Genomic DNA, 72,089 nt, shown 5'->3' with positions numbered 1-72,089 from the left:
CATCCTTTCTCAGCGATTTGGCCCTAAAGCCATCCTTCACCCAGTGGCCTTCTTTTCTCGGAAATTAAACACAGCAGAAAGGAATTATGATGTCGCTGATCGTGAACTCCTTGCCATTAAGGCTGCCCTCGAGGAATGGCGATATCTATTGGAAGGGGCAGAACAACCAATCCTGATCCTCACAGACCACAAGAACCTAGAATACTTACGTTCAGCCAAGAGACTTAGGCCACGACAGGCCCGATGGTCACTCTTCTTTTCTAGGTTTAACTTCCACCTAACCTACCGTCCCGGATCCAAGAATACTAAGCCCGACGCTCTTTCACGGATGTTTCAACCTGAGTCAGTCCCCGATCCGACCCGGAGAACATCCTGTCTCCACAACACTTCTTACTTCTACAATCCAGCCTCATGGAACTTATCAAGCAGACTTCCTCCCGGATTCACCCGCCGCTGGATCTCCCACTGGAAGAGGGGCTCTATTACTTCCAGAACCAGGTCTTCGTTCCCCCAGAAGCCCGTATGGCGGTGCTTCAGGCCTGCCATGACCACAAGTTAGCTGGACATTTCGGGGTCAACAAGACTCAAGAACTTGTTCAAAGAAAGTTCTGGTGGCCTGAGTTAATTAAGGACTGCAAATCCTACGTCACCTCGTGTGAGACGTGTGCCCGTTCCAAGACCACCCGTACTCGACCCTGGGGTCTTTTGAATCCTCTTCCTATCCCAACACAGCCATGGAGAGACATTGCCATGGATTTTATAGTGGACCTACCTCCCTCGGAAGGGTTCACCACCATCCTGGTTGTGGTAGACCGCTTTTCTAAGATGGCCCATTTTTTGCCTTTTAAGCATGTACCCTCAGCTGCAGAGACGGCTCAAGTTTTCATTCGAGAGGTTGTGCGACTTCATGGCTTGCCATCCAGTATCGTATGTGATCGTGGGTCACAATTTACTTCACGATTCTGGCAGGAACTCTGCAGAGGTCTTCAAATCCAACTTTCCCTCTCATCAGGGTACCATCCACAAACCAACGGCCAAACGGAGAGAACCAACCAAACGTTTGAACAATACATCAGGTGCTTCACTTCTGCTTCCCAGGATGACTGGTATTCTCTACTGGCCACCGCCGAATTTGCCTTTAATAACTCAGTCCATTCATCTACTCATCAGTCTCCGTTCTTCATTAATTATGGGGTTCATCCCGTGTTTCTGCCTAGTCTGGATTCCTCTTCAGATTGTCCTGGAGTACAAGAGAGGATTTCTAGTCTACAACGTAACTTTGACACTGTCCACAGTATCCTTAAGCAGACCCAGGAGAAAGGAAAAAGGTTTGCGGACAGGCTTAGAAGAAAAGAACCGGATTTGTCACCAGGGGACCTAGTCTGGCTATCTACCGTCCATCTAAAGCTTCACTGTCCCTCAAAGAAATTCGCCCCAAGGTTCATTGGTCCATTCCCTATACTGCAAAAGATCAATCCAGTTGCCTTCAAACTGACTCTTCCTGCCTCCCTCCGGGTCCACCCGGTGTTTCATGTCTCCTGCCTAAAGAAGGTGTCTCCTAACAACTTCCCTGGTCGCTCCTCTGATCCTCCTCAACCAGTCCTTGTTGAAGGTACAGAAGAATTCGAGGTAGAAAGGATTCTAAATAGCAGGAGAGTGAGGAATTCCCTCCAGTACTTGATCAAGTGGAAGGGGTTTGGAATTGAGGAGAACTCGTGGGAACCAGCTACTAACATTCATGCTCCTGCACTTATCAGAAGGTACCACCGAAAATTCCCTGACAAACCAGGTCCTAGGGGCACCCGGAGGTTGCCCCTAGGGGGGGGGGCATTGTCACACTCACCATGGCGGCCATCTGCAACATCCCCAGAGACTTTCCTGTGTGCGCACGCGTGGGGGCTCATTTGCCTTACTATGCTCTCTCCCAGTGCGGCGCGCGGCGAGACGCGCTGTGCGCATGCGCACAAGGGATTGCGCGCGCAGAAAGCTGCGCGCATGTGCGTGCGCGTGCGCAACGTGTTGCGCGCGTTCTGCGCATGCGCGGAGCGCTAATTTTGCCGCCAACACTTAGTATAAAAGCAGCACTGCCTTTAGCTGCAGTGCTGCTCGTTCTGACAGTTTGCTGGTGATCTACGTTCCTGTATCTACCTGATTCTGATCCTCGTTGTGACCTTGGCCTGTGACCCCGACTTCCGCTGATCTCTGTTTGCCCCGACCTTTGGCTCTGTTACTGGATTTCCGCTGTCTGCTGCCTGCCTCGACCCCTGGCTTGTGACCCCGACCACCGTTGATTGCCGCCTGCCTTGACCTCTGGATTGTTACCCCGACCACCGTTGATTTCTGCCTGCCCCGACTTCTGGCTTGTGACCCCGATCTTCCCGGACCACCACCTGGACTGGATCTTCAGCTCTCATCTGTCCACTCCAACTCCACAATCAGTGTCACCTGTTCTCCTAACCACTCGCTGAGGCAATCCCAGTAGTGACCTGGTAGGGCACTAGGCAGCTAAGTTCCACATCCCCCTCCTGGGGGTGTGGTCCTGCACCCCCCTCAAGGGAGTGTGGGTGAAGACCCGTGGTCACCTAGACTCCACTACTGGGTAACGCCTCTTCCTTCGTGGAAAGGTCAACAGGGACTGAAGAGAGACGCTAACAATAACGTCTGTAGTTTGGCTTATGTAGGGCGCTATTGATAAATAACGTTACTGTGTGCAATAACGTCTGCTGTTTGGCAAATGATTGGCACTATTGATAAATAACGTTAGTATGTGCCGTTTTTCTTCTTTTTTTTCCCTGTGCTCCATTATTATGCAGTACTAACGATAAATAGCGATAAGCGTATCTTTTTAATGCGGCGCCATTTCTATGCATAGGCGCTGTGCGCCATTTTTCACTGATCCGTAAAATTGTGGGGTAGGTTCGAATGGCATATTAAAAAGAGGTTAAAGTTGATTGGGGGGGATGGAGGTTAGTTGTCAAAAAGAGATTGACATTAAAGGACCATTATAGCAGTAAAGCAAGCAGTTAAAATCTGACAGAACCGGCAGGTTTTTGACTAGTCCATCTCCTCATGGGGGATTCTCAGGATTTTCTTTGTTTTCAAAATTTCCTGAATGGCAGTCTAATTGTCAAAATAGTAAGATGCCAGCCAGCCTCCCTACTCACTGGCACATTATTTTGGCAGTTAGACTTTGCAACTGCTGTTCAGGAAGTGCTTATGAAAACAAGAGGTTAAAGGTAAGGGGGAAAGGTAGAGATTTGTGACAAGAAGGTGATTTTTTGATAAGATTAGTTAGCATTAGGTCATTCATATTTGTCTGAATTTGCTTCAATAGGGCTGAAGAGCAGGGATGAGCAGAAACTACGCCAGTGCGAATTTATGCATCGTAGTTCGCATCTACGCATCGTAGTTGAAGTTTCAAAACTACGCTTACGAATTTACGCATAGCGAAGTACCGCTATGCGTAGTTTACGCCCACTATGCGTAGTTAACATGTGTATTGCGTAGTGAACTAAGAATGCGTTACTCGCGTCTAATTTTCCACGTGCGATTGAATGCTTACAAATTTACGCATTGGAAAGGGTACTGTACGCATAGAAGAGTTCCCAGTATAAGCAGCTAAAGTGGAATTAATGCGTAAAATTTTCTGCATACGGGCATAAGCATCCACATACACTACGCTTCGCACTACGCGTAATTGCGTATTTAAACGTGTAGTCTACGAAATGCATACAAAACAAATATTTGATATTGAAGCTGTAGTTTGACGAAGCATAATTACGTAAAACTACGAGTAGTTCCAGCATAGCAAAGTTGGCTGACTACGACCATCCCTGCTGAAGAGGCTCTAAAATTCTGGATCTGGTGTGTCTCCATTACGAACATTATTTAAGCCATTTGGGTAACAATTCTGACGATTTGCTGGGGATCCTCCAGAGGGAAACCAAAGCTGCCAAATGCTCTGGGGAGGGCCCTTTTTGTGCAGCTTTGAGGGCAGCATGGCAGAAATGCCCATCCTCCCATTTATAGGTTTGCAGGGTCCCTACATAATTCACTCACTGTTACAGAATCACCAAGGCTTATTTTCTGACTCTCAACAATGTACATTAGCAGCCAACATTTAACTCTGTAACACAAACAAGCAAATAGATTAGCGCTCAAAGAGTCCAGTCCTTATAGCTTAAAGGAAGTTGTCAACACTTCTTAGCTCCAATGGATCTCACAGAGATTAGTAATGAAGTTCATCTAATAGTGGGTGACATAGCTGTGTCCCCCCCAGTGTAAAACGACTCACCAGATGGAGCGGCCTGAGATGGGTCCGTCTGCACGTCAGGGGTATTGGCCACCCCTCAGCCTCTCTGGCAAAACTACACAGCTGGACCTCGGAGGATCGCATGAACCTCCAAAGAGAAAGCAAGGGGACGCTTCACATAGCGTAAAAGGGATAACTCACGAGTTTATTATAGTTCAAAATGTTAAAAAGAGCAGTAGCTCATAAAACAAAAATTTAGCGCGGTCTGGGACTGAGGAAATAGCGTACAGCCAAGGCCTGCATAGAGCATCCGCTGAGCATAATCCTGATGGGTCCCTGCAGGAAAAATCCGCCACTAGGTCAAACAAAGATGGCACGCGTCTGCCAATCACCACGTCCGATGATGTCAGACGCAACGCTGCTCCGTAGCTCCGCCCTACGCGTTTCGTCGCTATGGCAACTCATCAGGGGCTCTGTAAGCCAATCTTTATTTTCAATATCTTTATTTACAGCATCCCAGAAACATTTTTAAAGAAACGTCAGTTAAAAAAAGGTTATACTTTTGAAATGTTTACACAATCGCGGCATCCCCGCACAAGTCAATGAGGATTGGAACGATCCTCAACAACTTAATCGGACTTGTCAGTCGTTCAAAAATGAATGATCGCCATGGGTGTTGTGCGTCAGTCAACATTGTGTAATGAATTTTCATTAAACGATGTTGCACGATATTGCAAAAAAATAGTTTGTCTTGCAAAATTCTTCTTGAAAAATCATCCAATGGGTATGGGCCCCTACAGCTGACTGAGTGCTCTGCTGAGACCTGACTTCTTGGCTGCATCAAAGGCAAAGCTGACTGTAGATCCTGTTGCCTGGTCTATCCCCCCCCAGCACCACCTCATGTAACCACTTGAGGAGCACCAAAAGCTGTGAGACACTTTGGAGAGCAAAAGACAGTTGGCACACCATTGGGTTGACTGGAAAGCCTGTGACACAGCTTTTACGCACAAAAAATTAAGGAGTTGGCGCAAAGTCGGATTTTAATCCCTAAAGGGCAGACATTACATTATGCACAGCACTGGGTGTCAGTGGGCTGTGCAGTGTTACAAACAGAGAAATGCAATAGTACTATCAGAATACAGTGAAATAATAATGACTCTGAGGTAAGGGGTCAAAGTTTAGCTCAATGATAATGTATGGGGGGCAAACCGAGCACGCCAAATGTTCACTGTTCACCATGAATGTGAACAGCCGATGTTCGTAGAATACTGCTCGCCAGCGAATTCTTCATGCCATCTCTAGTCATGATATTTTCCTGGTATAGAGTCTAGGAAGTTCTGTAGGTGGCCCTGCCTTGGCTGATAAAAACTCACTGCTTAGAAGTATAATATAAAAGTTAAAAATGATTATTTGGAAAGCATCACATTCTCCAGGCATCAATAACATGGTGCTGAATTAAATATCAGCCTGGCAGATTTATGTGTATTTTTGCTGTTGTTTTGCATGATGGATATTTGGCAGGAACATTTTGTGAGCCATCAAATTCTTCTTAGTGGGCCTTTTCTTGACGTGTCGTGGTGTTCACTAATTATGCTCCGAGCACGGAATGATTAAATGATGGATATGACTTGAGTTCTATGTTAAGGAAGATGACAAACTGGAACATTCTCTCCTCCAGCCAGCTACTGGAGCCGCTATGGCCTTGGGGTGTGCAGAGAAGAGAGAGAAGTCCTAGGTAAATGAGAGCTCATAGTGTGGATTGCATTGATGGATCACACACATAGCTGGAAGTCTTAACACCTTTCCTGGTAGGGGGTCCTAACCTAAATAACTCCTGGCTTCTGCATTTTACTATCAAGGGAAACCTGGGCTTATTCTTGCTTAAGCCAATTCACTGGTGATAAATTAGAATGGTTTAGTTAATGACCCGTGCTGTGAAGGACTACGGCCCTGCAATATTCCATGAATCATGCTTATAGTAAAATGGTCAAACATGGAGTAACACAGTGGTGGTTGGTGCTCTTGCCTTGCAGTACTGATTTACAATTAAAAAACAAAATTTGGTTAGGTGAGCAGGAAATACATTCTGGCCTCAATTCACTAAGATCATGCTGGAGATAATAAGGCAAGAGAAAACTTACCTCCACACAGTGAGAGAGTTATGTTATCTCTTCATTACTTAAGTTACCTCCTCTGTAGTTATTTTCACATGCAGTTAATTAACAGCCTGTCTTTAAAGGAATACTGTAGGGGTCAGGGGAAAATGAGCTGAACTTACCCGGGGCTTCTAATGGTCCCCCGCAGACATCCTGTGTTGGCGCAGCCACTCACAGATGCCCCGGCCCCGCCTCCAGTTCACTTCTGGAATTTCTGACTTTAAAGTCAGAAAACCACTGCGCCTGCACACCCGTGTCCTCGCTCCCGCTGATGTCACCAGGAGTGTACTACGCAGACACAGACCATACTGGGCCTGCGCTGTGCGCTCTTGATGACATCAGCGGGATCGAGGACACGGCAACGCAGGCGCAGTGGTTTTCAGACTTTAAAGTCTGAAATTCCAGAAGTGAACCGGAGGCGGGGCCGGAGCATCGGTGAGTGGCTGCGCCAACACAGGATGTCTGCGGGGGACCGTTAGAAGCCCCGGGTAAGTTCAACTCATTTTCCCCTGACCCCCTACAGTGTCCCTTTAACTCTGGGTTTTTTTAAGGATTGAAGAGTTAACTTAAAGACAGAAGAGTTAACTTTAGGTTTGCCTGAGGTAAAATGTTTCCTGAATACTACATGCTTTATCCCCATGGTAACAACTCTAGAAATGTTATTAAAGACAGGAGATCATCTTAGTGAATTGAGGCCCCACACGTTTTCAATAAAATACCTTTTAAACCCGAAACAAGCAACAAAATACTCAAAGCCAAATTTAGTCTTCTTCTTTTTTTTTTTTTTTTTTTTTACTAACTTTTTTATTTTTTTTTCATTTATTAGGTGCTGAAAAATTGTTTTGTCGGTAAGATAAAAAATTAACTCCTGGTAGAAAACTCAGGAGAAAAGTTAATAGAATAGGGGTGCATATTCATTATTATTATACATTTGATACACAGATAAGGAAAATATTACAACATATTAATAAAACTATTTACCTTAGCAGATTTCTTGTGTATCCAAAAAGATTGATAGTTCAGTGATGATAGTGAATGACAATTTACCATTGTTTACTTATCCTGTTCCTTGACTGTCATACTTATCATATTATCATATTACTTCATCAGGTGCTAAGTCACTTAGTTACTACAGCATTAGTTTAGTCAAGTCTAATGCTGGGGATACACGGTACGACCCCCGCCACATCCCCGCCGTCGTCCGGATCGATTCCCGCTCGTCCCCGCGGACGCTTCCTTATCTTCCGCTTGACTCCCCGCTATTGTCCGCCCGCGGGGATCGAGCGGGCGGGGATCGAGCGGGGTCATTGGACCTATCGGAAATTTACAATCGAGCCATCAGCGGCTTGATTGATAAGGTGAAAAACATACCGTGTATCCCCAGCATTACAGGTATGATGTTCATGTGGGGGTTTTGTAAGATATGTACGATAGTCAGGGAAGCAGCATTTTCTGGAATGCCAAAGTAATGCATGAAGAATTTGTCATCCCCTGGTAAGAAATGACCCTCATGGTAGCAATGCTAACCATTTAATTAATGGATATTAATGTTTTAATTTCACATGTCATTTTCTGAGTACCACTCATGTCCTAACAGTAGACAAATAGCAGTGATGACGTCATGAGTGTGCTGCTCCACCTCTAAAACAAGTCATCAAGCAGGAAATGCCCAGCCTGCATTTCCTTGGAGCTCAGTGGAGGAAAGGTGAGGACTAGTATCTACTTTGTGCTATATGGATGGGATGGACAGTGAAGAGCCATCTGGATCACCAGACTGGCAGAGCAAAAGCTAACTGATGCATAAACTGAGTTAACCCTAAAGTTGGTGCTGTAATTTAGAAGAGAAATAAAGAAGGATTATGTTTTCTGTAATGTGCTGTGACAGCCTAAATAAACTGTACACCTTAAAACAACCCATAAAAGATGGCAATGCCTAAGGGCCGATTGATGCCTGCCAAATGTCAGCTTTTGTGAAGACCTGCTTTTTGTAATAAAGACATGTTTATTTTAGTATTTATATAGCACCGCCGACATATTATGCAGCGCTGTACACAGTATATTGTCTTGTCACTTATATCATGTAGTGCATGTTTTATAGTCTATGGCCAATTTAAGGGTAAGCCAATTAACTTATCTGTATGTTTTTGGGATGTGGGGGGAAATCGGAGTGCAAGGAGGAAACCCACACAGACACGGGGAGATCATACAAACTGCTTACAGATGTTGACCTGGCTAGGATTTGAACCAGGGACCTAGCTCTGCAATGCGAGAGCGCTAACCACTACGCCACTGTGTGGCCCCATGTTTATGCACTTTACAGTTGGGTTGAGTGGTCTTTTCCTGAAAATATGCTCTTTCCTTTTATATTTTTTATTCACCTATGACTAAGTAAATGTTATTGCACCTGTTGTGCCTTATGTGCATTGTACATGCCTTGACATGTTATTGCAATCCCCCTAATGTTAGGGGTAAATGTCCTACCTTATGTACAATGCTTTACTCTAATAAAAACTTTTTGAGACTGAACACGTCCCTCTTTCCTAAATGGATGTCCTATAATTGAATTGCATAGAAGGTCTACTGCTACAATAAACAACAGGTTACCTTTAAATTGCCTCACTATTTTGTCACATTACCACAACGACTGCCCCACAGCCCACAGAAATGGCCAGTACATTCAGAACAGCATGTTTAAAGTTGTATATTTTATACTTGGGTGCTCTCTTACATTCGAGTAAAATATTTCCATTAGGAGCATGTCGAAAGGAATGTCACTCTTTATCTGGAGTGTTTTCCATATAATAGATTGTGATTTTTCTGCCTATAAATATACATAGCCTCGGTCCTATTATGGAGTTATGTAATAAAGCAAAATATGCACTGAAATTCTTTGGGAAATGGTCTGTTTCTTTCTCTTTTTTTTATGTTCACAAGGGAGAAAAATATTACCAGGATGACAATAAGAGGATAAAATTAGATAAAAATTGACGGTTAACCTAACTGTGACCACGTGGAAAGATTGTAAACTGTCGGATGGAATTCAGATACACGGTAAAAGAGAAATGATTCACGGAGATTCAATTTTGAAAAAAAAAATAAAAAATAAAAAAACAACAAAATAAAAAAAGGCCTACCTCCCTAGCTTGCATTGACAACGATTCAGAAATTGATTTTAGCTGGTGATGGCTTTTCGTTGTCCCATGTGGGTAGGGGATGCTGCAGAGCTCATGGCAGCATCATCTGGTAATCCTTTCATGTGATTTTCTTTCCCTTTTCATTTTTGTATCTTAGGCCTATTGACTTGTGAGGATCAGGAAAACAAATCAAGATATCCTTTAAGCATTTAAGAGAGCTGAGAATGTCATCATGACCTTGGCAGTTCATATAGATTCTAGGCTGGATTTTTTTTTTATTACTAGATGAAATATTTTTTCACAATGAACTTTATTGTGTGTTTTTAAAAACAAGACAAGTGTTTGAAAAGTGATTATTTTAATTTACATCCTAAACTGATAGTACGGTAGTTGCTTCTGAGGACCTCGGTTACAAGTAATGCTTAAAGGAAACTTGAAGTGAGATGACTATGTAGGCTGCCATATTTATTTCCTTTTAAATATGAACAGTTGCCTGGCTGTCCTGCTGATCCTCTTGCCTATAAACCTTTTAGTCATAGATCCTGAACAAGCTTGCAGATCAGATGTTTCTGACAAAAATCTGACAAGATTATTATTATTTAGTATTTATTTAGTGCTGACATCTTCAGCAGCGCTGTACAGAGTATATTGTCTTGTCACTTAAAGTACCCCTGAACTGAGAGGGGATTTGATTAAAAAAAGTTACTGCTGTGTAAGTGGTGCTGCGACATATGTCCAGCGCGGTGAAGATGCCGGCAGATACGGGGGGACATGGCGGCAGAACGGGAGAGCTGACAAGGTGCAAAAGGCAGCAATCTGATTCAGGAGTAGATGAGTTGTGCGGTGGTGCTTTTTTTCAGGTCTAAAACTTAAAGTACAGGAGTACTTTAACTGTGCCTCAGAGGGGCTCACAATCTAATCCCTACCATAGTCATTTTTCTATGTATGTATAGTGTAGAGCATGTATTGTAATCTAGGGCAAATAGGGGAGGAAGCCAATTAACGTATCTGTTAATTGTGGGAGGAAACCGGAGTGCCTGGAGGAAGCCCACACAGACATGGGGAGAACATACAAACTCTGTGCAGATGGTGCTCTGGCTTGGATACGAATCTGGGACCCAGCGCTGCAAGGCAAGAGCACTAACCACTATGCCTTGCTTCAGGTGTGTGTCAGACACTTCGGCAGCCAAAGAGATCTGCAGGGCTGCCATGCACCTGGTATTGTTTAAAAGGATATAAATATGTCAGCCTCCATATACCTCTCTCTTCAGGATCCCTTTAATTTGAGCACTGTCTACAAAGACAAGATGATAATTAAATTTACCAGTGCTAGCCAAGCCTAATTACAAGTATTTCCAACTATCGGACTATTGCACATAGTAACTTCCCAGCTTGTTGAATCAGTAGAATTTCTAGTGAGTGATCCGTTCCACTTTACTGGAGGGAAGGAATGAGGGCCCGTTTCCACTATTGCGGTGCGGAATCGCCTGTAAATCACCGCTGACGAAATTGCATGCGGATGCGATTTTAAATGTGGTTTTTGCCGCGATTTCGCATAGGTTAGGGTATATGCGATTTTAACCATGTCACTGCCTGTGTTAATTTACATTCATTTCTATGCAAAGTCGCACGCAAAATCGCGGGAAAAACGCATGCGATTTCCCTATTCAGTGCATTGCGTGCGATTCGCATAGCGGTGTGCGGGATGTGAAATCTGGCAGATTTTCCCCGCACAGAAAAACGCACAGCAATTCTGACAAGTGGAAACAGGCCCATCCACTTGTATTGGCTATGCGAATCCGCATGCGGACAACGCATGCGGATTCGCGATAGTGAAAATGGGCCCTGAATGTGCAAATCACGAGTCCATTGTATGTAGGTTATTATTTACTCAGGTTGGTTGGTATACAAATAAACCCAAAAACATCTATGTTTTCTTTGAACACTTTAGCATTGGGTAAGAGGCAATAATGCATTTTTGTACTTATTCCACTTGGTGGAAGTGGACATCTGGTGGCCTCCCTATTATTAAGATTTCAGATTTCACCAATTTTTTTTTAAATGTTGCCCATTGTTACAATGAGTAAGGAACACTAATGCACCCCTGTACTCCTTCCTGCTGGAAGGGGCTGGATATCTGGTTGCCCCCTTATTAATAAGGAGGCTCCTTGATTCCAGAATAGCTCTCCCTAATTTTACTATAACTCCCATTGTCTTTACAAGGTTCTAAAGATAGACCTTAGGTATTATTTACAGAATGTCATTTTTGCCTTAGTATCAAGGTAGGTTAACTGCAGATCAGCTGCAGTTTCCTTCAGTTTAAAGGGAACCTGAGGTAAAAATAAACTGATGACATAATTGTACTTATCCTCCAACTCCTAAAAATGACTTTTGTAGCTATCACTTGGTTTTATTGTATACAGTATTTAAACATTTACAAAGTAGATTGATTTTTTTAAGTCTTTGCTCAATGCCAGTAAAGTGTCTCAGAGTTAAAACACATGAATTATTGACCTATTTCTATCTCTCCCCTGCCCTCAGAAGTTGCATTCTGCCAGGAAAACATTTATGTCTGGAATTTGCTTATCAGTGACTTTTACCATTTTTCCGACAAGGTACTGACAAGACAGAAGCTGTCACTTGCATGCCTGAAAATTAACTCAGGAAAATAAAAAAAAATAATAAAACAGCCTAGTTATTAACATGTTTAGTACTGTACCTACAAATATTTATCTCATCATGTCACATGTCAGCTCGGGTACATTTTAAGCTTAGGTGAGTCAAAAAGAAAAAAATTAACTGAAAACTCTGTGTACAGTAGCTCTTCACACTTGGCTAATCAGCACCAACGGGTATCTTTACGGGGACCGCTGCTGAGAGTAAACAATGTCCAAGGTTCAGAATAAAGCATACAGTATAAGTAAATCAGCCCAGGTTTCAGTGGTCATACATTAGTTCAACATGATAATGTTCCACCGTGCAAAGTCTTCAGATTTTTTCAGAGAACGTGCCCACTATCACCAGTCAAGAAAATTGAGGCTTTCCAGCCACAAACAACCCACGTTATAAGGTTGCGTGTATAGCTTTAACAATCAGGAATGGTAAGACGATCCTACAGACTCCAAGGTGTATCTCATTCCTCCTAATGGAATTAGCACAGTGTCTCGTGATGTCAGCATAAAATACAAAGGCAGTTCTTAGTGTAGACTGCTTTTATTTCATAAGAACTGCATCAGACATTCAATAGAATAAACATAAAATGAGCACTCCATTTAACTTTTTTTGGTCATGGATGTTCTCTAAGAACAATAAATAAATAAATTAAAGGTAGATGTCACCGATCCTTGCCGTGGTGCCATAAACATGCAACCTGGTCCTCTTGCTACCATCCACCAGTTAAAATCCACAATCGATCTTCTACAGACAAGGTTTTCACCATGCACAGTAACTCTCAAGCCCCTTGTGGCTTAAATGTTAATATGGCGTACAGACAACTGGGATAGTTTGATCAACAGGAGATCAGAATGCTCTGTCCATAAGGGTTTACATTGCCCCGCCCAGCCTTTGATTGGTTATGTTGCTCATATTTGGTTATTTGTTTATTGAAATATAGCAGCTCACTAACCGGTTGTTACCAGCCACTTAACAAAATTAAAGTGTATAAAGCATTCAAACATATATATCCTACAGTAAGCACATAAGTGGGTAAGCATCTGTGTACAGTACATTATTTTGATGATAGGAATAATCTCAGTTGCAGAGCTGGATCGTCCACAAGGCAATTCCAGCCAGTTGTCTAGGGCCTGGAGAAAGTCTAGCCCCCTCCACATCTTACAAAAAAAAGCTGAGTGACCATCCATTAACAGTGGGCAAAAAAATCTATCTTGCCCAAGGCACCATTTCATTTTAACCCAGACCTGCTAAGTTGGTAAAAAATGTCAACTCCATCCCAGTGGAGAGTGATTCACCAATTAGGTTAATGGCCAACTTTAGGCAGCTAAAATACAAATTAGATCTAATGCCATGCCTATATTGGATATGAGGTGTTCTATATATCAAAAACATTTGTAAGCCTGTTTGCACAGTTGTGCCATAGAAATGGCCATAAAAAACTGAAACAGTAACCAGACTGGTGTTTTGTGGGGATGTCAAGACTGGTTTCAGTCACAACCAATCAAAATCCTTGTTTTATTTAACAGCTGCAGTCTAATTTGTTGTTCTTGGCAAATGACAAATACTTCCCTCTTGCTTGAGTCTTTGTACGTTGTACAACTATTGTTCAATTAACAGGTTCAGTATAAGGTATACATATCAGGATTCGAGTCATGTGAGAATGCTTTAGCCAACAGAGAGCTATACAGAAACTATACATGTCAACATGAAAAAGGAAAAGAGAGGGAAAAGAAATAAAAGAGAAAAAGAAGAGTTTGAACAATAAGGCCCATACACATGTCGGATTTTTTTAAACGACCCGTCCTTCAGTCGTCTGGACGTTAAATCGGGTGTCTGTACAGTCCGTCGTTCAGATGATAAAACTGGTCTTGAGCGATCCGTGTGTATGGGCCTTTAGATCAATATTATAATAAACAGTGGTGGCTTGTATTTAGTAACAAGGAATATCAATGATAGAAAAACCATATAAATAAAACAATAAACACTTGAGCTAATCTGGAATAGGCATCAAACCTTATAACATATATGGTTTATTAGTCAGTGCTTAATTCAAAGTTAGAGAATGTTTATTGTGACAGGAGGCATAGAAACAAGTGGGGGAGATTTTGATAGAATATACCTTATGGTTGGATCTCGTGAATACAGGAGGGTATGTTTTAAGGGCTTAGCATGGGGACATAATAGTACTATATTGTCCCTTACTCTGAAAATCAATCGGCTTGAGTCTTCTTTACACTTGTGTTTATAAATCAGCCCATTTATGTGGTATTAGATATAAACAACATTGTTTTTTAATCTACAATTTAGGAGTTCAAGTTTAAAGATGAAAGAGAAGCAATAAATATTTGCCTGAAATTTAGCAGCAGAACATGTTTATTGCTTGTCTTTAATGTGAATATTCCATATATGACAGGGGAGATATACCCTCAATGGCCTAAAAACCTTTTTATACATTTATGATAGCAACAGAGAGCATTACTGAGAATTTAGAATTCATGTCTTCTTTTTTTTTTCAGGGACATTTCAAATACCATTAGAATGAAAGCATTTTGCCCTATTCCATAGGGCTAAATATTCTTGAGTGGTAAAAATCTTTTTGAAGGTCAGGACCATTTCTTTAGAGTTCACCAGTCTATTTAATAACTTGCAGCTGTGTCAAAAAATATATTCATCACCCAGCAGATGTAGGAAGTATTGTGCCAATGTAATTCCATCTATCGATAGGCGTTAGATGTCCCTGTTATTCCATATTCTGTCCATCTTCAGGCAAGGCTCTGAGATACAAAGGGTACAGATCTTGTTAGGTAAAGCCTCTGACACTTTCACTATCAATTGTCTTTTGCAAGCTCTGATCATCACCTCAATTATCTGCTGTCCGGCCTACCTGATAGGTTTTTCGCCAACTATAAGTCTTCTGTCGATGAACACAGAATAATGACAGCTAGGGCAAATGGACAGAATACAAAAGAGACAGGGGAGCAAAATCTACATCGAAAAGTAAGAAAAACAGAATGTCTTGTTTAGAGACTGTCGTTAGAATCCATTTCTCAGAAGTCCTTAGAAGTGCTTTCTGTCTTCAATTCAAATAAAAATAACAGATACGTTGTCTGTATGTTGTTGAAGTGGAAAATCTAATCTTAGTTGACTGAAATGATTTGTTTTATATATGGACAAAATTAAAATATATATTTTAATCTTGGACTATTTTTTTATATTTATAAAATGTAATCAATATTATTGCTTTTCACATTGCTAGTGTATCTTCTTTACAAGCATAAAATAACATGCAGTAAAACTAATATTGTCTATATAAATATAATTAGAGCTTAAAACGACATAAAGATAATGTATAGTTTTTTTGAAAAACTGAAAAACACCTTTTAAACAATATTGTTAAATACATTATTAATAAGAATAATATTAAACATTACACTTACATTTCTTCTCTTCTATTGGTTAGAAAAGTAAATCCATCTTTACTGATATAGTAAAAGCTTTAACATTACAGAAGCCAAGTCTTCAGACTTGGTCACAAATAATTAACTCGGTTGTTCAATGAGGAGATTTCTTATCTTTACTTAACAGTAGAGATGAGCAAAAATTCTTATAATATTCCCACTGGCCATTGAAGTAATTCATTGTAAGTTATGTAAGCTTCTAGGAGCTTTAAAATAACCATTATAGGCTCAATTTCTTTCCCTTCTTGAATCAGTAGAAAATTAGCATGTTAGAGGATTGTCACTGTTATGCAGCAGTAGAAAATGAACCTTTGTGTATTGAAAGTGCTTGTCAGTCAAGCCAGCTGTGGATGCCAAACAAATATTACATTTTTCTTTGTAATATTTCATATTTGATTGTTTTCAAAGAATCAACTTTAATAATCTACTTTTTTTTTTACTAAAACTTACTAAAAATAATTAAACAAATACAAAGGTACCATAGAAAGGTCTCCCTGTTAGAACTGTGTAACTTTGTCCAGTGAGAACTTTTTATTATTTATAATAGACATAACATTTTTGGCCTGCTTAAATGAACCAATATTTATTTACCGATTTATTTACCAATGTATGCATCTGCAAATAACATGAAAACACTTAGCACATTTGATTTTACATTCAGTATATACCACTACATTAAAATTCTAGGTATGCAAAAAATTCAACATATGATATGAACCTGGCACCCACACATATCTCAAAATGTTGTCTCACTGCTTGCTAATGAAATACAACTTTTTATTACTTAGAGATGTGCTAAAAATATTTGTTGGTAAAGAATAAGGAGTACTGGTTAAAATAAAAGGACAGTTAATCCCATTTTCAGTGAATGCATTGTCATTTTACTCTTAGACTTTTTCATTTTTGCAAGAAGTTAAAGTTTCAACTTTCTATAATCTTCTACTGAATGCGGAGGGGCAGGCTTAGTAATCAAGTTTGTTACAGATGAAAAGCAATATTATAGACAGCATGGTGGAGTAATAATTAGGAGCCTTGCAGCGCCGGGTTTACGGTTCGAATGCCAGCCGGGGCACTATCTGCACGGAGTTTATTTTTTCTCCCAGTGTCTGTATGGGTTTCCTCTGGCCACTCCCACATATCAAAAACATACAGATAAGTTAATTGGCTTCCCCCTAAAATTGGCCCTAGCCTGTGATACATACTACATGGTACAAACATAGACATATGACTATGGTATGGATTAGATTGTGAGCCCCTCTGGGGGACAGTTAAGTGACAAGACAATAAGATGTCAGCGCTATATACAGTACAGACCAAAAGTTTGGGCACACCTTCCCATTCATAGTTTTCTTTATTTTCATGATTATGAACATTGTAGATTCACACTGAAGGCATCCAAACTATGAATTAACACATGTGGAAGTATAGTACATAACCAAAAAGTGTGAAACAACTGAAAATGTCATATTCTAGGTTCTTCAAAGTAGCCACCTTTTGCTTTGATTACTGCTTTGCACACTTTTGACAGGCAATCTCTTGATGAGCTCCAAGAGGTAGTCACCTGAAATGGTTTTCACTTCACAGGTGTGCCCTGTCAGGTTTAATAAAGGGGATTTCTTGCCTTATAAATGGGGTTGGGATCAAAAATCTAAATTTTGGACTCATCAGACCTAAGCACAGATTTCCACTGGTCTAATGGACTGGTCTAATGGATATTCCTCGTGTTCTTTATACAATAACATTTCTATAGCCCAAACAAGTCTCTTCTGCTTGTTGCTAGTCTTCTGGCAACAAGCAGAAGAGACTTGTTTGGGCTAAAGAACACAAGGAATGTCCATTAGACCAGTCCATTAGACCAGTGGAAATCTGTGCTTAGGTCTGATGAGTCCAAATTTGAGATTTTTGGTCCCAACCCCAATTACAAGGCAAGAAATCCCCTTTATTAAACCGGACACGGCACACCTGTGAAGTGAAAACCATTTCAGGTAACTACCTCTTGGAGCTCATCAAGAGATTGCCTGTGAAGAGTGTGCAAAGCAGTAATCAAAGCCAAAGGTGGCTACTTTGAAGAACCTAGAATATGACATATTTTCAGTTGTTTCACACTTTTTGGTTATGTACTATACTTCCACATGTGTTAATTCATAGTTTGGATGCCTTCAGTGTGAATCTACAATGTTCATAATCATGAAAATAAAGAAAACTCTGAATGAGAAGGTGTGTCCAAACTTTTGGTCTGTACTGTAAATACTAAATAATAATAATATAGTCTTTCAAGGCAGGTACCTGTACACAGGCTACAAAAGCAGATCAGACCTAATATCAGGATTCTGAATATGTGCTCTTTACGTTGCTATATCATACAGGACACTATTTTACTATTAGACTGTCATGAAGGGGTTAACTCCTATGATTTATCACAGTATTTTAGTCAATTAGCCGGACTAATGTTGCAACTGTTTAGGAATAATTTCAATAAAATGCATTTAGTGCAAATAAACTGTAGATTGTTAATGGTGCATAAGAATCGTTTAATTAATATAAATAAATTAATGCATTAATAAAAAAAAAAGTTCAGCGTTTAAATAAATTATGCTTACGTTTGCCACATCAACAATACGAGTATTAAATAATATTTTTATTCTATGTAAATTTAAACCATTCATCTCCCCCTGTAATGAATGGCTATAATTATGCTGCTTCATTGGAAGGAAGGTCATTGATAATCTTGTAATTTCTCATTGGTGTAAAGAGGAAAAACAGAGGTGCTGGTGATGAATGTATTCAACCTTTTGCATACTTTGGTACTCTCAACAGGCATTAAAATGCAATAAGAAATTAAGTTCTTGGCTTGTACAGAATTTATAATCATGTTCACTTAATTTGTCAGAGAACAAAAAACACAACAGGTGTTACCAAGCTTTAAGGTGGGAACAGGAAAACGTCTTCACATGCTACACAGATCTCATTTTTTTCATATGGGGGGGGGGGGACTGGGACTGGAAAGAAGGGGAGTGTTTAATGTGGGGGCGTGGTACAAAAAGTACTTGAATCCCTTAAAGGGAGCCGAGCGCCACTTTGTTTTCATGGTTTCTAATAGGTGTAGCTATAGGAGCTGCTATGTTCCCCATCCCCTTCTAGTTGCCCATTATTTATCCAGGGGAAGGTGTGCAGATAGCATTTGTGACTTCTCTATACTCTTTGAAGCATAGTGTCCTATGTCCTCACCCCCATGCTCATGAAAGCTTTTGTTTACTCTCTGCTAATGTGTGCAATAAAATAATTACATCAGTCCTTATCTGCCTGAAATTTCTGCAGATGGACTGAACTTGGAAGTAGGGTAAAAAAAAAAAGCCTCTTCTAAACTTTTTAATGTAAAAAGAAGAGGTAAAAATTAAAGAGAATCTGTATTGTTAAAATCGCACAAAAGTAAACATACCAGTGCGTTAGGGGACATCTCCTATTACCCTCTGTCACAATTTCGCCGCTCCCCGCCGCCTTAAAAGTAGTCAAAAACAGTTTTAAAAAGTTTGTTTGTAAACAAACAAAATGGCCACCAAAACAGGAAGTAGGTTGATGTACAGTATGTCCACACATAGAAAATACATCCATACACAAACAGGCTGTATACAGCTTTCCTTTTGAATCTCAAGAGATCATTTGTGTGTTTCTTTCCCCCTGCAGCTCACTGAAGAGTTACAAGCTGATTGTTTGTTTACTCTTACAGACAGCTCTGCCTGGTTGTCTGTAATTCTGCAGTATGTGACTCATCAGCATGTGAACAGAGGATTTATCCAGCTTGTAAAAGATAAGAGAGCAGAGAAAAGCTGGCTAATGTAAATAACACACACACACACACACACACACACACACACACACACACACACACACACACACACACACACACACACACGTGTGCATAGAGGGGGCATGCATAGCAGATCACACTGAAGAGTTGGCAGCCTTCCAGACACAGGATGACAAGTCCGACAGGGTAAAGATAAGCTGATTTATTACAGAGATGGTGATAGTAGAAAGTGCTGCAGTATGCCAGAGCACATTATAATAGGTTTAGGAACCTGTAGGATGGTAGAAAACACAATGACATTTTTGTTACAGAGTCCCTTTAAAGTTTTTTTTACATAATGAACCACATTAGTAGCATGCACTTTTAATGTGCTTATGCCCTGGGTGCTAAAAATGGTGCTTGGTTCTCTTAAAGGATACCAGAGGGGAATAGGTATGTGTAAATGGAAACTTGTGCCATGTGTATGCATAAGTGCTGATACTAACCGCACTTCACTTTCTCTTCCATCCCGCTCCATTCATCTGTAAAAGGCCCTGTTATCAGCCGTGACTTGGCCGACTTGTGCATGGGAAGTATGTCCATTTCCCCCCCCCCCCCTTGTGGCCATGCATCCAAGTTCTGCCTTTCTGACATGCCCCCTAGCTCTTGGGCATGCACCCCCCTTGAACTAAGGTATGGATAGGAGCATGGGTGCGGGAATGAAGGAGCTAGGGGAATGCATGTTCCGGGAAGGCAGCATGGCCACAGGGGGAAGGGACATACTGAGCAATGAGCATCCACAAGTTGGCCAAGTCATGGCTGAAAATGGGGCCTTTTACAGGTGAAAGGAGCGTGTGTGAAGGGAATAGGAGGTGCGGTAAATATCAACACTCATGCACACACATGACACACCTTCATTTACACATACCTATTGTCAGGCTTGTATCATCAATAACCACAGTTCAGACTGTATGCCCATATGACTGACCCAGAGCCTAGCCCGTAACACCTGTGCAAACTCCTGCCTAACACAATACTACAATACAACCTGCAGGTAAATGTAGCATACAGTTTGACAGATAGCTAATTCACTAGACAGAACCTGATAATACATGGCAATGCAATATTGGGCACAATCCCCTGAGGCCTAGTGGGTGAGGCTATCCAGATGAGTGAATCAAGTGGCAGATGAGCCAGGAGTTCCTGGTGACAGTGAGGGAGTCCAGGTAGGAACTTTCCAGAGGTAGCGTAGTCAAGGCAAGCCGAAGTCAGTCCAGGCAGAGTTCATGCAAATCCGTATCCAAGCAGAAGGTCAATCCAGGCGGCAAGCAAGGCGTAGCCAAGGTACAAGGCAAGGTTGGCAACAGGGAACAAGCAGAGGTCAATACAAGGCAGCAGTCGGCAACAGGAATCAAGCAGAGGTTAAGCGTGGTCAAGATACAAGGCAGTGGTCGGCAGCAGGAATCAATAATGACAGTGAGCGCTACCCAGCAATAAGCCAAAGCTAATGCTATCACAGGCGATGACTGGGTGCGCTCACCAGGTTTAAATACTAGAACTAACCAATCAACACAAAGCAGAATTGAAAACAAACCAATAGCAATCCACCGTGTCAGCTGGATCATAACGTCAGAGTTATTGCTCACATCTGCGGAGCGCGTACTAGGAACGCATCCTCCTCCTATCCAATGAGGTCTGAGAAGCCTCCTGCGTTCCATGTCCCAACTGGAATGAGGCACCCGTGCTGTTACGAAGCTGCAGCTGAATTGCTATAGCTGTGCCATGCCGTCTGAATCCCACCAGTATGCAATCGGACAGAAAGCCTATTTCTGAATAGGCAGTGTTTCCCCATCTGGCTTGTATGCAGGGAAACCCAGCAAATTCAGGGATACTGGATAAAGGCCCTTAAAAATTGGCAACCGACCAATTGCAGTCACATGAAAGCCTTCACATTACAAATAAAAAATATATAAATCCATGCTCCTTAAAAAAAAATGCTGTAAAAAGAGCATGCAGCTGCAATCATACAACTTCTAAAGGTGGCCACACACAATACAATAAAATGATCCAATTTGACAGCAATTTGATAAAAACGATCATATCTCTCAAAAAAATCGAAAGCTTTTTTTCATTCGACTGAAAAATCCGATCGGATTTCCCGTTTTTTTACGATTTATATCGATCCGGAATGCCAGAGATTTCTCTTCAATTTCTACTAAAGATTATATGGTGTGTGTTGGATTGTCAATGTATTAACCCCCCTGGCATTACAATAAAATCGCCAGGGGAGCGGCGCAGCACTTTAAATTTTTTTTTTAAAATTATGTAGCTAGCCTAGCATGATAGCCACTTTGCAGTGGCATCCCCCTCCCCTTCCGATCGCCTCCGGCGATCAGAGCACACAGGAAATCCCATTCAGAACGGGATTTCCTGTTTGGCTTCCCCCGTCGCCATGGCGACGATCGGGATGACGTCATCCACGTCATGGCGTCGGAGGGATTCCCGATCCCCCCCTTAGTGCTGCCTGGCGGTGATTGGCCAGGCTGCGCAAGGGGTCTGGGGGGTGGCACGGTGCGGTGGGTAGCGGCGAATCGGCGCGTAGCGGCGGCGATCGGTTTGTACATGCAGCTAGCAAAGTGCTAGCTGCGTGTAACAAAAAAAATTATGCAAATCGGCCCACCAGGGCCTAAGAAATCCTCCGCAGCGCCTTAGCCCGAGCTCAGCTCGGGCTTACCGCCAGGGAAATTAATATACACACCCAAGCAATTTTCTCAGAGTTTCCAACCATTTTTATCATAATTGGGAAAAAATTGAACATAGGTGTGTGGTACATTGGTCAGATTTTTGAAATGTTACAATCAGTCAGAAAAATTGATTGCAATTCTTAAATTGAACAGATATTTAAAAAATTGTATGGTGTGTGGCCACCTTAAAAAGCAGAATATAACCCAGAATTTCTTCTTTGCTCTAAAAGATTAACTGAACTTTGGGAAGTTATAATGTCTAAATGAATAATAATACTTGTGCACAAAAGCAAATATGATAATTGTATGGGTTATAAAAAGTAGGAAAACACATTTTTGTTGAAAATTTTTCAAGAGTTTTAAACCGCTTTAATTTACAAACCTGTCAGGAAAACTGACTATAGCTTCGTATGACCCAGATGACGACAGCATGCCAATTTCTGATTCCACAGAAATTTCGGTTTCCACCAATTCCGATTACCCATTCCGCCAATTTCCAAATAATCTTTTATTATGTGGTTATTTTTTTGCATTCTCTGATTGGCCAAATACTTCAGAGTTGACTCTGCATTCTCCTATTGGTCCAATGCTTCTGTGATTGAGCTAAAATTACAGAGTTGCGGTAATGTGGTATTTCCACAGAAATTCGAATACCGGTTTCCGATTTTCGATCGGAAATGCGTATATTTTATTTCCGCTGAATCGGAATGAGCATCTCTTTTTGTTATTATACTCAACGGGCCACGTATCGGGGGGACATTGCCAAGTCTAGAAATGGAAGAAGAGGCAGCAGTCGCGTCTTTGAACCTTGTTGGATTGTGGGAAATAATGGCTGTTTCCAACTGCCAAGCAAGCAGCATCTCCCTCTGTGCATAGAACTCTCAGTAAAGAACATTCCCCAGAGTTCACCTGGCAGGAATAAAGATGTTGCTGCCTGTGATAAATTTCAGAATGTAAATCAGGAGAGGAAACATTTTACAATGGGCAAACACTGAGTACGGTAAATAATTTATAAATTCATATTGAAAAAAAAAGCAATTGTATTCATTATATTATTTTTACTATAGTTCCTCTTTATTGAAATGTACTGTCCCATTTTTTTTCTACCTCTGCTTCCCTCCACACTGAACAAAGCAAATGGAGTATTTGTGAAATAAAATAAAATATAAAACATAATGAATTTCTATTATGGTGTGCCAAAATCTGTAAAAAAAATCACTAATACACAATTGCAGAAACATTTTAAAAATGTCTGAACTGCCCTTTTCTGGCTCCTTTGAGGTCAAGAAACTTACCTGTATGAAAATATGGCTGGCACAGGAGTGGTGGTACATCCTTCCCTGATGCAGTTCTGCTTGCACAAACATGATCTGCATGTAGGGGTCATCAACAACAAAGTCTTACCTATGGGGCAGCACAGTGGCGTAGTGGTTAGCTCTCTCACCTTGCAGCGATGGGTCCCTGGTTCGAATCCCAGCCAGGGCGTAATCTGCAAAGAGTTTGTATGTTCTCTCCATGTCTGCGTGGGTTTCCTCCGGGCACTCCGGTTTCCTCCCACATTCCAAAAACATACAGATAATTTAATATATATATATATATATATATATATATATATATATATATATATATATATATATATATATATATATACACACTGTACAGCGCTGTGTAATATGTCGGCGCTATATAAATACTAAATAATAATAATAATAAATAATAATATGATCTCACCACAAAAGTGAACATCTAAAGTATGTATAACAGCATGAAGAGAAGCTAAAGTAGAGGACACCTGTAAGTATTGCAGACTGATCAGAGGTGTATCTAGAGGGGTGCAGGCATGGTTCATGCCATGGGTGCCACAGCACCATGGGCACCATGCCTTCCCCCTTGCTGCACTGCCGTGCTTGTCCCCCATGCCTGTCCATCCCTCAGACCAGATTAATCCTGTTAATCTGGCGATCATGGCTACTTAACTTGTATGTAGGGCGCACTTGACTTAGTGTTAGAAGAGAGGACAGAAGGGAAATAAGAGATATCTCCAGAAAAGTAACTTCAGCTTGTTTTTAGAGGGGAAGGGGTCTCTGACCGGGGAAGGGGGGGCGCACTTTTAGTGTTTGCCATGGGCTCCATATTACCCAGATACGCCCCTGAGACTGATGAAGAAACTGAACCATTTGGCAGCAATCATCAAAGGTTTGTTTGGAGAAATCAAGGACAACATTTGATGAATTAAACACTATGCCAACTGTTAAACATGGTGGGGCATCCATTATGCTTCTGAGTTGTAGCATCCAGTGCCACAGAAAACATTGTATGGGTAGTGGGAAAAATGATTGTCATACTACAGTGGCTTGCAAAAGTATTCGGCCCCCTTGAAGTTTTCCACATTTTGTCACATTACTGCCACAAACATGAATCAATTTTATTGGAATTCCACATGAAAGACCAATACAAAGTGGTGTACACCTGAGAAGTGGAGTGAAAATCATGCATGATTCCATACATTTTTATATAAATCAATAACTGCAAAGTGGGGTGTGCGTAATTATTCAGCCCCCTTTGGTCTGAGTGCAGTCAGTTGCCCATACACATTGCCTGATGAGTGCTAATGACTAAATAGAGTGCACCTGTGTTTAATTTAATGTCAGTACAAATACAGCTGCTCTGTGACGGCCTCAGAGGTTGTCTAAGAGAATATTGGGAGCAACAACACCATGAAGTCCAAAGAACACACCAGACAGGTCAGGGATAAAGTTATTGAGAAATTGAAAGCAGGAAAAAGATTTCCAAAGCGTTGAACATCCCACGGAACACTGTTCAAACAATCATTCAGAAATGGAAGGAGTATGGCACAACTGTAAACCTACCAAGACAAGGCCGTCCACCTAAACTCACAGGCCGAACAAGGAGAGCGCTGATCAGAAATGCAGTCAAGAGGCCCATTGTGACTCAGGATGAGCTGCAGAGATCTACAGCTCAGGTGGGGGAATCTGTCCATAAGACAACTATTAGTCGGGCACTGCACAAAGTTGGCCTTTATGGAAGAGTGTCAAGAAGAAAGCCATTGTTAATAGAAAAGCATAAGAAGTCCTGTTTCCAGTTTGCCACAAGCCATGTGGGGACACAGCAACCATGTGGAAGAAGGTGCTCTGGTCAGATGAGACCAAAACTGAACTTTTTGGCCAAAATGCAAAACGCTATGTGTGGTGGAAAACTTACACTGCACATCACTCTAAACACACCATCCCCACTGTCAAATAGGGTGGTGGCAGTATCATGCTCTGGGGGGCTTTTCTTCAGCAGGGACAGGGAAGCTGGTCAGAGTTGATGGGAAGATGGATGGAGCCAAATACAGGGCAAACTTGGAAGAAAACCTCTTGGAGTCTGCAAAAGACTTGAGACTGGGGCGGAGGTTCACCATCCAGCAGGACAACGACCCTAAACATAAAGCCAGGGCAACAATGGAATGGTTTAAAACAAAACATATCCATGTGTTAGAATGGCCCAGTCAAAGTCCAGATCTAAATCCAATCGAAAATCTGTGGCAAGATCTGAAAAGTTCACAAACGCTGCCCATCTATCTGACTGAGCTGGAGCTGTTTTGCAAAGAAGAATGGGCAAGGATTTCAGTCTCTAGATGTGCAAAGCTGGTAGAGACATACCCTAAAAGACTGGCAGCTGTAATTGCAGCAAAAGGTGGTTCTACAAAGTATTGACTCAGGGGGCCGAATAATTACACACACCCCACTTTGCAGTTATTTATTTGTAAAAAAATGTTTAGAATCCTGTATGATTTTTGTTCCACTTCTCACATGTACACCACTTTGTATTGGTCTTTCACGTGGAATTCCAATAAAATTGATTCATGTTTGTGGCAGTAATGTGACAAAATGTGGAAAACTTCATGGGGGCCGAATAATTTTGCAAGCTGACATCCAGAACTGATTTCATCAACATATGCAGTGATGTGTGGCTGCATGAAGAAAAAGAGTATACTAAAGGATCATCCACAAGGCAACCTAGGTAGATGCCTGGGGCCTAGTAGGTGTCAAGGGGCCCAACTGACACTTTTTGACATCTCCCTCCCATATTATTAAAAGGACTATAAAGATGAGCCAAAGCTAATACCTTGCTAGGGCCTAATTTCTTCCTAATCCATCTTTAAATGTATACCTTCAGTTTCATGACTTTTTTTAGACAGATGTCATACAAAGAAGACAGAAACATATAGATGAAGATAGAACAGAGCAGAGGGAAATTTTTTGTATAATGATGGATTTTTATTCCATGAAAAAGTCACCGTGTGGGTGTTTTTACTTTTTCACACTTCATGGTAATTAGGTAAGTGGTCTTTGATGATATGGTAATTAGGTAAGTGGTCTTTGATGATATGGTAATTAGGTAAGTGGTCTTTGATGATATGGTAATTAGTTAAGTGGTCATGATGACTAACCCATTATACTTCTTTACATTGGAGAGGGTGGATATCTGGGGCTTACTAATAGGGTTTCATAATGCCACATAAATCCCCCTCTCCATACCATTACCCTGAACTCCCTCTAGGAAGTTGGCGATGCCCCGTTTCCAGTTTGCCACAAGCCATGTGGGGACACAGCAACCATGTGGAAGAAGGTGCTCTGGTCAGATGAGACCAAAACTGAACTTTTTGGCCAAAATGCAAAACGCTATGTGTGGTGGAAAACTTACACTGCACATCACTCTAAACACACCATCCCCACTGTCAAATAGGGTGGTGGCAGTATCATGCTCTGGGGGGCTTTTCTTCAGCAGGGACAGGGAAGCTGGTCAGAGTTGATGGGAAGATGGATGGAGCCAAATACAGGGCAAACTTGGAAGAAAACCTCTTGGAGTCTGCAAAAGACTTGAGACTGGGGCGGAGGTTCACCTTCCAGCAGGACAACGACCCTAAACATAAAGACAGGGCAACAATGGAATGGTTTAAAACAAAACATATCCATGTGTTAGAATGGCCCAGTCAAAGTCCAGATCTAAATCCAATCGAAAATCTGTGGCAAGATCTGAAAACTGCTGTTCACAAACGCTGCCCATCTATCTGACTGAGCTGGAGCTGTTTTGCAAGGAAGAATGGGCAAGGATTTCAGTTTCTAGATGTGCAAAGCTGGTAGAGACATACCCTAAAAGACTGGCAGCTGTAATTGCAGCAAAAGGTGGTTCTACAAAGTATTGACTCAGGGGGCCGAATAATTACGCACACCCCACTTTGCAGTTATTTATTTGTAAAAAAATGTTTAGAATCCTGTATGATATTTGTTCCACTTCTCACATGTACACCACTTTGTATTGGTCTTTCACGTGGAATTCCAATAAAATTGATTCATGTTTGTGGCAGTAATGTGACAAAATGTGGAAAACTTCATGGGGGCCGAATAATTTTGCAAGCTGACATCCAGAACTGATTTCATCAACATATGCAGTGGAACCTCAGCCGACCCTGTCATGCTGTTATCGACTGATGCTGAGAAGGCTTTTGACAGGGTCGGCTGGGATTGTATAAAAGCTGTATTACACCATATTGGAGTGGGAGTGAACATGAGGACGTGGATCCTTGCCCTGTATGGGGGTTTGACGGCTAGGGTAAGGGTCAACGGTATACTCTCTGATCCTCTGGAAATACAAAATGGCACACGCCAGGGGTGCCCACTGTCACCAATGTTATTCGCGTTGATATTAGAACCATTCCTATGTTCTGTAAGAAATAACCCCGATATCCTGGGTTTTAAGATAGGACAGAGAGAGCATTGTGTTGCAGCATTTGCTGATGACCTGTTGTTTTACGTGCGGAGTCCACACATCTCATTACCAAATTTAATGAAGGAATTTGTGAAATACGGGGACCTGGCAAATTTTAGAATTAATTGGGATAAGTGTCAGGCAATGGGGATAAATATGTCTGAGACGGAGAGGGAAAAGATAAAAACGAATTTCAAATTCCGTTGGGTAACAGAGGCGATTACGTACTTGGGAGTAAAAATACCTGGGGATATCCAAAAAACGTATCAGTTGAATTATTATCCAATCCTGGCCAATCTAAAAAGAGATTTATTAAAATGGAGAAAGATCAAGGTCTCAATGATAGGGAGGATAAATATCCTAAAGATGAACGCAATGCCTAGACTGTTATATATATTCCAAACTGTACCAATTCCTGTACCCATGAAGTACTTCAGAGAACTTAGAAGGGAATTTACGCGGTTTATATGGAAAGATAAATCCCCGAGACAAAAATTTACTACAATAACGTTACCAAAGAATAAAGGGGGGCTAGCGGCCCCAGACCCATATCTGTATTATAGTGCGGCGGTCCTGACCAGGGCCGTGGATTGGCATAGGGGAAGCGAGGTGAAATTATGGGTAGATATTGAACAGAATACGGTGGAATTCCCTATACATAATATCCTATGGTTCTCAGGGTCTTATAAGAGCAGGCATCCAGCAAGTATACTGATAAACCAGACACTTAAGATATTTAATAAATTTAGAGATAAAAAAGCACTTGCCCCAACCCCATCTCCCCTTATGCCAATTCTGGATAATCCAGAGTTCAAGTTGGGATGTAATAGGAAAGAGAATGGAGAGCTTAGAATGGGGAAGGGAGTAAGAGCTAGAGCGTTACTGAAGGAGGAGGGATGGAAATCTGTGAAAGAGTTGGAAGAAGAGTTTAGAGGCGTAAATATTAAATGGTGGAGCCTAATGCAATTCCAACATTTTGTATTATCTAAAGGAAGGAAGGAGGATTTTGGCCGTGAGTTATCAAAGTTTGAACAGATGTGTGACTCCGCACGGGGAACTAGGAGAATTTTAGCAAAAATATATGGGGAGTTACTTGAGGGGGAAGACCTAACCAATCAACTAAAGTTGAAATGGCAGGAGGATTTAAAGTATTCCTTTACAGATGAGCAATGGGGGAAGATAATAAAATTGTCATACAGGACATCGATCTCAGCAAGGATTCATGAATCAGGATATAAAATACTTACAAGGTGGTATCTGACGCCGGATAAATTAAAGAAGATGTATGTGGATTTGGATGGGATGTGTTGGAGGTGCGGTGAAAGTGAAGGTACATTTTTTCATATTTTTTGGAACTGCTCAAAGATAAGAGGATTCTGGATGGAAGTTAAATACTATATAAGCAAATTAACAGATATGAAACCTACAGATGATCCAGCCTTTTTCTTATTACATTATAGTGAGGTTAGTGTTGGTAATTATAGGCAATCTTTATGCTGCCATCTGATAAACGCGGCTAGAATTTTAATTGGGAGACATTGGAAGTCCTGTTTGACTCCTCGGATCGCAGAGTGGTTCCAAGAGATACACTATATACAACGTATGGAGGGCTTGACCCATTCAATAAATAAGAAAGAGAAGAAGTTTAAACTGACATGGGAAAAATGGGATAGATTTAATGAGACTCCAGAGTATAGACAAGTGATGGGGTATCTTTGATCACGGGCGGAGGGGACAAGGAATACATAAGAGCTTGATGTCAAAGTGGGTATGGATCCGGGACGGTGGATGAATTGGGAGGGAATAGAGGAGAGAAGAAAAGGGGAAGAGAAAGGGAAGGGAAGAAGAAGAGAGAATGGAAAGGGAAGACGATGTGAATGGGTTGTGTGGATTTGTGAGAAATGAATGAATGAGTGGAAGGCACAACAAGAGGGGTAACGATTGGTTTTATGAGAAGAAAGAAAAGTAGATGGTAGATACTCAAGTAGAAAAGGTTGTTGATAAATCTGTCGATGATAGGGGGTCTCAATATGCATACCCTGTTGTGGTCTATGTTAGATGTTTGTTGTATATGATAAATATTTGATATGAAATTACTAAAAATAAAGAATTTGAAAAAGAACAGAGCAGAGGGAATTTTTTTGTATAATGATGGATTTTTATTCCATGAAAAAGTCACCGTGTGGGTGTTTTTACTTTTTCACACTTCATGGTAATTAGGTAAGTGGTCTTTAATGATATGGTAATTAGGTAAGTGGTCTTTGATGATATGGTAATTAGGTAAGTGGTCTTTGATGATATGGTAATTAGTTAAGTGGTCATGATGACTAACCCATTATACTTCTTTACATTGGAGAGGGTGGATATCTGGGGCTTACTAATCGGGTTTCATAATGCCACATAAATCCCCCTCTCCATACCATTACCCTGAACTCCCTCTAGGAAGTTGGCGATTAACCTTTTGCCCTTTATGCGAGGAACAAACGATGCAGTTTTTCGGTCGATTTTCCATTCGATCAATTTTTGTTTAGTTTTTTCCAATTTCTCGCTTGATTCTCATTTCTTTTCTTATCAATTTCCGTTCACTTCTATGAGAAATTAACCAGAAGAACGAAATGAAAATAATATCGGACATGATCGAAATTATCTATCGAACCATCTATCTAAAACAAAATTGTATGGTGTGATCCTAGTGTGATTGGACATTGAACATTGACCTTGAAAAGGAGTACCCCTATCCTTTTTTTTTTCTTGCCAAAACCTAAAAGAAGTGGTTAGTGCTTTTGCCTTGCAGCTCTGGGTTCCTGGTTCAATCCCAGCCAAGTCAACATCTGGAAGCCAGGATATGTGTTCTCCCTATCTCCCTATCTCTGTGTAATGAATAGCGGAGATGCCGCCGCGTGGGCTAGCGGCATGGCGGCTATCTCCGCGTCTCAGCCGGCGGCTTCTGCCGTGCAGCAACATGCTGCTGGTTCGCCTGGTCCTTCTAGTGCACATAGATTGAGAGCTACGCGCGCGCTCCAGGCAACAGGACCTTTATGCTAGCAGTAGGGGAGTCAGCTGACTCCAGCTAGGTTCCGGATTGGCTGAGTGACTGGGGCGCCGCTATGAAGTGCTCTGGGTATATATAGGACTTGCCTGTCAGTTGCAAGTTGTCTGCTATTGCGAAAACTTACGTGTGAGCACTCAGACCCCAGTCAGATCTTACAGTGTGTTAGAACCAGCCGGAGCTGGGAATTCACACTTAGTCAGATTCCGGTGATAGCCTTTAATGTATTATTGCATTGTTAGACTAGTTCCCAGGTGTTGAGACCAAGGACCTCACACCTAAGACTAGGATATTGCTACATTGTTACTGATCATCTGTTAGACTAGTTCCCAGATGTTGAGACCAAGGACCTCACACCTAAGACTAGGAGATTGCTACATTGCTATATGTTAGACTAGTTCCCAGGTGTTGAGACCAAGGACCTCACACCTAAGACTAGGAGATTGCTACATTGCTATATGTTAGACTAGTTCCCAGGTGTTGAGACCAAGGACCTCACACCTAAGACAAGGATTGATATATTCTGTTACCTGTTATGATCTCTGGCTTTCCTGACCACTCTTCTGCTAACTAATTCGGTACCTCCGCCCATCTGATTACCTGTTGCCGACATTGCCTGAACCCGGATACCGAATCAGTCTTCCGTCTCTGTACTTTATCTGTCCGTGTGTTGCCGACTTTGCTTGTCTGACCTTTCTGGCTGTCACCAAACCCTTGGGCGATCAGCCTTACTGCACTATCTGTGACACTTGCTCATCAGGTGTTCACCAGCTTCAAGCACAGGCTTAGGGTCACCTGCTCCTCAGGAGACCATCTTGCAGCTCAGCCAGTGGTCTCTATACCTAAGGAGTCCACTGGCTGCAGTACAGTCTGATTCCCTGCCCTCAGGGAATCCCTGGCTGCAGTACAGTCTGATTCCCTGCTCCTCAGGAAGTCCCTGGCTGCAGTCCGATCATATCTCTCATTCTATCAGTTATCACTCCAGCAGTCCAGTCAGTGGTTGCTCCTCAGGGAATCCTCAGCTGCAGTTCGATCATAATCACTCATTTCACCAACTATCCCCTTTGCAGCCAGTCAGTGGTTCATACTCCTCAGGTGTCCACTGGCTGCAATACAATCTGAATTCCCTGCCCCTCAGGAAATTCTTGGCTGCAGTACAGTCTGTATTTCCTGCGCTCACTGTATGGGTTTCCTCCGGGCACCCCAGTTTCCTCTCACATCCCAAAAATATACAAATAAGTTAATTGGCTTCCCCCTTAAATTGGCCCTAGACTAGGATACATACATAGATATATGACTATGGTAGGAAATCCATTGTGAGCCTCTCTGAGGGATAGTTAAGTGACAAGACAAGATTCTCAGTACAGTGCTGCAGAAGATGTTGGTGCTATATAATTAGTAAATAATACTAATAGATATTGGGTATCTCATCGTAGTAAACTAAAGACATATCTGGGTCATACTCGATTTGTATCCTTTTGAGTGACAAAATAGGATTTTATACACTTTTTTCCCCTCTTTCTCGTGTTTTTTATATTTGTTTGAACTGGTTGAATGTAAGTTGGCATAATTTATATAATTGTTGGCACAATGTAATTGTCCTTTTAAAATGATCTTGCTACAAGGGTCATTGTGATTTCTTTAAAAGTAAGGATATGAAAGTGTTGCAGGTGTGTATCAATATGCATTTACCATTTATATATCACACCCTATAGAAGGGGGTTAAATAGAGGCCATGTCTATCTAAAAATAGGTTACACAGAGGGCACCCAATCAGCATCCATTAAATGCACTATTAAATTTCACACTCAGGGTTCCCAGAATATATTACACACTGTTTTCCCTTCACAACAGTTTGCTTTTTGACATTTTCTTATATATATATGAAAAGAGAAAGCCCTCATCGTCTATTTGTATTTATCATTGAAAATGTGCAGATAATTTCCAATATATTTGTTTCTTTTAATTATTATCTTTGATACTTCAAAATGAATAATCAGAAATGTTTTTGTATTTTTTTTCATAGCAGCATACCAGATAACACTATTTTCTGTAACTTAATATTCTGTTTTATTGGTAGCTTTGCAAGTAGGAAAGTGACTTGCTTCACTTCTATAGTATAAAAACAAAATCTGTAGCATTACAATAATCACGTCTCTTCTTGACTTATTGAAAAATACTGATGGAGAAACAGTTATCTCTTCATGTTAACCGTGGACTTATAACTTGAACAGTATGTAATCATATTATGTTACTTAAGGATTTATAGACTTTTATTATTTTGTACTCAACAGTAAAACAGGATATTTGTTCATCTCTGATATAATGTTGAATAATGTTTTAGATTGTTCTTGTTTCCGTTTTTTAGTCTGTTTTTTGTTGTTTTTTTTTAGATTCCTGATGAATTCATTAAAGAAATAAAAATATAACTGTAGATGGTATATTGTGTATATTTTTTGCGCAAAAAGGTAACACCATTAGAAAGAATAAAATTATTTTTTATCCTTTTCTTATTGTTGAAAATGTTCCTTTCCCCCAAAAAAACTTGAAGGTCTTAAAATGACAGGATGCATGTAGACAATATCAATGTTCTACTACAAATACTAGCTTAAATCACATGTCCCACAAGTTGTGTTTAAAAAAATATTTTCAGTTGTGTTTAAATATATTCAGCTAATGCAAGCAAAGGATTACTTTTATAAAAAATGGCTGCAAGAGTCAATTTACGTGGGTATTATGCTACACATTAAATGTTGAAGACATGTCGAGAGTATCCCTGAAAAGACTGCTTCTATTAATGAAGCTTAGATTTAATCTCATTATTCTAATAAAGTGAAATCAATTAAGTTGGACAGTGTGAAGGTCTAGTTCAAGCAGAGATTAGAGCTAAGTTGTTTTTGAGCACAATGAAGAGCAGGAGGAAAGTTGAGTTAATAGGGCCTTTTTGTCTACTAATCCCCTTTTCCTAGACCTCGTCTGAGTTTGAAGAAGAGCAATTTAGAAGCTGTCTTAGTACAAATCTAACAAGGGCCCCGTGGCTCTCTGAGGGAAGCCAGGCCCTTCAGCATTCACCAAGACATGCTTCAAAGGAGATTGTACTCTTAATCCAATCTACTCAGCCGTAGAAGTCCCAGTGGTTCAGCTTGCCAACAAATTAAAATCTAGCTTCATAAAAACACCTTGAATTTGGAAGGTATTGGCTGGACCGCTAGACTTGAAACTTCATCTATTCTGGCTAACTTCTCAATTATCTTCCTTGCAGTGAAGATGTGTAAAAGTGCAAAAATCAATAGTATTCTATTCCCTTTCTATTGGAAAGGGAAAAATTAATGAGATAGGACACTCTCTTAATCAGAAATAAATGTTTTAATTCAGGTAATGACATAGTTTTCCCTTGCCGAAGAATGACAAATGAAGGCCTGCAGCCCCCCCAACAGAAGCATTTTCAATTTTATTGTAAATATAAAAGGTATTGATTGTGGAGATGTACAAACCCTATTGCTTACAAAAGCCATTCAGGGGACTGGGAAAAACTATTAAGCACTAGGTCAAAAATCAATAAACAACACTGAAATGTTGTAGCGCTTGCCCCGGGCCTTGCGAAGGCTTAGAAAGCCAGACATGAGAAATAGTGACAGGTACGTCTCTGGTGGAGCAATGTTACGGATAATAAGAGTCAGGCACTTTATCTTTGGTACCGATTGACAGGTTAGTGGAAGGCTGAGGAATTCCACCTATCTTAATCTAAATATATGCTAATTCTTCCTACTATTGGCATCTGCTGATTGGGGTTGTAAAATATCACTCTTCATTGCACAATGTAAAGTTGTTCAAGTAATTTAATGCATGATTAAATATATACAAGGAAAAAAAATCACAATCTCATCTTAATTATATTTATTTGTTTTTAGCTTGCATCAATTATCTTTACTTTGACTTAGTTGTCTTTGTTTAACAGATAGTTTGAAAGTGGAATGCACCTTTTTGGGCCCCATTTATTTTTTTTAACTATGCAGGAACAATATTTACAGTATAAAATTGTAAATATTAAGGTCTGGTGCACACCAAGAGCGCTTCTGAACGCTTAAAAAAAATCACCATCGCTTTGAAAAGTGCTCTGCTAATGTATTTGAATGGGATGGAGCACACCAGAGCGATGAGCTTTTTTCCCAAAGGCAAACGCGGGTCCTGCAGCATCTTTGCTAATTTCTGAGGCGATTCAGCCTCAATGTTAAGTATAGGAAAGTGGAAAATCGCTCTGAAATTTGCTAGATCAGGGTGATTTTCCAAGTGTTGTTTTTTTTACAGCAGCTGTTCAGTTACAGCTCTACTGTAACAAAAAAAAACAAACACTACACCAAAACGCTCCAAAAATCTCTTTGCATGATTAGAAAATTGCTAGGCTCAAGCCTAGAATTACAAACACTGGTCCACATGACAGCCCAGGGGCCCCAGGTCTCTTTAAATTTATTTTTTGCAGCTTCTAGGATGCGGTTGACAGGTGAGTGGTTAGGGAGGGGACCGTGTGGGAGATGTGCCTACACGGGGCGTGCCTGTAAACGACGCAATTCACGATTGCGTCCAACCGAAGCCTCCTACCTGAATGCTAATCTATGTAATTCCTGCTAGGTATGGTACAGCAGGCAAAGGGTGTATGACAGTGCACCTGATTGGCTGACTGGCGTCTGCTGGCCAGATAGTGGCAGGATATTGCTCTGGCTGGAAGTTAGCAATTGTGTTTGTTGCAGTTGGCATTCAGTTTAGAGGTGGTGGGGTGAGTTCCCTGGAGGTGAGAGGTCCAGGGCTTGCCCACACTTCCCTCTAGGTGTTGCATGGTGGTTTGGGGGCCCCAGTGAGTGAGAGGGCCCCTGGGCTGTCATGTGGACCAGTGTTTGTGATTTTAAATTTATTTTTTGCAGCTTCTAGGATGCGGTTGACAGGTGAGTGGTTAGGGAGGGGACCGTGTGGGAGATGTGCCTACACGGGGCGTCCCTGTAAACGACGCAATTCAAGATTGCGTACAACCGAAGCCTCCCACCTGAATGCTAATCTATGTAATTCCTGCTAGGTATGGTACAACAGGCAAAGGGTGTATGACAGTGCACCTGATTGGCTGACTGGCGTCTGCTGGCCAGATAGTGGCAGGATATTGCTCTGGCTGGAAGTTAGCAATTGTGTTTGTTGCAGTTGGCATCAAGCCTAGAATTGCCTAAGAAAATCACTTCAAAAATCGCTAACCGTTTGCGATTACGCTAGCGCTTTTGGTGTGCACTGGCCCTAAGGCCCCTTTCACACTTGCTACATTCCGTTGCATTGCAATAATTCTACAATTGCACCGCAGTACTCCAGAAATGTTGCACTGCATGCTGCCTCTGCGGCGCGACCACACAGTGAGGCCTACAGTACAACAAAGAAAGCCTCACTAATGTGGTAAACATGCACATTGTGCTGTTAATGCCCCATAGCGCTATCACTGCTTTTGCGACAGAATGTGGTGCTTTGTGCAACGCGACCTAGTGTGGCAAGTGTGAAAGCGTCATAATACAAACTCATCTGACATTCTCCTTCCTACGAGCAGTAAGAATAACTGATGAAAAACAAAAAAAAAACAAAGAGAGTGGAAGAATAAATGACTTTAATCAGTATTGCATTAAAGTAATATTTAAAATCAACAATATAAGCCATAAAAAAGGGTAATTAAAAATTGTTAAAGTGATAAAGAAAAGGCAATGATAATATTTAATTCATAAATTGCAACATAAAATGTTATCTTATATAACATAAATATTTATGCATATAAGTTATTCAGATTTGTTATACATATAAGCAATTAAAATACATTATTTCAAACTAGAATTTTGATCATTACAGCTTTACTACTTCTAATAATAATAAAAATAAGCATAATAAAATGTTGATGTATATTTACCACTAGGGATGAGTGAGAATGCTTTTGTGAAATCATCCTGGAGTGTGCAGGGAGCACAGGCTGTGTATTCAGCTGTTAATTCACCTAAGCTGCTACACCTCTTCTGATGCGCTCCATGCCGCATTCCATCTTCTTATACTTCTGCCTTCTGAACTGGAACTTCTGCTCTGAAGGCGGAAGTGTAAGAAAATAGAGTGCGGCATGGTGCACATCAGCAGACAGGAGGTGGCTTAGATTAGTTAACCCCTGCATCAAAAGCCCATTAACCCCCTCATATCAAATCATTTAAATGTCTAGAATGTTATGAACATGTGACTACTCTTAGGAGATTGAAATGCTTGAGAAAGAGAAGATGTTAAGTCAGTTAACAGTTGCATAACTAAGACCAAATGAGAGACATGTGCTTCAGATCAGATAAGCATTGAGATGAAATGAAGCCCTGGGCAAGATAGCAGTATTTGCCCACCGTTGATGTACACCTCAAGGCCCCTAGACTCTCTTCAAGCCCTAGGAAACTGCCTAGGTTTTGTCTTTTGGATGATCCGACTTTGCTTCAGAACCCCATAAGAATGATACAACAAAAAATATGACAGAAGTGGTCACACGACCAAACTTTGTGAGCACAATGAGTGCCTAAATAATATGGTAATAGGTCCAACCCTGTGTTGTTCATTGCTGTCTTCCTCGCCCTATTTCTGAGACTTTACCTTACTTTGGCCTCGATTCATCAAGACTTATCGAATCAATTACAAGACAAGACAAGACAAATAACACTTATATCGCGCTTTTCTCCTGGCGGACTCAAAGCGCCAGAGCTGCAGCCACTAGGACGCGCTCTATAGGCAGTAGCAGTGCTAGGGAGACTTGCCTAAGGTCTCCTACTGAATAGGTGCTGGCTTACTGAACAGGCAGAGCCAAGATTCGAACCCCTGGTCTCCTGCATCAGAGGCAGAACCCTTAACCATTACACCACCCAGCCACAGCTTGTTAAATACCGAACTCTATAAGTTGATTTCAAGATTCATCAAAGTTATCTACAGCTGTTAGCGAGCATTCAGTAATCATTTGGTAATGATGCGATAAAACAGAAGAAGGTGCAATTCATGAAAATGAAAGTGGGCGTGGTTTAGCATTAAATTTAGGGTTAGTTATCTCCTTCACTGCTCTGTCGTTATTCCTGTCAGATCATTGCTGACAGAAAAGATGGAGCCATTTGAAGTGGTTATGTATCAGCTGAGAGTGATTCAAAGGCGCAGAAGGGCAAGAATAAGGTCTAGAACCATATCAATTTGCAAGAGAATGGATTATTTGCTATACCAGGACATCAGCATTTCTCTTGAATCATCTTGTAAGAGAAGACAGGCAGTGCCAGGGTTAACTAAATTGCTAGCTGCACTACATTTTTTCAGAAAAGGCTCTTATCAAGCCGTAGCTGGCGAAATTGTGGGATTGTCCCACGGCACTTCCAGAATCCTGGTCCAGGTGTTAAGCCCTATTCGGATTGCTGCTACGTGGTGTTCAAAGGACTGCCTTTTTACCCACAATGCTACGGGAAGCATCTTACGGCCTTGTGTTAAATTACCACTGTAAAATGGAAATATCAACACGTTAACGAATGGTTACCGCATTGTTATCGATATTTTATCGAATTCAAACCAAATGTGGAAAAACCTTGATGAATACAACTAGAAATCGATAAACTTCGAATTCGGTAATTTAACGAACTCTAAAAAGCTATCACAATGATGAATTGAGGCCTTTATGCCCAGATGTTAAAATAGAACATCTCTCCATGGATGACAGAGTTTTTAATAAATAACACATATTTTATAAAGTGGGGGAAAATTAGAACCCCCAAATTAGTTTTGTTGCTCATTTTCTGGCACCAGGACTACCAGTTTTCATAATAAAGCAGACCTCATGAGGGCGAAAGCACATCAAAATGTGTAGTGGGCTCATCTGCAGACAGTGATGTGGCACTGCCCACCCTCTGCGCCTGCGCAGTACTATTCTCCGCTGAAGAGAGACGGAGGGAGCGCACTGCGCATGTGTCAAACTGGCCGCCACTGCGTACTGCACTTGCTCAGACTGGCCACGACTGGCCAAAGTTACGGGACCTGGTACCGGAGCTGGAGAAGACTGAGGACGGAGGGGTGGGAACGATATGTGTGGTTGGGGCTGGAGGAAACCCCAGGTGTGTATACATATTTTATATGAGTTCATCTCTGGTACACTTTAAAAAACCTCATTTGTTATCTATGCAAAAGAGCTTCTCTGAGCTCTCCGACCCAGGAGAGTGTAAAGGGTCATTAGCTCTGCTGTGTTTTATAGTTTAAAATACAGTTTTTGGTTTGTAAACTGCAAATATAACAGAATGATGCAATGTTATAAAAAAAAAAAGCTATATAACTGAAAGTAAAAATACGAGACTCCTTTCTTTGCTAGTAATGTTCTATGAATTATCCATACTACACATGCAATTCATTATATCATAAGTTTTTGTTTTGTTTTAGCTATGCTTTAATAAAGTCAATGCACCATTGTGGCATTCCAGTTACTCTCTGTCTTAGCAAACAAATTGCTAACCCCTTTTAACATTTCCAGTTTTTCCTGGAATGGAGGTTTAATAAACAGTAATACTTATCTATAGGTCTTTACATAGATGGGAAAAATCCAGAATACAGATAGGTAGACGGGGTACTTTGGAGCAAGATAATTGCTTTGTCCGTACGTTATGTATTTTACAGCAAGTTTTTGTTCTGTAGACAAATATGAAACACTGGAATATACATGTAAGTTCTCATTGACATCAATATGTAGTTGCAAAGGGTTATGGTCTAGCACCTTAAATCAGAATACAGAAGGAGGCTCTAGTTTCGGGAAGTAGTTATAGTATGGTAGTGATGATGAGAAGCTTCCTGTTGATATGATTATAGATCAGCTGGGGTCATGTTACTCATCAGCAGTTGAATCGCTCAACTGGTATGGATTTCGCTTTCATCTTACATTTAATATTATGTCAGTGTCATGTCATCAAAGAGGATGATGGAGTAATCAACAGCAACGCCTGCTATTAATGGTCATGTGACATCTGATGTAACATCTCTTAAAGCGGAATATAACCCAGCATTTAATCTTTGCTCTAAAACATTATTTACAGCATATTATATGCAACCAGCATTTTGTTTTTTACTAGACCAGCATTCGAAGGGTTACACAAAGAGCTTGAAAGTTCAGTGCAGTGAAATGTGGACGCATCCGAAGTTGTAGATTATGTTATCTTGTGTTTACTTAAATGTATCAAGTGAGGAATGTGACACATTCTCTGACTGTGGAGAAGCAGCTCAACACAGAAGGAGGCCTGATATCAAAGCATGTCTGCCTTCAATACATAATGAATAAAACCAGTTATTAATAAAATGCAAAGTCAGCTCACAAAGCAAAAAACTGTACTTTTGGGAACCTATAATTTCTAAATTAATAATAATACTTATGCACAAATGCAAATATGACAATCGTATGGCATATACAAAGTAGGAAAACATGTTTTTATTGAATATTATGTCAGGGTTTTAAACCGCTTTAAACTGGAATGAAACCCAGCAAATCTTCTTTGCTCTTAAACATTATTTACGGCATATTATATACTACCAGCATTTTTTTTTACTAGAACAGCATTCAAAGGGTTAAACACAGGACAGAAAAGCTCAATGGCGGGAAAGCTGGACAAATCCGAACTGGAGATAATGTTATCTTGTGTTTAATTGTATCAAGTGAGGAATGTAAACAAACATTTCTCTGACACTGCAGACTCTCCTGAACACAGACAGACAGTCAGTCAGAAAGCATTTCTGCTTATATTTCAAGATAAGAAAAACAGTTATAAATAAAATGCAACGTCAGCTCTCAGAGAGTGTACTTTGGAAACTTGTAATTTCTAAATGAATAATAATACTTATGCACAAAAGCAAATATGATAACCGTATGGCATATAAAAAGTAGGAAAACATGTTTTATTGAATATTATGTCAGGGTTTTATACCGCTTTAAAGGGACTCCAAGCACCTCTCATGGGTATGCCTTTAAGCCAGAAGACTTCCAACAAAGTTGTGCTATGACCCCTCTGGTGAAGCATCTTGCATTGGTCATGCGTGTCACTTCCTCTTTCTGCTTCATTCAGTGATGCACTTCTCTAACAGAGAAGGCAGGGGTGACCCGGAAGTTATATAGCCAAGATGGCAGCCGCAATTTTTTAATTGAAATCAAACGAAAACTATTTGGTGGAAAACGGCGATTCAGGCATCAAGTGAAAGAGGAGAGCACAAGCTACAGAAAGCTATGCATCTTTAAGTACTTTGCAATACTGGTCGGAGTCTTAAAGGCATGACCATGGGAGGTGCTCGGAGTCCCTTTAATGCCATTAGATCAGTAGGCTCCAGAAATGTATGTATACAATGCCTGCCAGAGGCCTGGCCAGCCTGATGCATTCACATTGCCCTTTTCCTGTGTGGCTCAAACCTAGTGATGAGCACAAATTTCATATATTCATAATTTTGCATCATAATTCGCAATGATTACAATGCAAAATCATAATGCGAAATTTTGGGAAAAATCGAAGTTAATTTTGTTTGTAATCGTAATCAGAAAACGTAATTTGACACTTTCACGTAATTTTTGCATAATTTAATGCCTACTTTAAAGAGACTCCGTAACAAAAATTGCATCCTGTTTTTTATCATCCTACAAGTTCCAAAAGCTATTCTAATGTGTTCTGGCTAACTGCAGCACTTTGTACTATCACAGTCTCTGTAATAAATCAATGTATCTTTCCCTTGTCAGACTTGTCAGCCTGTGTCTGGAAGGCTGCCAAGTTCTTTAGTGTTGTGGTTCTGCTATGAACTCCCCCCTGAGGGGGGAAAGAAACACACAAATGATCTCTTGAGATTCAAAAGGAAGGCTGTATACAGCCTGCTTGTGTATGGATGTATTTTCTATGTGTGGACATGCTGTACATCAACCTACTTCCTGTTTTGGTGGCCATTTTGTTTGTTTATAAACAAACTTTTTAAAACTGTTTTTAACCACTTTTAATGCGGCGAGGAGCGGCGAAATTGTGACAGAGGGGAATAGGAGATGTCCCCTAACACACTGGTATGTTTACTTTTGTGCGATTTTAACAATACAGATTCTCTTTAACGGTTAAAAGCAAAGTCCCCATACATGCTATTGTCACCAATTGCTACGTAATGTTAAGGAGAAGGTTAAGAAACAAGACAAAGAAATTATTTTTTTTTTTAAAGATTTTGTAGTTTTTGAGAAAATCAATTTTAAAAATGCAAAGGAAATATGGTTTTAGTTTTAAACCATTAAAAAACATTTTTCTTTTGCATATTTAAAATCGATTTTCTCAAAAACTACAAGGTCTGTTTGAAAAAAATTTTTTTGTCCTGTTCCCACCTCCTCCTTAACATACTTAGCAATTTTGGGTATGAATGATAGCATGGATGGTGGCTTTTGGTGACGATAGCATGGATGGTGGCTTTTGGTGACGATAGCATGGATGGTGGCTTTTGGTGACGATAGCATGGATGGTGGCTTTTGGTGACGATAGCATGGATGGTGGCTTTTGGTGACGATAGCATGGATGGTGGCTTTTGGTGACGATAGCATGGATGGTGGCTTTTGGTGACGATAGCATGGATGGTGGCTTTTGGTGACGATAGCATGGATGGTGGCTTTTGGTGATGATAGCATAGATGGTGACTTTTGGTGATGATAGCATGGATGGTGGCTTTTGGTGACGATAGCATGGATGGTGGCTTTTGGTGATGATAGCATGAATGGTGGCTTTTGGTGATGAGAGCATGGATGGTGGCTTTTGGTGACGATAGCAGGGATGGTGGCTTTTGGTGATGGTAGCATAGATGGTGACTTTTGGTGATGATAGCATGGATGGTGGCTTTTGGTGACGATAGCATGGATGGTGGCTTTTGGTGATGATAGCATGAATGGTGGCTTTTGGTGATGAGAGCATGGATGGTGGCTTTTGGTGACGATAGCAGGGATGGTGGCTTTTGGTGATGATAGCATGGATGGTGGCTTTTGGTGATGATAGCATGGATGGTGGCTTTTGGTGATGATAGCATGGATGGTGGCTTTGCTATTTACCACTAAAGCTGGCATGAAATTACGCAAACATTATGCAAAATTAGAAATGGATTACACAAATCGTAATTAACCGTATTTTTTGGACTTTAAGACGCTCCTGACCATAAGACGCACCTTGATTTAGAGGACAAAAACCAGGGGAAATAGATATATATATATACTAAACCTGGTGCATCCATGGTGAAGGGGCATCTTGTGGATTGTGCCCTCTTTGTACCTCATGTCCCCTTGTACCGCTTGTGCCTCTTTGTGTCCTCCTCTGCCCCCCCTTGTGTCCTCCTGTGTCCCCTATGTGCCTTCCTCTGCCCCCCCCCTTGTGTCCTCCTGTGTCCCTATGTGTCCTCCTCTATGCCCTTTTGTGTCTCCCTCAATGCCCCTTTGTGATCCGTTCGTCCCCCTGTGTCCTCTGCAGGAGCACAGTACAGTCCCCGACACTGCGGCGCATTGGAGGCTCATATTGGCAGGCATTCACAAGTCAGGAACTCCCTGCTTTTGGACTATAAGATGCAGTGACTTTTTTCCCCACTTCCGGGGGAGAAAAAGTGAGTCTTATAGTCCAAAAACTACAGTATATATGGCAACTGCATTGTAATAACAGCAATGTGTAAATGTGCATCCAGTGGCATAGCAATAGGGGATGCAGAGGTGGCGACCGCACCAGGGCCCCTGGGCCAGTAGGGGCCCACCTTCAACCACTTGTATAGCTCTTTGTTGGTGCTAAGCTGGTAATGAATACCTCTTTATGTGCTTTGATTAGTTGTAACCATTAATAGACTGCTCTCCTCCCCAGCTTACACATATCTGACACTGCAGCTGTCCTTGGCAGGTTTTGGTGCTCCATCTCAATGTATAGCTCGCACTGGGGCCAGGAACTCCTAAGCTACGATACTGGTTGCTTCTATATTGCAGAAATATCACTGTAATAATGTTCGGTTACTCTCAAAGTGTTAGTTTTTTCATAAGGCTTTACCTAGTAAATAACTGCAGGTCTGTGCTTCTTCTAAAAGTCCATATCCATGGCAAGATTTTTTTCTGAAGATTTTTTGCAACAAATTATCATTTTTGTGAGATAGCGTTACATTGTATAACATAAATTTGTTGGCGGTTGGCAGGATGGCAGTGCTGAATGAACGTCATGACGTATCATGTCACAACCGATCTCTGCGAAAAACAATGAACTTTAGCGGAAAATTAGAACAATTGTTTTACCAATCATTTTCGACCCATCGCTTTTTGTATTTGTGATTATGCCACATAGATCAGGGAATGATCGTTCGACAACGGAGATCCTTGATCTGGCCATGGGTACTTAGCTTGACTGTGCAGTCTTATGAACATTATTTGACAGAAGAGTGCTGTTGTACCCCTATTGTCTTATGTGGCTTCACAAGTCTAAAGAGGCCCATACACCTAACGTTTTTCCCGCTGATATACAGCAGATTCGATCACTGTGATTGTTGCGCAAACGCTGACAGAACGATCGATTTCCGTCAAAAATCAATCGTCCCCGTCGATTCCCGTTGATCCCTCCGTGCGGAAGAATTGGCTCGATCACCGGCGGGTCGGGAGTGCGTCGATAGCGGCGTTCGAATGCCCGATGACCGACGCTAGAGGCAATACATTACCTGCTCCGGCCGGCGCGTGTCCCCTGGTCTCCGCTGTTCCTTCTTCGTGCTCGGATCCTCCAGCTTCACTGAACTTCCTGTCCCGGCAGGAAGTTTAAACAGTAGAGCGCCCTCTACTGTTTAAACTTCCCTGGCAGGAAGTTCAGTAAAGCTGGAGGAGCCGAACACGGAGAAGACAGCGGAGACCAGGGGACACGCGCCGGCCGGAGCAGGTAAAGTATGCAGGGGAAGGGGGCGGCGGCAGCGGCAGCTTCACAGATTGTGATCGGTTTTATGCTAAAAATCGATTCACAATCTGTTTGCAGTAAAGGCAGTAAAGGCAGCCATATCTGTTGGTCGGATCTGATGGCAAATCGACCAGTGTATGGCTACCTTTAGTGTAATAGTGCTTTTGCTGTTAAAGGTTTGTGTGGCCTGATTTTATCTTGCGATATAAAGTACTGGGAGTGATAGGTAAATGTGGGCTGCGCTAATTGCACAAAGTGTGCTACCTTACTGTTGGTCCCCATAACCACCAGGAACGAAGTCTATGGAGACCCTCCGATGGCAATAAAGACAGCAATAACAGCACAAAAGGTTGTCTTCTTTCTTTCTACGCTGATCAAAACTAAAATATTTTTTTCCTGGAGTTGGATTTAGAATATAAATTCATGGCAGCAATAGAACAAGATTGCAGCAGTTTTTGGATTCTCATAACTGCCATTAAGAAGCACGGCTTAGGTTTTAAAGGTCCTGGGGCTCCTTGCCAAGGCAGAATAAAGCTTTGTACACATGCTATATCACATTCGGCCAAGGCAGCCAAAAACCACCGCCTCTGCCTAGAATCTAGCCTGAGTACAGCAGCCCCGAATGCTCCCCCATGCCTGGTCCCACCACAGCCTGCCGGATCAATTTGGCTTGTTCTCACCACTCAGCTAGCACACTGCATGAGATCACTTCCATGCCAATGTGATGGGCTAAGCCCCCCAAGTGCCCCCCCCCCAGCATAGCAAGAGAACACACTGTGCTGGCCTGCAAGCTAGCAACATGCCTGTACAGCCTTGGCCTTGCAATGTCACCTGAGGGATCTGGTCCTGATTCCAGACAGGCAATGTGTTTCGAACGTGTGTATGAAGCTTAAAAATTAAAAGTTCAGTTAAAACTTAGAAAGGCCTTTTCTGTCTATGTTCTTGGCCTTTTCTCTCTTTATATGTTCCCCTCCCTTCTATTTTTGTCACTTCAATGCTCTCAACATTGAGTACCATAGTTTTGAAATATAGCCTCCACTAGCGTTGAATAGGAAGTTTCCAATACAGTTTCTGCACATCTTTAAGGGTTGAAATGCTGCTGTTCACAATGTTGCTAAGCAAAGACATAACCAGGAATTGTAGGGGTCCCACATTACATTTTTTTGGGCTGTCCCACCCCAGTTATACTTAATAATACTTGCTGTCTTTGACACTCTTCGAAAAGGTTTCTTCACTTCATGGCTGGAAAGGAAGTTTATTTGAAAGATACTCAGTGATCACAGTGCCATGGTCGAGGCCAAGTGTTTACAGGCCTATCATGTTATGTAGATTCAGAGACCACAGGGGCATGTTTTAGACACAAAGTGACCAAAGACTCATGTTCAGGCTCATACACATGAGCCACAGCGGTGGCTCGAGCCATAAAAAAAAAAAAGCAGCGACAGCTCGTTGAGACAGCTGTAAACACGGCGCACAGAGGGACGGAGATTCGGCAGAAGTTGTCACCAAAGGTTCCTCCCCCCCGCTGTCCTCCCGCCGGAAGCTCCATACATTGTGTATGGAATTGCTGTCCCTAGTCCGCCGTTTGTATGCGCCGAAGTTGCGGCGAAGTTGCGGTGACAGCTTTTGCCGGCGATTGACCAAGTCAATCGCCCAGTGACAGCTCTAAGTAGCGACTGTTCGGGGGCTCGCGCATTATACATGGGCCACTACAGTGACTGGCTCATCACAGACTTATGTTACACAGGACAACTCACTACAGGAATATGTTACACAGAGTGACTGGCCATAGGGGTTTGTTCCAGAGACCAAGGGGCAAAAGACATGTTATGAGACTTACTGACCACAGAGCCATGTTAGAGAGACTAACTCACTCTAAGACCATGTTGTGCAGCACATATGGACAAAGCATCATGTTACATAAACTCAATGGCTACATGTTCATTTTAAATAGACTAGATTACAGTATTATGAGACACAGACTGGGTGACCACATGGCCTTGTTACAATGTCCGAGTGACCACAGGACCATGTTACAAAGACTGAGTGATGACAGGACTATCCTATATATACTGAAAAACTTATTTTATACAGTGCCACTTTCCAGGCTTCTGCCTAGCTCCGAACTGCTTGTATCCTGTAGCTGTCACCCAATCTCTGATTTCACTTGTGAGCCCAGTGTCAGTCAAGTCACTCAGCTGTAGAACTTTGTAAAGTGCACTACACCACTGCACAACAATGGGGAAAGGAGGTGAATAAAGAATTGCCACCACTTCCTTTCTAGCCATGAAGTGGAGAAACCTTTTCGAAGAGCGCAAAAGATCGCAAGTAATACATTTTCTTTCAAAGTGGGAATAAGTTAGAATCCCTGACTAGTTTTTATTATGATCACTTTATGGCCTGTCCTTGGGTGTGCAAGTTCTCACATTAAAGAAGAACTATAGAGAGAGGTGTATGGAGGCTGCCATATTTATTTCCATTTAAGCAATACCAGTTGCCTGGCTGTGGTACTGTTCCTCTGCCTCTAATACTTTCAGCCATAGACCCTGAACAAGCATGCAGCAGATCTGTTTTTTCTGACAATTTTGACAGATATGACAAGATTAGCTGCATGCATGTATGTGGTGTGATTCAGCCACTACTTCAGCCAAATAGATCAGCAGGGCTGCCAGGGAACTGGTATTGCTTAAAAGGAAATAAATATGGCAGCCTCCATATACCTCTCACTACAGTTCTCCTTTAAAGCCAGAAATCTCCATGAAGGTCTCAGGAACAGTAAGTGAGGGAGAGTTTCTCTATTAGTGTTAAAAAAAAACAGCAATACCACCCCCAGCTTCCAAAAAAACCCATAAAACCAAACAAACAAAAAAAAACTGAAAGACGGAAAAAGTTTTTCTAACCTCTTTCTGCAATTATCAGAGAAACACAAAACAAAACAAACAAGCAAAAAGTTGTTTTAAGGCTACGTTCACAGTGGTTCATTGTGGTGTGGCATAAGGGACACTTTGCAGAGTGTCTTGTCACGCTGTAATACACCATCTTTGCGTAGTTCACAGTGTGGCAGATGCGTTGTGGTATAACAGCGTGTGGCATCGTAAGCCGCTGCATGCAGTGTGTTACAGCAAATCATGCACGTTAACAGTGAAAGTGAAACATATGTTTTATTGACTATATGCTTCAGTGTATCTGACGCAACGCACGGCCTCATCTTACATACCAAACAAAGCACCGAAGCGCATTAAAATGCATATTGCGTTTTAATGTGTTTTTCTGTGCCTTTGTAGTTTTTCAGTGGGGCACAAAATCATTTGTATTTAACTGCTTGTGTTTCTGCCAAAAAAATTGCGTGCATCAGTTTATACACTTAAAGAACACTAACTCATTGATTGAAACACTTATGTATCGTCCCATGGGAAAACACATGCAGTTGCGCTTCTAAAAATATAAGTGTTTACAGAAATTCACACAAACACATTTGGTGAGTATGACACCACTTAAGAGACACTTTTTTTTGCGTTTTATAAGTAGGTTTTTTTGATCTACATCTCAGTGTGTAATTGTGAAATCTGCTTACCAGTAATCCATATCTCCTCGGTCACGTTTTGTGCTCATTTTCTTGATCTAATTTAGCCCCTAATGCGGCATTAGACATATATACGTATTCAGTATGTATAAATGAAGTGAATGATCCTCAGTAAGTTGTTGTATTAGATTAACGTGCTTACAAATGTAACGGATGAGACTAATGTATGAGCCGACACAAATAAGAAGAAAGACCCTTTCTAAAAACATACGCAGTTGTTCATGTGATATTAATCTAATTTGAAAATTGAATTGAAGCAAAAGTGACATCAATAGTTCTTAAATACATTACAAATTATGGCAGGCCAGCAGGATGACCCTTGTGAGGCTGACATAACTGGCCAATAATCACACAGATCTTTATGTTTTCAGCATGAGATTGGTGTCAGTTAATTAGGGTCAGGGATGGTTATTATTCAAAATATTCTCTCAGGTCCTCGAGGAGTGTCGTTGACAGAAACATGGATACCGTGAGATAATTAATTACAGTTAATTCAGAGGACAGTGTCTGTACCGCAAACAACATCCAATCAGATTTCATTGATGATTTGTATAACTCTTTGCTAAACCTTGGCACATGACTTTGATAGAGCTAAGGGGCTTACATATGACAGTGGATTTTTAAACAGGAACAACCAAGTCAGCCAAGCTCTCCTGTTTATACCTCGAAAATATGTGCAGGACGAGCGCCGATAAAAATGGCTCCGCCATAGGCAGCAATAGTAAAAGCCACGATTAGCCGCACTTAGCGCCCACTATTTTTTGGGCACCACCATTTAACTTCATTGGCTTTTACTATGGTGGCAGGGGATAGTTTAAGGCGCAAAGATTAGGTGGGGGTGGGGTGGGTTAAGTTAAGGTTAGGTGTGGGGGTGGAATGGTTTGGGTTACGCAGCGAGGTAGAGTGGTTAAGCGTTAGGCACCAGGTAGGGTCTTAGGGTTAGGCACGGGGGGGAGGGGGGTTTGGTTAAGATTAAGCAGTGAGGTGGAGTGATTCAGTGATAGACACAGGATAGTAGGTTAGGGTGGAGTGGTCTTAGGGTTAGGCTACGGGGAAGGGGGGGTTGTTGAGGTAAGGCAGTGGGGTGGAGTGGTCTTAGGGTTAGGCAGCGGAGGAGGGGGGGGCTAGGTTGGTTAAGGTAAATTGCTAAATATATTTTTGCCTTCTCGAAACAAAAGGTATGTGCAATAATTCAGATTTAAGTGAGCAAGTGTGCTTTCCCATGATGCATCACTCCCAAACATGCAAAGCACCTCTTTATGCCCTGAAATCCAAAAACACATCCAGAACTGCTAGTGTATAGTGAACCCATAGTTTATAAATGTTATACATCTTACACCAATAAGAAATTATATGTAACTAGTAAAAAGTTAAAAGACGGGTGCTAGGTCACAGCTGCTACCCCCCCCCCCACAATGCGCGCACATACGCGTCCCGCTTGCTCGTTCCCCACCACTGTCTGAAAGAGGAACTCCAGTGAAAATAATGTAGTAAAAAAAGTGCTTCATTTTTTACCATAATGATGTATAAATGATTTAGTCAGTGTTTGCTCATTGTAAAATCTTTCCTCTCCCCGATTTACATTCTGACATGTATTACATGGTGACATTTTTACTGTGGGCAGGTTATGTAGCTGATGCTAGCTGTTTTGGCTTTTAGAGATAGCTGTAAACAGCTAATTCCTGTCTGTGAGCCTTGTTACATTGTAACAAACTGCCAAAAGTACCGCAGTACTCAGAGCTTCTTGTGGGAGGGGTTTCAGCACAAAATCAGCCACACAGCGCCCCCTGATGGTCTGTTTGTGAAAAGCATTATATTTCTCATGTAAAAGGGGGTATCAGCTACTGATTGGGATAAAGTTCAATTCTAGGTTGGAGTTTCTCTTGAAGTATATGCACACAGGGAGCTGCTTGCTTGGCAGTTCGAAAAAGCTGTTATTTCCCACAATGCAATGAAAACCTCTGTGAACCACAGACAGCAAACTGTCAGGTCCGGCCCTGTGTCCTAACTGCCCTGGCTGCACACATGCTCAGTACAAAAAAGCCAGGGACACACAACCATTCAGTTGATGAAGCAGGGACACTTGCATTTTATTGTATAGAATATGTCATAAATCAGTACACATCTAAAATCCCTTGCCTGTTAACCTCGATATAGCTTATTTGCCACTGTAAACATAAATAGCACAAGGTCCAGTAAATGTATTTTCTTGATTAGATGGTTTACCAGTCAAAGGGGGAGCTTATAACCTTAAACGCATTGCTGTGTCTAGTCATTTATATTGTACCAACAGGTTACCTACAAGGCCCACTCCCCAATCTCCTAAGTTCCAACGCATGCCTCCTCTTTGCTCGTGATCTCCTGTCTATCCCGCCCCTCAGCATCCCCCAACCTTCCCCTAGAGTGGACAACTTTGCAGCAAGAGAGCTGACGTCCAGCTCGATAATTGTTGGAAAACAAGCTGTAGATATTTTGAGATAACATATCGTTTCGTCATTACGGCTTTCAAGTCGGGCCCAGATGCTGCGTTTTGCTCTCCTTTATAGTAGAACAAACTCCCCATTTTTCACGAGGCCTGATGTATATTGTGCCTGTGACTAGTCCATAACTCAGGCTAAAGCACACAGCCACTTTCCTCTGCACTGTTTTCTCTGGAGCATGAGAGGCCTTGCAAGACACACGGCAGCCGAGCGAGGCACAGAGCCGCAGACAATTTATGATGCTGTGACATAGGCAGAAGGTGTGATTTATAGTTTAATTTGCTGTCGTAATGGACAGAGGATAATAACATGTAAAATATTAATCAATGTGTTGCAATGGCAGACATCATTTGCTAAGCTTGTTATCTGGAGCTGTACCCCTGACAGTGAACAATTAAACTGACATCAGGAAAACTAAAGGAAATGCATGAGGCAATGCCTAGGCAAAGCGCAGCAAGGAACAAACAGAAGACTTTGCTCTCTCTGCTCTCTTTTTGGGCTGCCTAGTACCCTAACTCAAGATGAAGGGGGACTGATGCCCACATGGGGGCGCCAAGACAAATCCTCCATATAAATAAGGCGCACTGAAAATTGGCAACAAATCAAAAACAAGAAAAAATAATAATTGCTGATAATTGTACATGTATTTGATTGAAGTAGAATGTTGCCCGAATCCACAATGCACATGCAATCTGTTCTCTGGCCACTAGGGATGCTGTTTCATTAACAGAGCGTTGTACTGTGGCCTGTATATACCTGTGTAGGTACATATAGGTGTATCTCACCAAAAGTGAACCTAGGATTATACTCTTTTTTGGGGGTCATGCAAACAATACATATAGCGCCTATGTTAAATATTGATACATGGACGAAGCAGGTAATTTCGGCGCCTGGTGCTCAGTGCCGAAGCTATAGCATTAGTGCTATGCGCCCCACGCAAGGGTAGTTCGGGGATCCAACGATCGTGAGATTGCGAATTACATCTTCCTCTGAGTTGCTACGACTACGAGGGGGAATAGTATTTAATTTTGTTGCTTGTCTCTGCACTTGCTCTAAAACTGCAGTATCCTACCTGTAATGTGGTGCCAGAACTGAATTCCATACGCCAGATGCAGCCTTACTAGAGAGTTAAACAGGGGCAGAATCTAGCATCCCAAGTTTTTATTTCCCTTTTAATGCATCTCAAAATGTTATGTGCTTTAGCTGCAGCAGCTTGGCATTCAATTTGATTACTTAACTTGATGTTGATGAGTACTCTTAAGTCCTTCTCCAAGTTTGATGTTCCCAACTGCATCCCATTTATTTTGTATTGTGCTAGACCATCGATACAACCAAAATGCATGACTTTACATTTTTCAACATTGAATTTCATCTGCCATTTATGTGCCTATATATCCATACCTACCCAGATCCTTCCGCAACATGTCACTATCTTCCTGAGCAGGGCAGGGCTCTTGGCACACGGCATGCACTGCGTATTGCCTGAATTGGGTGCCGCTATAGCTACAATGCTACATAGCTCCCAACTGTCCCTCTTTTGGTGGGACAGTCCCATTTTGGGAGCCCTGTCCCACTGTCCCTCTTTCCTCCTCATTTGTCCCTCTTTTAGGACTTTCTCCCTCTTTCTATGTAAATATATATTTCTCTACTAAAAATGTGTTTGATTGACTCTAAACTTTATTCTCATCCTTTAAATTGATATATTACTAATTTTAAATTGTTAATATGAAGGAAAATGAACCAGTATATAAAGGATCAGTGTGGTTTGAATTATAAAACAACATATTTTTCGTATGAAATCTTTATGGTATGCTTGACTAGGGGTGTGATGGGGCATGATCAGGGGTGTGGCAGGGGCATGGCTTAAGTGTCCCTTTTTCTCATCTCAAAAAGTTGGGAGTTATGATGATATAGTGCGCGGTCTGTGTAGCCGTAATTCAGGGTTCCAGCAGTTGCCAAACCCCAAATTCCTTCTCCCTCCACTACAACTCAGAGGAGGAATAGTAATTAAAGAGACTCTGTAACAAAATTTTCAGCCTTAGTTCTTCTATCCTATAAGTTCCTTTGCCTGTTCTAATGTGCTCTGGCTTACTGCAGCCTTTCCTAATTGCACAATGGCTGTGTTATCTCTCTTATATGATCTAATCTGTTTTCTTCTGTCGGCTCTGTCGGCTAAGGCTGGAATGTGTGGAATGTGCAGGGTTGCTTGTGATTGGATAGAAGCGATACACACCCTCTGCAGGCCCCCTGCAGGCTCTGTATGACTCACAAACTCTGCTTATGTGAGCCTATCACAAGCTGGTTAGTTTGTTTGTAAACACTGCCTAAAACTGTTAATTACAAGCCAGGATTGCAGCAGAGAGTGGCAGAAAAAGCACAGAGGGGCCCAGGAGAACAGGGACGGATCTAGGGGGGGGGGGGGGGGCAAGCGGGTCTCTTGCCCCAGGCGCAGTTTGTTAAATTCTTAAAAAGGCGGCAAAATGTGGATGGGGAATGGCAGTTTAGGCGCCAAAACCTGACCTTGCCCCAGGCGCAACTTAGGGCAACTTGGTCTAGATCCGTCCCTGCAGGAGAACATAATGCATAGAATGGTATGCTTTTTGCTGTAAAAATCTTAGAGTACAGATTCTCTTTTTAATGCTGCCCAGAATTTCACCGACAGCCAGGTGAGCCGTCATTCGTCTCACCCTGCACTAAAATGGCTGGGCGGCAAAGTGCCATGTAGGCCTCCCGAGAGTTGAAATTTCTGCTCAATATTTTTTAAATAAATTCTTCTATTTTCTTTTATTATTTTCTTTTCTTTTCCAATATATTTTATTTAGGAATGCGTAATAACATGTCAGCATTTCAACATTTCGATGTAATAAACAAACAACATCATGCATGCAGAAAAGTATAGGACTAGATCTATGATGGTTAGAACAGTATTATACAATAGTTTACATTTGCTCATTTTGAGTTATATCTGCTTCAGGTAGGTGCATAGTTAAGTCGGTCTAAGTGAAGTCCCATTTTGAGTGCTGGAGAGTTCTTGAGTTGATATGACCTATTGAGCAATAACTATTTTGGAAAGTAAGTGACTGCTAAATGATTGATTAAAGAAGGGTAAATAGAGGTTTATTGTTGGGGTTATGCTGAGGAGATGGAAAGTAGAGAGATGGATAGGAAAGGATAGAGCAGAAGTTAGAAGAGGAAAGGGAAGTATAAGAGTTTTGAGGGATCCATAAGGAACCTGGAACCTGTGAAGTTTCTGTGGGAGTCCCGTGGGATTCTTGTGGGATTCCTGTGGTGGGAGGGTGTACGGGCAACCTCTGTACACTCTTTTAAGACATTATGTTTTTGAATTCGGCGGAATCTGTATAGTCATACCAACATGCCCATATCTTAGAGATTTTGTCAACTTGATCGTGTGCTGTCAAGACCATTTCTTCCAGTTCTCTTGTTTTCTCTACTCTTAAAAACCAATGTTTCAGAGTGGGAATAGTTTTGGTTCTCCATAGTGCAGGGATGGTTGCTCTGGCTGCTGTAATCAGGTGTGGGAGTACCGATTTTTTGTATTGAGTAGGAGAAATTGGTGAGTTATGCAGTAGGTAATGGTCTGGAAGGAATGGTAATGTAAGCCCCGATATTTGTTGACTTATCCTATGGACCTCTTTCCAGAAGCCTTCCAGTAGCGGGCAAGTAAAAGCTAAATGGAGTAAGTCTCCAGGGCCATTTTCACATCGCCAGAAAGAGTTAGGGATGTTAGGTACAAATTTGTGAAGCTTTTGAGGGGCTCTATACCAATTTGTCAAGAACTTATAATTTTGTTCTTTATTTCTGGCACATTTGGTAGACTTGTGGGCATTGAGGTAGATTGTATTCCATTGTTCGTCTGAAAGTGGTGATTCTAGAGAGTTGTTCCAATATTTTTTGGCAGGTGTTTCTGGAGACGGAAGTGCGTATAATAGTAAGTTGTAAAGCCAGGAAAGTGAATGTCGCTTTACTCCTATTGAGATACATCTCAGATCAAATAGAGTTAATTTGGTCTTCGTTGTGCATTTAATTTGCTTAGAGTTAAGAAAGTGGCGTATCTGGAGGAGCGTCCACATGGGGATGGGTTGGTCAGATGTGGGGTTCTTAATTTCTTCTTGGTTTTTAGGATTACCTTTTGAGGTGAAATGGTGAATTCTGGGTAGTTCTGATTCTGCCCAAGTTTTTAGGTAAAGAGAGTCATTTCCCGGGGGGAAGCAAGGATTACTAGTATGGGAGTCATGGGACCCGTCAGGGAGGAGATTTTGTATTGGGTGCAGCAGGCAATGAAGGCTGATTTCGAGGCTAGTATGAAGGGGTGGTCTAATTTTGTTTTATTGGGTATCAAAGTGTCTATCCATGGGAATCCTCCTAATTGAGTTCCGCAAGTTTCCTGTTCTATGCGTACCCAGTCTTTTTGTATTGGGTGAGTTGTCCAATCTATTATTCTGAGGAGGTGTGAAGCAAGGTAGTATAGTTTTAGATTTGGAAGGCCAGCACCTCCTCTGTCTATTGGGAGGGAAAGGGTTTTATTGCTAATTCTGATTTTCTTGTGTTCCCAGATGAATTTGTTTATATGTCTTTGCAGGGACTTAATGAACTCTGCTGGTAGGTGGATAGGGATAGTTTGGAGCGCGTATAACAATTGGGGCAGGATAGTCATTTTAATAGAGGACATTCTGCCAAACCATGAGAGTCCTTTGAGCTTACTCCAGTCTGTGGTTTCTTTTATAATTTTATCTCTCAGAGGGGCATAGTTTAAATCAAATAGTTTTTCTATTTTGACCGGTAATTTGATTCCAAGATAGGTGATTGCCTTTTGCTCCCATTTAAAGGGGAATCTCTCCTTGCATAGGTTCAGATTAGATTCCTTTAGTGAGATGTTTAATGCATAAGACTTGTCAAAATTAATTTTTAGATTAGAGACTATACCAAAGTCTTTTAAAGCTCTTACTAAATTGGGGAGAGTGATCAGCGGTTGTGATAGAAAGAAAAGCATGTCGTCCGCAAAGGCTGCTATTTTATATTCCTTTTGGGCGATTTGTATGCCATGTATGTTGGTATTGGATCTAACTAAATTTCGGAAGGGCTCTAGGGAGAGTATATAAATTATTGGGGACAGGGGACAACCCTGTCTTGTTCCATTTGTGATTGGGAATGAGTTTGACAGAGAGAGATTTGCCTTCACCTTCGCTGTTGGATTACTGTATAATAGGCCTATCCAGGACATTAAATGTGGGCCCAGACCCAGATCAGCCAGAACCGCCCGGATATAGTCCCATGCCACCCTGTCAAAGGCCTTCTCGGCGTCAGTGGATTGAAAAAAACCCTCCACACGACGCCGAGATAGCCAGTGGAGGACTCCCACTGCCTTAGCAGTGTTATCTCTGCCCTCTCTACCAGGCGTGAATCCTGACTGGTCCTGGTGTATCATTTGCGGGAGTAGAGGATTGATCCTGTTCGCCAGGATCTTGGCAAAGATCTTGATATCACAATTGAGGAGTGATATTGGTCTGTAGTTGTTGCATGCATGAGGGTCTTTACCCTATTTGTGAATAACAGTCACATGAGCTTCTAGGAGTTGTGTGGAGGGTTTTGTGTTAGCTGTTACACTGTTGAAAGCTGTAGTGAAGCTAGGAGCCAAGATCCTGGCGAAGAGCTTGTAGTACTTGGAGGTTAGGCCATCCGGGCCTGGGCTTTTCCCTGTTTTTAAGCCCTTAATAACTGAGAGGAATTCTGATTGGCTAATTGGTAGGTCTAATTCAGTAACGGTTTCGGGTTTTAAAGTAGGAAGGCCATGTTGTTTCAAAAAGTCTTTTATCAAGGCTCGCCTGTGGGTCTGTGCAGTAGTGTTCTTTTGGTCAGAATTTAAGTTGTAAAGGTTCATGTAGTTTTTTCGAAAGGCCTCTAGGATTGCAGGGGTAGTTATGTGGTCAGGGCCTTTAGGATTTTTGATTACGGTAATCAGGTTTTTAGCATTTTTTTTTAAGTTTTCTTGCTAAGAAGGAGCCTATTTTATTGTCCCATTCATAAAGAGCTTTCTCTGAGTGGAGGATAGTGCTTTTTGCCCTTCTGTTAAGGACTGATTTTAGATCTGATCTTTTAAGCTGCAGTTTGTTTAAGATAGCAGAAAACAAAGCAAGCGCTCACCAACACGGGCCGCATCTGAATGACTCATCACCTCATATGCACCGCTTAAATAGCTCAAATACACACTCAGCAATCAGACAGATGCAAAACATATGCAAAACTAAATACTTACCATGCAAAACAGGATAGCACAATGGGTGCTGCTAGCCTGGTAGTTACAGAACTGTGGAAACAAAATATAGGTAAAAGGCTGCGCATCCCTGACCCAATACTGTACAATTGAATGGTTAATCGCTGTGGCGCACACCGCCCCCCCTGGACTGAAATGTACGCCCGCATCCAAACAATGCAATACTGGTCTATGGAGAAATTTTAGCTTCCATCATAGTTTTGCATGCAAAAATATAGATATACTGGACATCTGCACCAACGTTGAGGTAAATCTCCAAGGCAGATGTCCTAACACTAAACTGACCTAAGTTAAAAGCAAATGTCTTTGCCCTGGCAGCAGCTAACGCTAAAATGTGTAACTTACATTCAATACAGACAGCAGAAAACAAAGCAAGCGCTCACCAACACGGGCCGCATCTGAATGACTCATCACCTCATATGCACCGCTTAAATAGCTCAAATACACACTCAGCAATCAGACAGATGCAAAACATATGCAAAACTAAATACTTACCATGCAAAACAGGATAGCACAATGGGTGCTGCTAGCCTGGTAGTTACAGAACTGTGGAAACAAAATATAGGTAAAAGGCTGCGCATCCCTGACCCAATACTGTACAATTGAATGGTTAATCGCTGTGGCGCACACCGCCCCCCCTGGACTGAAATGTACGCCCGCATCCAAACAATGCAATACTGGTCTATGGAGAAATTTTAGCTTCCATCATAGTTTTGCATGCAAAAATATAGATATACTGGAAATCTGCACCAACGTTGAGGTAAATCTCCAAGGCAGATGTCCTAACACTAAACTGACCTAAGTTAAAAGCAAATGTCTTTGCCCTGGCAGCAGCTAACGCTAAAATGTGTAACTTACATTCAATACAGACAGCAGAAAACAAAGCAAGCGCTCACCAACACGGGCCGCATCTGAATGACTCATCACCTCATATGCACCGCTTAAATAGCTCAAATACACACTCAGCAATCAGACAGATGCAAAACATATGCAAAACTAAATACTTACCATGCAAAACAGGATAGCACAATGGGTGCTGCTAGCCTGGTAGTTACAGAACTGTGGAAACAAAATATAGGTAAAAGGCTGCGCATCCCTGACCCAATACTGTACAATTGAATGGTTAATCGCTGTGGCGCACACCGCCCCCCCTGGACTGAAATGTACGCCCGCATCCAAACAATGCAATACTGGTCTATGGAGAAATTTTAGCTACCATCATAGTTTTGCATGCAAAAATATAGATATACTGGACATCTGCACCAACGTTGAGGTAAATCTCCAAGGCAGATGTCCTAACACTAAACTGACCTAAGTTAAAAGCAAATGTCTTTGCCCTGGCAGCAGCTAACGCTAAAATGTGTAACTTACATTCAATACAGACAGCAGAAAACAAAGCAAGCGCTCACCAACACGGGCCGCATCTGAATGACTCATCACCTCATATGCACCGCTTAAATAGCTCAAATACACACTCAGCAATCAGACAGATGCAAAACATATGCAAAACTAAATACTTACCATGCAAAACAGGATAGCACAATGGGTGCTGCTAGCCTGGTAGTTACAGAACTGTGAAAACAAAATAGAGGTAAAAGGCTGCGCATCCCTGACCCAATACTGTACAATTGAATGGTTAATCGATGTGGCGCACACCGCCCCCCCTGGACTGAAATGTACGCCCGCATCCAAACAATGCAATACTGGTCTATGGAGAAATTTTAGCTTCCATCATAGTTTTGCATGCAAAAATATAGATATACTGGACATCTGCACCAACGTTGAGGTAAATCTCCAAGGCAGATGTCCTAACACTAAACTGACCTAAGTTAAAAGCAAATGTCTTTGCCCTGGCAGCAGCTAACGCTAAAATGTGTAACTTACATTCAATACAGACAGCAGAAAACAAAGCAAGCGCTCACCAACACGGGCCGCATCTGAATGACTCATCACCTCATATGCACCGCTTAAATAGCTCAAATACACACTCAGCAATCAGACAGATGCAAAACATATGCAAAACTAAATACTTACCATGCAAAACAGGATAGCACAATGGGTGCTGCTAGCCTGGTAGTTACAGAACTGTGGAAACAAAATATAGGTAAAAGGCTGCGCATCCCTGACCCAATACTGTACAATTGAATGGTTAATCGCTGTGGCGCACACCGCCCCCCCTGGACTGAAATGTACGCCCGCATCCAAACAATGCAATACTGGTCTATGGAGAAATTTTAGCTTCCATCATAGTTTTGCATGCAAAAATATAGATATACTGGACATCTGCACCAACGTTGAGGTAAATCTCCAAGGCAGATGTCCTAACACTAAACTGACCTAAGTTAAAAGCAAATGTCTTTGCCCTGGCAGCAGCTAACGCTAAAATGTGTAACTTACATTCAATACAGACAGCAGAAAACAAAGCAAGCGCTCACCAACACGGGCCGCATCTGAATGACTCATCACCTCATATGCACCGCTTAAATAGCTCAAATACACACTCAGCAATCAGACAGATGCAAAACATATGCAAAACCATTGTGCTATCCTGTTTTGCATGGTAAGTATTTAGTTTTGCATATGTTTTGCATCTGTCTGATTGCTGAGTGTGTATTTGAGCTATTTAAGCGGTGCATATGAGGTGATGAGTCATTCAGATGCGGCCCGTGTTGGTGAGCGCTTGCTTTGTTTTCTGCTGTCTGTATTGAATGTAAGTTACACATTTTAGCGTTAGCTGCTGCCAGGGCAAAGACATTTGCTTTTAACTTAGGTCAGTTTAGTGTTAGGACATCTGCCTTGGAGATTTACCTCAACGTTGGTGCAGATGTCCAGTATATCTATATTTTTGCATGCAAAACTATGATGGAAGCTAAAATTTCTCCATAGACCAGTATTGCATTGTTTGGATGCGGGCGTACATTTCAGTCCAGGGGGGGCGGTGTGCGCCACAGCGATTAACCATTCAATTGTACAGTATTGGGTCAGGGATGCGCAGCCTTTTACCTATATTTTGTTTCCACAGTTTGTTTAAGATGTCTGCACTAGCGCTACTTTTGTGAAGGGTTTCAAGTTGTGAAATATCTTTTAGAATTGAGTTAATATAGAGGTTCTTGTCTTTTTTTCCCCTTGCTCCCAGCTTGATGAGCTCCCCTCTAATAACAACTTTGTGTGCCTCCCATATGGCGAGGGGGGACGCTTCGCAAGGTAGATTGAACTTCATGTAGTCTGAGATCAGCGTAGAGACTGAGTGGAAGGCCTCTGGATTCCCTAAAAGTTCTGGATTCAATCTCCAGTTGAATTGCGAGGTTTTTAAGAAGGGTATTTCCACCACCAGAAACACGGGAGCGTGATCTGAAAAAGCTATCGAGCCAATCGAGGCTTTTACAACTAGATCTAGGTCTAGTTGTGTGATCAGTAAATGATCGATGCGCGAGTATTTTTGGTGGGGAGCAGAGTAGTATGTGAAATCCTTTACTTGAGGATTCAGAGCCCTCCACACATCAATTAATGCAAGATTCATGAGCTTTTCCTTAACCCTTTTAATTGCTTTGTAGGGTATTAAGGTTTTACCATTTGAAGTGTCTAGGGGGGGGGGGGGGGGGGGGGATGTAGAGACATATTGAGATCATCTCCCCATATTATCATTCCTTTGGCAAAATCCAGTAACTTGTTGGTGACTACAGGATCTTCTCAAAAAATTAGCATATTGTGATAAAGTTCATTATTTTCGGTAATGTGCTGATAAACATTAGACTTTCATATATTTTAGATTCAAATACACACAACTGAAGTAGTTCAAGCCTTTTATTGTTTTAATATTGATGATTTTGGCATACAGCTCATGAAAACCCAAATTTCCTATCTCAAAAAATTAGCATATTTCATCCGACCAATAAAAAGAAAAGTGTTTTTAAAACAAAGAAAGTCAACCTTCAAATAATTATGTTCAGTTATGCACTCAATACTTCGTCGGGAATCCATTTTGGAGAAATGACTGCTTCAATGCGGTGTGGCATGGAGGCAATCAGCCTGTGGCACTGCTCAGGTGTTATGGAGGCCCAGGATGCTTCGATAGCGGCCTTAAGCTCATCCAGAGTGTTGGGTCTTGCGTCTCTCAACTTTCTCTTCACAATATCCCACAGATTCTCTATGGGGTTCAGGTCAGGAGAGTTGGCAGGCCAATTGAGCACAGTAATACAATGGTCAGTAAACCATTTACCAGTGGTTTTGGCACTGTGAGCAGGTGCCAGATCGTGCTTAAAAATAAAATCTTCATCTCCATAAAGCTTTTCAGCAGATGGAAGCATGAAGTGCTCCAAAATCTCCAGATAGCTAGCTGCATTGACCTTGCCCTTGATAAAACACAGTGGACCAACACCAGCAGCTGACAAGGCACCCCAGACCATCACTGACTGTGGGTACTTGACACTGGACTTCAGGCATTTTGGCATTTCCCTCTCCCCAGTCTTCCTCCAGACTCTGGCACCTTGATTTCCGAATTACATGAAAAAGTTGCTTTCATCCGAAAAAAAGTGCTTTGGACTACTGAGCAACAGTCCAATGCTGCTTCTCTGTAGCCCAGGTCAGGCGCTTCTGCCGCTGTTTCTGGTTCAAAAGTGGGTTCATGCTTCCATCTGCTGAAAAGCTTTATGGAGATGAAGATTTCATTTTTCACCACGACCTGGCACCTGCTCACAGTGCCAAAACCACTAGTAAATGGTTTACTGACCATGGTATTACTGTGCTCAATTGGCCTGCCAACTCTCCTGACCTGAACCCCATAGAGAATCTGTGGGATATTGTGAAGAGAAAGTTGAGAGACGCAAGACCCAACACTCTGGATGAGCATAAGGCCGCTATCGAAGCATCCCGGGCCTCCATAACACCTGAGCAGTGCCACAGGCTGATTGCCTCCATGCCATGCCGCATTGAAGCAGTCATTTCTGCAAAAGGATTCCTGACCAAGTATTGAGTGCATAACTGAACATAATTATTTGAAGGTTGACTTTTTTTGTTTTAAAAAAACTTTTATTTTATTGGTCGGAAGAAATATGCTAATTTTTTGAGATAGGAAATTTGGGTTTTCATGAGCTGTATGCCAAAATCATCAATATTAAAACAATAAAAGACTTGAACTACTTCAGTTGTGTGTATTTGAATCTAAAATATATGAAAGTCTAATGTTTATCAGTACATTACAGAAAATAATGAACTTTATCACAATATGCTAATTTTTTGAGAAGATCCTGTATAGTTAGGAAGGATTCCTGCTTATCATTCGGCACATAAACGGAGTCCAAAGTAATGTCTCTGTTGCCCAGTGTGCCCAATAAAAACAGGAATCTCCCTTCTGGATCTGCAAGATGACTTTTTACTTGAATTTCGCAGGATTTGTGTAGTAAAATGGATACCCCCCTTGTTTTCCCCGCTGGAGAGGTGGAGTGGTATCCTCTGGTGTAATTTTTGTCCCTCAGATAGGGATTATATTTGTTGGAGAAATGTGTTTCTTGGAGCATTGCAATCATTACTTTTTGGCTTTGGAGAAGATGTAGTAAGGCCGACCTCTTCTCTGGCGTGTTAAGGCCATTAACATTAAGGGAGGTGATTAAGATGGTGTTTAAGATGGTGGAGATTGCAGGGAGGATAAGCTCCTGCGACGCAGACTCTGGGAGGCCCCTGACTCTTATATTGTTGCGGCGACCTCTGTTGTCAAGGTCTTCTAATTTTTGTTGGAACTCAAACAATTTCAGGTCATGTTGGTCTGATTTGGACTGTAAGCCACTTACTTGTGATCGGGTAGCTTCCCCCTCCTTCTCCAGAGTGTCTAGCCGCGTGTTTATGTGGGAGACTTCATTTCTCAAGTCCGCTATCGCTGCGGCTAGGGTCTCCTTGATGTCCTTAGCTATGTCCAGCATCATTGCAACTGTAGGCATATTGTCCAGCTTCTCCAATACCTTCTGTGGGCCCCCGGAGCCTTGAGAGGAGATTTCAGCCGGGCTAGTAGGAGTCGCCGCCATTTTGGGTTGACTGCGGCCCGTGCCCGAGTTTTTCTGAGTCCTAAACATCCCTGGTACTTGTTTCAGGGGGTTTGTGGAGGGGTCAACCTGGGTCTTGGGGTCCCCTTGTGTCTTCTTGTCTTCCTTCATGCTTAGTGGGTAGGCTGAAAACCGGGTGCATGCGAGGAGCTCGTTCAGCAAGCAGCCATCACAGAGCGGTGCCAAGCCACGCCCCTCTCTTTTATTATTTTCATAATCCTCTCTCCCTCCCTCCCCCCTCCAGCCAATCAGTGCGATCGGCTGTCATAGGCTTCAGCTATGACAGCGGATCGCCTGTGTGCCTCTGGAGGGGACAGCCGAGTGACACGGCTGTACCCTGTACAGCGTTGCCTCAGATCACAGCACTGTACAATGTTAATAGACGGCAATTTCGCCATCTAACAGTCTCTGGGTGGTGATCGCCACTGGGAGACTGAAGGCGGAGCGAAGCTCCGTTATTCCAGCAGGGATGCGTGTGCATTGGCGCGCGCTATCCCCTGCAATCACCGCCCTGAGCCATTCACGCCAATCGGCGTGGAGTAGTCCTGGGGCTGATGCCGCATTCACACCAAATGGCATTCGGCAAGAAGTTAAAGAGAACCCTAGGCCAATATATTAAATCTTAACAAGACACAGGGGCATGTCCTGTGTACAATGACATGCCTCTGTGTTCTTATGGACTGGCCCCAGTCCCCTCCATGCTCTGGCAGGCTAGTGACAGACAGATTGCTAGCCTACTATTTACCTGCTCTTGTCAATCAGCTTGTCCTGCATAGCGGGGCTACCCCTCCCTGCTTCTGCTAGCTTCCGCCAATTAGAAGCTAAGCCACGACCCAGGAAGTGCTTCCTGGCGGTATGTTTTTGGGGGGAGGGGGGGAGGGAGGGGAACAACAGCAGATCACAGGGGGGGGGAGGGGGGACTTGGGGCCGGTCCAGAACAAATGCCTCTGTGTCTTATTAAGATTTCATATATCGCCTCAGGTTCTCTTTAGGTGAAAGCAAAATTTGGGTCAGTTAGCATTATTATTAATATTACCACAACACAGTAGAAGCTGATGGAAAATTGTGTGCAATGTACGATAACATTTGTCGGGCTGTGTTACAATGGACTTTCATGTTTCCATGGGTATCGCACACTATGGGCCTAATTCACTATCACTATAGCTCCCCTTACTGCACGCTTAGCGTGCCTTATCAGAGTTAACTCGCCTTATTAGCGTTAACGTGCCTTATCAGAGTTAGTGTGTCTTATCAGGGTTAGCGTGCCGTGCCTAATCAGAGTTAACATGTATTATTAAGGTTAGCGTGCCTAATCAGAGTAGCACAGAGAGCGCTGCAAACTTATGCCTGCTAATTGACAATGGCGAGAGCTCCACTCATCCTGCCCTGAGCTCCTGCGGGTCCAATCACTTTAAAGGACATTATCCCCGCACTTTGATTGGCCCAATAGGCTGCCTGTCACTTGACAGGAAACTTGACAGGCAGCCTATTGGGCCAATCAAAGGATAATGTTCTTTAAAGTGATTAGACCTGTAGGGACTCAGGAGCTCTCATCATTGTCAATTAGCAGGCATAAGTTCGTAGCGCTTGCTATGCTACTCTGATAAGGCATGTCAACTCTGATAAGGCATGCTATTGGTTATAGTGAATCAAGCCCTATGTGTGATGTGTCATAACTGACACGTAGTGTGAAGGAGCCCTTAGTACCATCAGCGTTGTTAGAGTAAAGTGTGCTATGCAAACAGTGCAAGTTACCCTAGCAATGCTCTTGTTACCTAGGTAACGCATGTTGCACTGATTGCTCATTGTGCACTACATTGTCCCTCTAAGTAACTGTAAAATTGCCATGCACTCCCTTATTGTATATGGGCCAATGATCTTTCAGGGTGAACACAATTCCAAATATTTGAGTCTGTAGGAGGAATCCAGAGCACCTGGAGGAAACCCACACAAACACAGATCGAACATACAAACTCCATGTAGCCAATGTCCTGTCCAAGATCTAAACTCAAGACTCCAGTACTGCAAGGCAAGAGTGTAAGTTGCTTAAAGGGGAACTGAAGTAAGAGGTATACTGAGGCTGCCATATTTATTTCCTTTTAATCAATACCAGTTGCCTGGCAGCCCTGCTGGTCTATTTCTCTGCAGTAGTATCTGAATAACACCAAAAACAAGCATGCAGCTTGTCAGATCTGGCTTTAAAGCCTGAAACACCTGATCTGCTGCATGCTTGTTCAGGGTCTACGGCTAATAGTATTAGAGGCAGAGGATCAGCAGGGCTGCCAGGCAACTGGTATTGCTTAAAAGGAAATAAATATGGCAGCCTCCGTATACCTCTTACTTCAGTTCCCCTTTAGGCATTTTTTTAAAATAAAGGGTTTTTTTTTATTGAATGTTTTACAAATTATGGTTGTTAAAACTGACTTCAATTTGTTTCATCTATGTGCTTGAATTATTATTATGATTAATATTATTATTTATTTATTTATTTATTTTTGCTTTACCGTATGTTGTAGTCACATGACCTTTTCCATACTGTTCTCTATCTCCCAACTGATGCAATATGACACTTTAAGGGGCAGTACTGCAAGACAATGGGGGCCTGTGATTCCATTGTAGCACAGGCCATAAACCCTTGCCTCTGTGGCATACACGATAATCTAATGCCAATCCTCGTTTTCCCCCCATTTTACAGAAACGGAATGTTGTTCCATTGCGGAAAAGGTCATTTTACCTTTAAATCATCCCGTCTGTCACCATTCCAACGTGCTGAAATAATTCCCACCACGCCAGCCTATCCGCAAAACTCCATCATGAAATTCCAACACTATTTCATGCAGGCCCCACTATTATCCTCTGCTGAATCTATTTTCAAAGCCACCGCTCTGGCCTACCGTACGTGTATTATTTTTTTTTTTATAAATTCCATCAAGCAATCTCCTTGCCAACGGCTCTTAAAAAAAAAAAAAAAAAATACAGCCCCGGCCCGTGGATCCGTTTAGCAGCAGATCTATGGAAGGTCAGCACGGGGAGATGAGCAAAGCAATAGGAGCCTAACCACAAGCTTTCAAAAATTCAATTACAGCCAAAGAAATTAATAAATCCTTTCTGTTGCTATAGAACGAGAATTTGTCAACCTGTCCATTTTTCAGCATCTCCCGTTGACCCTGGTCAATTACATTGCTTGTAAATAGTTTTAATACGTGTTCAAATAATTGCTCATCTTAATGTGCAGTGATCTGTATTCTCCACGCTCGGCAGACTCAGCCCATCACTACACCGCCACTAGGAGCCATTACGCGGCTGTAAGTGAAATTGAAATTGAAGGTATAATTGATATCGGGGCCCATCACCATAATGGGTTCATCATAGCGCCATCTAAAATATTAATTTTCTAATTATGGATAAATGATCAGACAAGCTGAGCCACTGTTGGCAATGGTGCCCCTGGGAATTGAAGGCTTTGCTGGATGAGCGGATTGGGGCCTTGTTACAAGCGCAGAGCTTTTTTTATTCCTTGCTACGGTGCCGCTCGGCGAGATTCAATTCTCCCGGATAATAGGTAAATAATAGTTAAAGATCTGACTGTTAGGCTCAATTTTAGCCTCTTTGTCTTCCTCGTTTCCCTGCCTCTCTCTTTCTCTCTCTCTCTCTCGCCTGCTCCCGTTCATAATTTAAAGTAACGCCATTAAGACGAGCGTTTCACATTCATTTGTCAGAGAGCCTAGATCATCATTTAATTTTAATCACAATAACAAGACAATGTGTTAATAATCTCTTATCTCGTGATCCTTCACGGAGGAAGGGAAAAAAAATAAATAAAAGGGCCTCTTGTTTATTTTTACACTCGATGCAGTCGGAAAAAAAAAAGTTGATTATGTTTTCATTATGCTGTCTCAGTGTGTGTGTGTTTTTTTTTATTTTTTAATTACAAAATTATCTTGGAGTAATGATACAAATTTGGTTTCAGAGCTTTTAAAAAAAATCAATTATTTTTTTTCAGGGATGTTCCGACCATTAAATCACTGGACTTATTGGGGCTTATTTATAAAGCTGGCATCACAAAAAATAAAAAATGACTTCTTTGAAATAATGGCACTTTTTCGATTGCAGCATTTATAGAGCTGGCAGACAGCTGAGAACATTTTTTTTTTCAGCAGCATTGCCATGTTTTGGCACTTTTGCCAAAATCGTCACTTAAAGCAAACCTGGAGTAATAAAAAAAAACTTACGGTATAATGAATTGTATGTGTAGTGTGGATACTGCATAGAACATTAGTAGCAAAGGAATACAGTTCTACAGTTTCAGTTATACAGCTTATTTTTTTTCGCATCATTCTGTTATATTTGCAGTTTACAAACCACACTCTGTATTAAGCTATAAAACAGAGCAGAGCTAATGACCCTTTGAACATCCCTGCAGTAAAACCGTATCTCAACCGGCCTCTCACTGTTTCTTTGTTGTTTAACCTCTTGAGGACCACAGTATTAAACCCCCCCCCTAAAAACCAGGCCATTTTACTTAAAAAGGGCCACTGCAGCTTTAAGGCCTCCCTGCAGGGCCGCACAACACAGCACACAAGTGATTCCCCCCGATCCTTTTCTCTCCACCAACAGAGCTCTCTGTTGGTGGGGTCAGATCGCTCCCCCAGTGTTTGTTTGTTTTTTTTATAAATATTTTTTGTATTTATTTTTAAATAAATGTCCTTATTTTTTTCCCCCCAACCCCACCAGCCAATCACTGTGATCGGCTGTCATAGGCTGAGGCCCATGACAGCCGATCACCTCTGATCCCCTAGAGGGGACAGCCGTGTCACACAGCTGTCCCCAGTACAGCGTTGCTGTAGATCGCAGCGCTGCACAACGTAATTAGACGTGGTTTCACCATCTAACAGTCTCCGAGTGGCGAACGCTGATGGGAGGCTGCAGGCTCCGCCTACCTAGCGGAGATGTGCACGCATCAGCGCGCGCAATCTCCTGCAAAGCGAGCCCCAAGGACTGAACGCCGATCAGCGTTAGGCGGTCCTGGAGCTGCCGCTGCGGTCACGTCCATCCACGTGGCGCAGTTGGCAAGCAGTTAAGTGCTTCAGAAACCAAGACTGTCTTCGACCAATGTTGGGTCGAAGAGCTCAGAGAAGCTCTTTTGTAAAGATAGCAACTAAAGTTTTTTTAACCCTTCCTGTACTGGAAAACAATATGAGACTATTTTCTTTACTAATGTTCTATGTCTTAGCTGTACTACACATACAATTCATTATCTCATAAGTTTATTTTTGCTTCAGGTTTTCTTTAATGGTACAATAGTACCGCTCATTATATATATATATATACTGTGGCGATCAGACCTGATTGGTAGATTGCCATGCTAGAAAGCAGCAGTGACATGTCTGCGATGAAACCACTGCTTACTGCTGTTTTGCAACGGTTGCTGCGACGGCTATTGGCCCTAAGTGGTGAGCAGTTACTTCTTTCAAGCGTGTGATGCAACTAATTGCTAATTTTAGGTAATTATGGTATTGGAATACAATGTTTTAAGATCACTGATTGTCTGGGAGAAAATCCATTCTTCACTTTTATAAATTTGACAATCAGGACTACAAAAGTGGAAAACAGAAGTGTGATAGAAAGTTTTTCGCCATTTTAGTTTTTATAAATAATAATAATTTACATGTATGAATTCAGTCTTAAATTGCTCCAATAACACGCGTAATAGGCATGACTGATTTTGCTTCGCTGTAGAGCTCAGAGGAACCCCCGGCTTTCTGTTGTTTAAAAACACATTCCCATAACAGAAGTCTGTACATTGTGTTCACTGTACACTACTAGCACCATTACTCCAGCACTCCAGCCAGTGGTGTAACTAAGGAGCTTGGGCCCCCAGTGTGAGTTTTTCATGGGGCCCCAAGCAAGGTTTTGTTAAGGAGCCCAAAACAGGGCTGCCATCAGACTTTTCTGGGCCCCATACTTGGCAAACCTACAGGGCCCCCCTCACACCAAATAACGATCTGATAGGTAGATTATAGTTGCAGACGGGAAGTGATGGGCAGACTGTGTGGGGGCGGAGCCACGGTATGTGGGGTGGAGTCAAAGCAGCTTGCCTGTCGCCCATAACACCCTCCCCCCTGCATTGATGCAAGAGGGAGGGAGATGACGATACAACTCCTGTTTTGCCATGGTAGAATAATTGCCAGGAGAGGTTTGATTTGCACTGCCACTGTTTGGGCCCCAGACCCTTCCTGGGCCCCATATGACTTTCCCTCCTGTCCCCCCTGGATGGCGGCCCTGGCCCCAAAACCTACCAAGGACAGCTGCAGTGTCAGAGAGGTGTGTGTAGATTAAGGGAATGGTTTGTTGAGGATTACCACTACAGGGGCAAACCCAGGACTTTCAAGGCAGGGAATCCTGAAAGGTCTCCCTCAGCCACGCACAATACAGTATAACTATATGGGAGGACATCATGCTGGCTGGGTACACACAATGCAATTTCCCGTCAGACCGACCAACAACGGGATTGATCAGTAGCAGTTTGGATACAGATAATAATGAAGACAGCTGGCATTGCTAATGAAGGGGAAAGTGAAGCATTCACACAGCAGGGACAAGGATGTTCTCATACCTGGCTCTGTGCTCTGTTCTTCAGAGCTGCTCCATGCTCTGTACACACGCTGCTGTTCCATGCTCTGTACATATGCTGCTGCTCCATGCTCTGTACACACGCTGCTGTTCCATGCTCTGTACATATGCTGCTGCTCCATGCTCTGTACACACGCTGCTGTTCCATGCTCTGTACATATGCTGCATCTCCATGCTCTGTACACACGCTGCTGCTCCATGCTCAGTACACACACTGCATCTCCATGCTCTGTACACACGCTGCTGCTCCATGCTCTGTACACACACTGCTGCTCCATCCAAAGTAAAAAGTAGCAGGGAAAGAAAGGGGGCAGTGCTGGTCTGGTCTGAGAGGGGATTCTGGGCAGCTGTAATCCCCTCCTGCGTTTGCCTATGCACTATGCAATGCACATATAGAAGTGGTAATTACCAGCATAGCACCAGTGAAAAGCTAATAAGATAGATGAAGGATAGATGAAGGAGGGCCCCTCTGGTCCAGGGGCCCTGGTGTGGTTGAAACCTCTGCATCCCCTATTGCTATGCCAATGTCTTCAGCTGATTTGACTATTTCAACATGCCAATCTCAGCAAACATCCCGTTGTTGTGTTAATGCTTATTCACACAACTGTGATCTAAATTGTAGGTTTGTTCAATGGTCTTTTCCCAACCATCCCTCTTTTTTTGCATGCCTGCGTACTCACACTAATAGGAATAAATGTGCAGGCAGTAATGACCAGAGGTGATGTGCAGCTCACAGATGTGTGAGTAAAGCAGTCACACAGTACTGCTTGGTGGGTGCAAAATTTGCAACCCTCCCCTGGGTTAGTAAGCTACTGTTTGTTCTGGCTGTCCTGGATATATTAAAGATAAGTTATTGTGGATGCATGTGTACGGGGTGACAGTGGCAGCAATTATAACTTACTTCCCTATCAGCAATCATCACTACATTATGATATGACCCAGGAATAATTTCATGGATTTCTCACCTATTAGCAGATATTTTCTAAAGAATTCAGGTTTGCTGGATCACATATTTTCCCAAGTGTTCTTCACTATTCCTTGGTAAATCAACCTCAGTGAGTTTGATAAGTCTAGGTTCTAGTTAGTTATGTTAATATTTAGCTTCCAGTGCATTAGGTTAGTGACATGGTTTAGATGGGTGAGTTAATGTTGGGGTTTAGGTGGGTAAGTTAGTATTAAAGTGTGGGTGAGATTATTTTTTCCTGATATAGTGGAAGAGGTCTTTGTTAAACTTCCAATGGCTGTGGTTTGTGTTAAGCTGCGTACCCACCTGGCGATTTTCCCGACGACCGGCGATTCTTTAAACGACTTTGCGAGGTGGGTACAAGCGTACGATTTCGAACGTCACCTAGCGTTGTGGCAAATCTTTGAGATCCTTGACAACACAGCGCAAAGAAGTCTCGCTCGCTCTGCCGTGTACGTCGCATGACCTCTTGCTTTAACCCTCCGACAGGAAGAGGCGTCGCTAGCGACTGTCATCAAGGGGACGTCGCTGGACTGGTCGAGCAGTGAGTATGCAGCTTTAGGCTTATGGTAGAAGAAGATAGACTTTGGGTTTCAGAGAGTGAGGTTTGAGTTAGTGTTCGGCTTGATAAAGTTAGTTCACAGGATTTGAAGTTAGTGTTTAGAACCCATAGGATAAGGTTAGTTTCAGGGGGGTGTGGTTAGTGTTTGGGTTTCAATGGGTAACATTAGACCCAAGGGGTGAAGATAGTGTATGGGTTCCAGTGGGTAAAGTTAGACCCGGGGGTGAGGTTAGTTGGCAAAGTTAGATCTTGGGTTGAGGTTAGTATTTGGATTTCAGTGAATGAGATTGGTTCCAGTAAATGAGTTATGGATGTGTTTGGTTTCCATTGATGAAAATAGTTTCTGGTGGAGGAGGATAATGTTAGTGTTCCAAAAGGTTAGGTTAGTTTCAGGGGGTGAGGCTAGTATAATGGTTTCATAGAGTGAGGTTAGTGTTAAGGTTCAATTAAAAAAAGGTTAGTATTAGGGTTCCAGTAACTGATGTTAGTGTTAGCTTTCTGGTTGATAAAATTAGTGTTCAAGTTTGGGTGGGTGAAGCTAGTATTAGTGTTCTAGAGGTAAA

Source organism: Hyperolius riggenbachi, chromosome 6, assembly GCF_040937935.1.
Source record: "Hyperolius riggenbachi isolate aHypRig1 chromosome 6, aHypRig1.pri, whole genome shotgun sequence".
Lineage (NCBI taxonomy): Eukaryota > Metazoa > Chordata > Amphibia > Anura > Hyperoliidae > Hyperolius > Hyperolius riggenbachi.
This window is presented reverse-complemented; position numbering follows the sequence as displayed.